The sequence below is a fragment of the Raphanus sativus genome, chromosome 6 (assembly GCF_000801105.2).
Source record: "Raphanus sativus cultivar WK10039 chromosome 6, ASM80110v3, whole genome shotgun sequence".
Taxonomy (NCBI): Eukaryota; Viridiplantae; Streptophyta; class Magnoliopsida; order Brassicales; family Brassicaceae; genus Raphanus; species Raphanus sativus.
The window spans coordinates 26,551,898-26,616,212 of record NC_079516.1 but is presented as its reverse complement, the minus strand read 5'-3'; the positions used below and the strand labels follow the sequence as shown (position 1 = coordinate 26,616,212).

The following is a 64,315-nucleotide window of genomic DNA, read 5'->3' as shown; positions in this document are numbered from 1 at the left end:
ATCTCCCTATACCTTATTACAAAACCAAAGAAATAAGCTTACATAAAATGAGTACATAACTGAAATAAAGATTCGAGATTTAGAGGATCTAACCAGCGACTATCACTGAATCCCGATCTGTTTGCCTCGATTTGCTTCAGATCCCAATTTCCATTAACTCACTCAGCATTGAAAGAATGATCTCTGTCGTGGTGGTTGGCCAATCAGACTCGTCTCCTCCATTATCAGACACAGAGGACCTTTTTCGTTGGAGATTTAGTCGGCACCTCCTCTACATAAACGGAAGCAGGCTTCGGAATCTCCAAGGTGGTTGCAGAAAGAGGACCAGAAGAGAGAAAGAGAGAGAGAGAGACAGAGAGATCATGAGGATAGGATTAGGGTTTTGAAGTGGAGCAGAGATCGCTTCCATATAACTGCAAAGTAGAGAGCGCTTGGTCTGATCGAGAAGAAACGAACATCTATATATTCAAGTGAAGGATTATAAGCTTTATATAGGTGCAGATACACCGTTTTACAGAGTGTAAACATGCCTTTAATGTCAGATATCGTGCCTCACTTTGATCTTTGGTGTTAAGAAGACGATAACTTTGATCTTTGGAGTTAAGAAGACGATAGAGTCAACTGATCTGTAACTCTCAGCTTTTAACTGATTAGAAGAGGAAACGGAACATCGCAGAATGTTTTTGGTGTCAGCAATTTAAACTTATATGGGCCTCTCGGTATCAGGCTAACTCTGTAATCAAAACAAACAAAAAAAGGCATGAGCCCAACGTCTCATTAATGAAACGCCGTGCATTACAAAAAGAGACACGTGCTGCAACGTCATACAACGAATTGATGACATGGAATCATAGGTGGCATGCCTTAGGAGTGATTAAAATGTACTTTATATATATAGACTAGGGTAAACCCGCCCTACGGGCGGACATAAAATAAATAAATAATATAAATTACTTTAAAATGTAAGTTTATCATAATTAAAATAGCAATAATTTTTATAACTTTTCCACCACAATTTTAAATTTATTTTACTATTCATTTTAGAGATTATATATTATCTAATTATTCTATAATTTTAAAATATAATAATTTACTTTTTTCAATGTTTACTTTAGTCTATGGATTAAATATTATGGTTGATGAGTTTAGTGAAATTCTAAATAATAAGCAGTCTAAAGATATTTGCTATCTAGTTTATATGCTTGTTTCATAAATAAACTATTTTATCTGAAAAGATATATTTAAAAAAAAAGTAATGCTTTGCGAAAGATGATAACCTATTCATTAAAATTAAACATACTTTCATGTTTATTTGTAAAGACGTTAATTTGCAGTTTCTTGTTTTATGTTTAAGTTTTATTTATAATATACGAAAACAATTAAGGTAATATTAGATATTTGTATCTGTTTTCAAAATCGGAATTAAAGAGTTTTTTGATAATAAATAATAATAAAGAAATTTTCAAAAAGAGATAATGACATGTGATTGCACAACTGTTATCTCTGATCCTTTCACCAGTAATAAACTTTTTTATTTTATCATTTTATTTATATCTTTTAACTCTTTTTCCTTTTTTCTTCTTTTAATAAGTTTCCGTGACACGTATCGCATATGGGCGGACGAATAAATAAACTACTAATACAAAATATTTTAAAATTTTGATTTATTTGATTTCTTACAACATTTAACTATTTATTCTACTATGCATTTAAAATATAATTATTTTTTCGATATTTATTCTTTTTCTTATAATTAAAGTTATTTCCGGAAAATTTTGAAGTCACATAAATTTTCTTAAAATTGCAGTTGATTGGGTTAAGTACAGTGAAGTTATTTTTGTTTTCAGTTATATATTTGTTTCATGAATTAATTTTTTATACATTGTTTCTTAAAACTAATGATATACACAATATAAAATAAGTAACTTATTCATTATAACTAAAAATATTTGAGGATTATATTTTTTCTATATATACATGTTTGTCTTATAGGTATTATTATTATTATTATTATATATCAACATAATTGATTAGAATTTTGAAATAAATATAACTGACTTTTTGTCCCAAAAATAAATATTTACTGACTAACTTATAAAATATAATCCTTGGAAGAAGAATTTTATTATATATGTAACTATATTGATTATAGTTTATTGTTGAATAAAAGTATTTCCTTTGTTTATTAAAGGGTATATATATATACAAAGTTATATTATGTAAATTGACTATGATAATTATTTAGCATATATGTAGTAGATATAGATGATGCTGCACCACTTGCAATAGGAAGAGATCAAATTGACATTTCAAACAACATTAAACACTAAACTAATCGCAGCTGAAACTAACTTAAAGTAACATCTGCTTGTACCAAAGATTTGTTTTAATCTGTAACATAAATGAAAAATCAAGAAGAAATTTGAAACTTTTTTTTATTTCTAGTGAATGGAAGTTACAAAAGAAAAGGCTTTATCAATATGAACGGAAGCTTTTAGACTATTGGGATCAATTCATAAATGCCAAAAAAAAGACAAAAAACTGATAGTATGGTGTTCAAAAAAAAACTGATAGTATTGTCTTTAAAAATAACAATTAACGGGGGAAACTTGGTTGCAGGAGTTGTTGATGCAAGCTTTAAAGTTTCTCCTATTACAGCTCCGTTAATGGAGTTAGATCTTCCATCACCTTCTTTGACCACCTTTTTCTCATGGTTTGTTTTACAATAAAATTGCTTGCACCAAACGATCCAGTTGCATTCCACAAGCTTAAAAATATTACAACAAAACCATAACCCGGTTTTAGTGAACTAATACGATTAGAAAAAACAGTTATGATAGTCAAAAGCTGATTTGGTTTACCTTCATGTCCAACCAGATCATAAGGTTCCGTTTTCTCTTGACGTTCTTTTGCTTGTTTAGAACCAATTCAAGAAGCAGGGAAACCATAGCTCTCAAGATTCTTCCTTGTCACGGTTGAAACAACATCCTCCCCAAATCATATGCTGCTCCACGCAAAATCTAACTCCTCCTATATCAGAAATTGCTCAGAAAACTTCCACTGACAATATTTTCTTATATGAGATCTTGTGAAAAAGTACCACAGATTGAACAACAGAGAATTTTTTTGAGTGTAAACGATACCTGTTTAGCGAGAAGCTTTATGAGTTACCTGTTTAAAAATAACAGGTGCGGGAATCAATCATAGTATCGGTGTTAGTGGAAACATATGGAAAAACTTTATTTAACTCACTGAAATAAGGAGCAGATATGTTCTGTAATATCTCAAAATTATATGATATAATACCATAGAACACTAACCGCCAGAAGTGTTCTCAATGTAAGACAATTTGCACTTTGCATGCTCCACCTCTGCAAAAATAAACGAAAGCAATAGTGAAGAAGTGACCTTGACTGGGTCATCCCAAGACAGGCCATGTTACCTGAGAAATAGATTACTTACGGTGTAAGAAACTCAATGAGAATGCACTTTATAGTATTACTTTAACAATGAAGCTTCTTCCACATGCCATTTTCTCTGCCCTACGAAATTAATTCTCATATGATCGATTGCTCTTCCACTGATGGATCATAAGCATTTCAAGAAACGGAGGAATCATCAACTCTTCATAATCAAGAAGAATTTAAACGCAAGTTTGAACAGAAATGGTAACCGTTAAGAAGATGTGTGAAGATGCGGTTAGATTCAGTTCGACTCCAGCTTTCAAAGATATAAGAAGAACCTGATACATCATATAATCATAAAGATATTAAGCTTTATGTCCGATCCAAACAGAGTTCTTGTCAGAAACATATTCACATTCTTACTGTTTTGTGATGGTTGCATCGAATTCGTCAACACCTTCTCTCTGGACTTCTGAATCGTCATAAATCAAAGCAAGTAAATTTAACTGATACGGTCAATGTGCGTAATGTTCTACTCGCTCATTGTCATCGCCTCGTCGGAGGCTTAAGCCTAATACGTAGTAGAGTTAACTACAGACACCTAAAACAATACAAAGGTTGGGTGTAGGGCTTTGGTTGTTTCAATAGATTGATAGGATGATTTTGAGAATAGGGATGCTAACTTTTTTATACTTAGAAGTTCCACTGACTCTCAAGAGCAAGAGCGAAAGCTGCATTTAAGGTAGATCTTGGGCGATGAATTGAAGAACGACTTTAATGGAATGAATCTGTAACTGGTGGATTCCTGGATCGTTAGAGAGAAGATGAAACAACTGGTTCGTAAACCCTAGAGATTCATCCGATATCTCAGCGGCACAAAAGGAACGGGATGGAACAAAAAAAATTAAAAACGACGCGTTTCAATAGCTTAACCTTTAGTTTTGGGCTTTAGGAAACACAATAATGTCATGAAGGCAATCGCAAGCCCAAACACAATATCATCACTTTAAATGAAACGGAACGTTTTGCGTGGGTGGACACGTGTCAGCGTCAGAAAACTCGAATTTCTGACCTGACATCCTATGTGGCAGCACCAGGAGGGAGTATACCATACTTTATATATATAGATGTATTACAAACGCCAAACATGAATGCTTATGCATCATATTCGTTTGCACTATATTTTTTTAAATCTTCATCTGCTGTAACTTTTTTAAGCTTTGCATCCACCATCTTTGGCTTCAGAAGCAAAAATATGAAGATGCATTTTCTCGGAAATAGTACAACTAGTATAACTAGCACAACTTGTAAACAAATCATTGTTCAAATCAAATATTTTTGAAACTAATTATTCATGTATTTTGACACATGCAAGCAAGAAAGGTTAGATCAATATGTCTCATTGGTTCTACATCATCCACTTTTCTTACATCATTTTTATGCTGAAGTAAAAACCAAATATTACCATATTAATTACAAAGTTGTACTAGGTATAAAGGTTTAGGTGTACCAGTTATACGCGTTGTACTCAATGTATTAGTATTAATTATATTTGTTTTAGTTGTACTGGTTATATTAAATCGAGTTGCATTAGTTGTACTAGTTTGAGTTGTACTAGTTGGAGTTATACTAGTTGTACTAGTATACTCTGCGTTTTTCTTTATCATGAATATCATAAGAAAAAGATGAAATTCGACTTTAGATAAGACATAATTGGTTAAATAGCACTATGGGTTAACCGATTTTGGATAAGAAAAAGAAAATTAGTAAATATCTAAAGAAAATTTTTGATTTTATTTAAAGGGGAAAGAAACATCCATGGAGGAAGAGAAAAGGAAGAAGAAGAAGAAAAAAAAAATTAGGGTTAATAATGAGATCGGGTCGGGTTACTAGTCGGGCATGGGTCGAACTATGGATTGGCCCGGTTGGGTTTGGATGAGTGGTATGGATCTGTAAATATGTTGAAGTCCTTAGGTTTTTTTATTATTTTAGATGCTTTTTGAATTAAATTTAAATAAAAAATAAATACTAAATAGGAAGGGGTCATGATAGAATTTTTGATGTCCAAGTGTGTCACGAGAGAATTTGATTCTTTTCATGAATCACTGAAAAAGAAATGCAGATTTTTTGTTTTGTTGAAAAGAAAAAAGAGAGAAAGGATATAGACGAACTCGTAAAAAGCCCATACAGAACCTTTTAAGAGACTTTAAAACCCAAGAAAATGAAAATCCAACTGAGTCAGGGGAGGGAGGGAGGGGTCTTTTGCGCTGGAGTCTCCCTCCTGCCTTTTCAAAGCTTTGCTGTGCTTTTCTGTCCAAACGAATCATATTCCTTGCCTGCCCCTTCTTTTTCTTTTTTTTTCTTTTTGCCACAGCCCCAATCATGGCGGCGACGACTGTGTGGCAGCCCCGAGAAGATGGCCTCGCTGAGATCTTCACTCTCCTCGAACAACAGATTTCTCCTTCCTCCGTTGCTGACAAGTCTCAGATTTGGAAGCAGCTCGAGCACTTCTCTCAGTTCCCTGATTTCAATAACTATCTCGTCTTCATCCTCGTCCGCGCTGAGGTTTTCTCTCCCAGATTTCTCTACTCTTTTCTTACCGTATTGACTCAATCTACTTGTCAGGAGAGACGACTGGTCTTTAAAGTTCGGATCGTTGAAAATCTCATTCACTTATCAGACCCTATTTATTCATCTTACTTGAGATCCTGTGTCTTTAGTTTTGTCCAAGACCAGAACTTTAGATTCTGTGTGCTGTCTGTGCCCTAGTGGATTGCTTTAGTTTCTTCAGACAGAACTTTTAGTATCGGTGTTCTGTTTATCAGTATGATCTTTATTTATTCTCTGTTTCATAATTGACTTGAGGTTTACTTGTAGAGAGTAGTGAGTTGTGTCTTATCTTGAGAACTAATTTGTTTTGCATTTTAATTCTGAACATATGTTTTGCGAACTGATGTATATTTGTATGATGCATCAGGGTAAGTCCATAGGGCTTCGTCAAGCTGCTGGATTGCTGCTGAAAAACAATTTGAAGCGTGTATGGATATCTATGGTTCAAGAAAACCAAAAATACATCAAATCGGAGCTGCTGCCTTGTCTAGGAGCTGTGGACAGACATATTAGGACAACTGTTGGAACCATCATCAGTGAAATTGTTAATGTAGAGGGGGTTGCTGGATGGCTCGAGCTTTTGCCAGCTCTTGTCAGTTGTTTAGACAGTAATGATCTGAATCACATGGATGGTGCAATGGATGCATTGTCAAAGGTATGTCGCAGCTTCCAATTTCTGTTTCTTTTTGGTTCAACTTACATTTGTAATATTTATATGTCTTATTGATCAGATTTGTGAGGATATCCCTCAAGTATTGGATTCAGAAGTGCCTGGTTTAGCACAACGCCCTATCAACATTTTCTTGCCTAGGCTATATCAGGTGAACATCTCATATTGATTGTAGCATTTGCTTGCTTGGTTTTAGTTTGGTTTCTTTTTTTTACTGTTGGATTGGTTGCTGTAAGATTTTGATTTTTTACCATTCTTTTGTTTGAGCAGTTTTTCCAGTCTCCCCATGCTTCACTGAGGAAGCTTGCCTTGGGTTGTGTGAACCAATATGTCATCATAATGCCTGCTGTAAGTACTGAGAAGACTATTTGTAATCCTTTTCTATTATTGTTATTAAAGAATTGTGAATTGTAATAATCTATGTTTTGCAGGCTTTGTATAATTCTATGGATAAGTACCTTCAGGGGTTGTTTGTCCTTGCCAATGATCCTGTAGCAGAAGTCAGAAAATTAGTACGTTACTTATCTAAGCTTATGTTGATTGTTTCTTTTTAAAGTTCTTATCTCATTTTAAAGTTCTTTTGCTTATGTATAATTTCTCTTCTTCTTTGGTTTGAAAGGTCTGCGCAGCATTTGTGCATCTGACGGAAGTCCTCCCCTCGTCAATAGAGGTATTTCTCTTTGTACTTGTTATGTTTAGTGCAAGCTATTCTTCTACTCTGCATCTTATATTTCGCATCTTCACTCATTGTCTATTTCAGCCACATCTCAGGAATGTAATGGAATACATGCTACAAGTCAACAAAGACCCTGATGAAGAAGTTGCTCTTGAAGCATGTGAATTCTGGTAAAATGATGTTCTATGTGTTTGCTTGCTCTATAGATGATGGTTTTACACCTGTTTTTGACGTATGTTCTGCAGTTTCATTCCTTCCTGGCCTGTTTTTATTTGTTGTTTGGCAGGTCTGCATACTGTGATGCGCAGCTACCGACAGAGAACTTAAAAGAGTTTCTGCCACGCCTTATTCCAGTATAGTGACTCTTTCTCCTTTTCTTCCATATAGTTAGTATATTTTTTGGCAGTTAATCATTTACTCAGTGGGTGTAGTTTGAAATTTTTGTAAAATATATCTGTTTTAGGTGTTGCTCTCAAACATGGCTTATGCCGATAACGACGAGTCGCTTTTGGAGGCTGAGGTTTTTTTTTCTGTTGATATTATATGTTTCTTCACCTTTCTCAGTATATAATTGTCCATCACATTTCATATGAAAACTGTTCACTTTTGCAGGAAGATGAGTCTCAACCAGACAGAGATCAGGTGCAGTTGTTTGTACTCATGACTTATTTATTCTTAAAAAAATAGTTTCAATTTTCATTCATTTTTGCTTCTCGGACAGGATTTGAAACCTCGTTTCCATACATCAAGACTTCATGGATCAGAGGATTTTGATGACGATGTACGTGATCTACTCCTTTTAGTTCGATTTAATATGTTAATAGATGTTGCGTATGTGTGCACGGATCCCTCTTTAATGACTTATCTCTTGGTACAGGATGATGACTCGTTCAACGTGTGGAATTTAAGAAAGTGCAGTGCAGCAGCTATTGACGTTCTCTCTAATGTATTTGGAGATGAAATCCTTCCAGCACTCATGCCCCTTATTCAGGTAAATGTCATTCATCTCGGTCTTTCGAAGTAGATACAATAAACTAAACCCTGTTCTTCCAAACTGCAGGCAAAATTATCAGCTTCTGGTGATGAGGCCTGGAAAGAAAGAGAGGCTGCTGTTTTGACCCTCGGGGCTATTGCTGAAGGCTGCTTTAATGGTCTTTACCCTCTCTTGTCCGAGGCAAGTTCGTTTTTAATTTTAGATCATCTCATATATTTGATACTTCTCCCCCCAGTTCAAGTACATCAAATATGCTACTGCCTTATTTCTGCAGATCGTAGCTTTTCTTCTTCCGCTTTTAGATGATAAATTCCCTCTCATAAGAAGCATATCTTGCTGGACGCTTTCTCGATTTGGAAAGTATCTCATCCAGGTATAATTTGAACATGAGATTTGGTGCTTCAAACGGTCCTAAGATGACTCACTGCTTTTCGTTCTAGGAAATTGGCAATCCAAAGGGTTACGAGCAGTTTGAGAAAGTTCTTATGGGTCTTCTCCGCAGACTCTTGGATTCGAACAAGCGGGTCCAGGAGGCTGCATGTTCAGCTTTTGCAACTGTTGAAGAGGTACCTATTGGCCTTGGTTTTTGATATTATATGTGGATGTTGGCTTACCATGTGAATTATTTTCTATGACCATGTAGGATGCTGCTGAAGAGTTAGTCCCACACATGCAAGTAATACTGCAGCATCTAATGTGCGCCTTTGGAAAGTATCAGGTCATTAAATCCATTGCCATAATAAAAATCTTTGCTGGCTATTAGCAACTTCAAACAACTGTTTCTATACGTCTACCTAACATACAGTTTTCTTATCCCAGAGGAGGAACTTAAGAATTGTCTATGATGCTATTGGAACACTGGCAGATTCGGTTAGAGAAGATTTGAACAAGGTATAACAAGTGGGTTTGTCCAAGGTTAAGCTGTTAGCTCCTTGACTATTATTATTATTTTATGACATATATATTGGTGCTAGTATAAATTTTCAGGCCTACTCTATATTCTTCCTTATGCAGCCGGCTTATCTTGAGATCCTGATGCCTCCACTGGTCGCAAAGTGGCAACAACTTTCAAACTCAGACAAAGATCTATTTCCATTGCTGGAATGCTTCACATCTATTTCTCAGGTATGGGCTATTTGTCAAGGCCTTCGGAATATCTGTAATGTACTGAATCTGTTGCACCAGTGAAACTAAGTTCAGTAGTCCTAGTCAGTGAAGGTACCCAGGTCTTGGTAGTCTTAAGAACACTGAAAAAGTAACGTGGGGGTTGTTGGTTAGCTAAAAGGCCAAAGCTTCTTGCATTCGATTAGATTATTAGTTAAGCTTGAATCTGCTACAATTAGTAGGACATAACGATTGTGAACGTCAGAGAAGTTCATCTTGATAAGAATGGTAGACTGTATGTGTAACAAATTGTGCTTCCATCTTTCAGGCTTTAGGTGTGGGATTCGCTCCATTTGCTCAGCCTATTTTCCAGAGATGCATGGATATCATCCAACTACAACACCTCGCTAAGGTTTCATTCATAATTTTGAAATGTCATTTCATTGGAGAATTTAGAACTGTATCAACACCTTTTCAAATTTTCCTTGCCTATTTTATTACCTCAGCTGGATAAGCGTCATAGGGGCATGCACATAACTATTACAAGCCTGTGTTTTTGTTTGACTAAATCTTGGTTGTGGTGTTTGTAGGTTGATCCTGCTTCTGCTGGGGCCCAGTACGACAGAGAATTCATTGTTTGTTCTCTTGATTTGCTTTCTGGGCTTACTGAAGGGCTTGGTAGTGGGATAGAGTCTCTGGTACTGCCTTTTCTCACGCACTGAACAGCTCTTTTAGCTGCCTCTCTACGTTGTTGGTATGATTCTCAACTGGATATATTCTTAATCCATCGCTCTTTTGCAGGTTTCACCAAGTAATCTCAGGGATCTGCTTCTCAAATGTTGCATGGATGAGGCTTCTGATGTCAGACAAAGTGCTTTTGCTCTTATGGGTGATCTTGCAAGAGTAAGCTGCATATTCTTTTCTACTTTAAGTAGTGCCCAATAACAATATTAAACATAATTTCAAATCCTTTCTGGTATATAGTTGTAATACCGTTTGGATGCCACTGACAGGTATTCCCAGCTTACCTACAACCCCGCATGGTTGAGTTCCTTGAAATTGCAAGTCAGCAACTGGTTTGTATCCAAGTTTCACTCCGGTTACACAAATTCTCTTATTCTTTTGTATGATCATATCTATGGTTTGTACAGAGCGCAAACCTCATTAGAGAAAACCTTTCTGTCGCCAATAATGCTTGTTGGGCCATTGGAGAATTAGCGGTCAAGGTAATACCAAAATACTATTTTTCCTACCGAATCTTGAAGCTTTTGGTTAAAGGCACACCTGTGAATGATATGGACTCAAACTCAATGTTTCAGGTTCGTCAAGAAGTCTCACCGATTGTGACCAACGTTGTCTCTTCCCTAGGCCTAATTCTTCAGCATGGAGAGGTGACTCCAGCAGCCTACAACTTCAAGAGCCTCTTGGCCATTTCTGAGTCTATCAACTGTTGTAATTGACGACGATGCGTATTTTTTCTCTTACTTGTGAAACAGGCTGTCAATAAGTCACTAGTCGAAAACAGTGCAATTACCCTCGGGAGACTAGCATGGATTCGTCCAGACCTCGTCGCACCTCACATGGAGCACTTCATGAAGCCATGGTGCTTGGCATTGTCAACGTTTGTGAACCTTTTATGTTGGATTTAGAGTCTTTGCACTCTCAACCTCTCTGCTCCATTAAACAATTTCTTACCATACTTTTTTTTGCAGGGTACGTGATGACATTGAGAAAGAAGATGCATTTAGAGGGTTATGTGCAGTGGTATTGCTCTCTACTCTTTGGTTTGTGTTTGAAACATGCAAGTCAAGTTGATATTTACTGAGTTTTTCTCCGTAAATTCAGGTTAAAGTGAATCCATCAGGAGGTGTCAGCTCACTTGTTTTCATATGCATAGCCATTGCAAGCTGGCATGTAAGTGAGAAGAAAATCAAATGCAATTCTCGCGTAGTTAAATCCAATCTTGTTACAAAAGAAAAACGAAATGCGATCTTTTTATCACAGGAAATAAGAAGCGAGGACGTCAAAAACGAAGTCTCCCAAGTGCTGAACGGCTATAAACAGGTAATCTGTGCTGAATTTAAGTTCATCTTGTAATCATCCCAAGCACTTGCTCATGTTTAATGTCTTTTTAATTCTTCTTTTTTTTTTGGTTCAGTTGCTGGGAAACTCATGGGCGGAATGTTTGTCTGCTTTGGAACCTCCTGTTAAAGAAAGGCTTGCGAGATACGTTTGATTATACACCGGTTTGTCTCAAATCAGAGAGATGTGATCTATCTTGTTCGTTGCAAACAAAAAGATTTCACAGAGCTTGAGACACCATTTTTTTTACAAGATTTAATGAAGGGAAAAAGAGTCCCAAGAAAAAGAGAAAAACAGTACAGTCTGTGTATGTGTGGGGGCTCTTCAGATAATTTCTACGTCTGTCTTTTTTCTTTTCTTTTTATTTACCCTCTTCGAAAACGCGCTCAAGGCGGCCGATTCCGCGGCGGGGAAACGCTTGGCGGCCTCTTACCGTCCCGATTTTGGTCTGTGCGGGACAAAACTCGGATCTATAAGAAAAATTATTAGTTCTTTCATTTTAATGTAAATTTCAGTGTTATTTGATGGGTTTATCATTATTTGTTACAAACTAATAGATAAAGATAAAAGAAGAAGAAAATGAAGAAAAAGAGTTAAGTTAGTGATCAAAAATGACTGTCGTCAATATTACGTTCAGAAAAATAGTAGGTCTAAAGGAAGGAGAAGATTACAAAATTACGGTTTTAGCCTTCATTAAAAGGGAAAATAATAAAAGGCACGAAAACACCATTTTGCTATTCGAACCCGGGTAGCTACGGACTAGCAACAACTCCTTTACCAACTCAGCAAGTGAAAATCATTGTTCTGTCTTTGCAAATATATTATTTATATATTATATAAGGAATAAAGCTTAAAAACTAGGCCCCGCGTAAATCCTGAATACTCTCCAATTTTTTGTTAACTCGCTAGGCGTAGACCAGCCGCCCGACTAACGCCTAGCGTAGTTTCGAACAGAGGCCGCCAAGCGTTTCCCCGCCGATACTAGTATTTCTGCTTTTAAACGTTTTATGGTTTTGTCTCTCTTCTTTGTATGTTGTCCAACAAATGTTTATGGGTATGGATGTGGTCAGAAACTGAGTAATGTTATAACAATATGCTATGTAATTTCTGTCGACTGTTTACATGAACTTAAAGTGTGGCACTTAAAGTCGCCTAAGGATCGAATGTGTGAATATGAAAGCTTGTTAATAAAACAGTTTCTTCGTTTTATTAAACTCTTAACTTCTTGAGATCATCTTACAATATAGATCTCTATATATAGGGTCTTAGCTTAACCTATTACAATGTGATCTAGAAACTTAACATAAATCTAAATCAAGTTTTTCCTTTTTAGTTATTCAAACTTCCTTTTATGAATAACTTGTTTCCTAAGCTATCTTTGAAGCTTATCCAACATTCTCCCTTCTAAGCTTCAAGCCATCTTTGCTTAAGTCTTGAACTTGAATCAGCTCCCTCATCTCTTTGAACTTGATTCTTGCTAAAGCTTTAGTTAGAATGTCCGCTTTCTGCTTTTCTCCAGGAACATGTTCCACATCAATCTCGTCTTGCTCCACTCGTTCACGAATGAAATGAAACCTCTTGTGAATGTGTTTGCTCCTACGGTGAAACACGGGATTCTTGGCTAATGATATAGCTGACTTGTTGTCCACTCGTATCATCGTCTTCTTCATCTCTTTTCCTGTAATCTCACTTATCAAATCTTGTATCCAGACTGCCTGCTTTGCTGCTTCCGTTGCCGCCATATACTCTGCTTCACACGAGCTTAAAGACACAGTGTCTTGCTTCTGCGAGCACCAAGTGATTGGCGTTTCTCCTAGACAAAACAAGTGACCTGTCGTACTTCTTCCATCGTCCGGATCCGTGTTGTGACTACTGTCACTATATCCCACGAGATTCATTGATCCACCTTGCTCGTAATATAATCCGTACCCGACTGTTCCCTTTAAGTACCTTAGCACTTGCTTCAGTGCGTTGCCGTGAGACGTTCTTGGTGAGTGCATATATCTACTCAAGATGCCCACTGCGTAACACATATCTGGTCTTGAGTGCATAAGATATCTGAGACAGCCAATTATTCTTCGATAAAGTGTAGCATCTATCTCAGGTTCGTCGAGGCCTTTTGAGAGTTGCAGACCGAACTCCATGGGTATACATGTCGAGTTGCAGTCGTCCATTGCAGCTTCCTCCAATACTCTCCTCGCATACGCTTCTTGATTGATCATGATGGACTTTGAGCTTTGTCTTACTTCCAATCCGAGGTAGTAGGTTAGAAGACCTAAATCAGACATCTCAAAGTTCTTTGACATGTTCTTCTTAAACTCTGAGATTTCCTTTGCAGAGTCTCCGGTAATGAACAAGTCGTCAACGTAGATAGCCACGATAAGAAGCTTTCCTTTATCATCCTTTCGATAGACATAATTTTCTTTAGAACACCTCTTGAAGCCGAGTTGCTTCAAAGTTCGATCAAGCTTTATGTTCCAAGCTCGTGGAGCTTGTTTCAATCCATACAAGGCCTTGGAGAGTTTGAAAACCTTATGCTCTTCTCCCTTCTTTTCAAACCCTTCAGGCTGTGACACATAAACTTGTTCGTGTAACTCACCATGTAAGAATGCTGTCTTGACGTCTAGATGGTGAATCTCCCACTTGTTCGCAGCAGCTAACCCAATCAGGAGTCTTATGGTCTCTAATCGAGCCACTGGTGCAAACACTTCATCAAAGTCGATACCATGTTCTTGTACGTAACCTTTAGCTACGAGTCTCGCTTTGAACTTGTTGATAGATCCATCAGCGTTTCTTTTGATCTTGAAGATCCACTTGAGACCGATGATCTTTGCTCCAGCTGGCTTGTCTGTTAGTGTCCATGTCTTGTTTATGTTGATAGAATGGATCTCGTCTTCACATGCCTTCGTCCATCTTTTATCTCCCTTTGCTTCTTGGAAATTCTTTGGCTCATCATTGATAACATGAAGCAGCAGCTCACATTCTATCTCAGCAAGTAAAATGTAGTCATCTAAGTAACTAGGTTTACTTGTTTGACGAGTTGAGCGCCTTACTTCCTGTGTCGAGCTTTGATCAACTTCTTCTTCTTCGTTGTGTGTTACATCTGATTCTGCGTGTGTAACACCTGTTTCGTCTTCTTGCTGCTCTGTTTCTGCATTCGCGGTTTCTTCTTGTTGTGTGCTGGCTATAAACGGACCATTCCCTTCGTTTACAGTCAATCCCCACGTCATACGGAACATACCAGAGTCGTCTTGTCCTTCCTTAGTAGCTCCCTTCCAATTCCAACAAGTCTTCTCGTCAAAAATTACGTCCCGACTTACGACTATCCTTTTGAAGGTAGGATTATAAAGTCGATAAGCTTTCGTGCCTGGTTCGATTCCGAGATGAACAAGAGCTTGAGAACGATCATCAAGTTTCCTTAGATGAACTGAATCTACTTTCGCGTGAGCAACACATCCAAAAACTCTTATGTGACCTACGTTAGGCTTTCCTCCCTTCAAGCTTTCGTATGGAGTTTTATTCTTCAATGCTTTAGTAGGAACACGATTGATCACATATGTTGCGTGTCGCACGGCTTCTCCCCACATGTAGTTCGGTACCTTCATAGCTTTCATCATGCTTCGAGTCATCTCCATTAAAGTACAATTCCTTCTCTCCACAACTCCATTCTGTTGTGGAGTATATGGTGCTGTTAAATGGCGTTTGATGCCATGTTTGTTGCAGAAGTCTTGGAAATCCTTTGACGTGAACTCTCCTCCTCTGTCCGTACGGAGTGTTCCGATTGTCTTGTTTTCTTCCCTCTCAACAAGGGCTTTAAAACTCTTGAATCTATCAAAGGCTTCACTCTTTTCTCTCAACAAAATAGACCACATATATCTCGTACAATCATCAACTATGACAAAGATATAGTTGTTGTGACCTTGTGTTGCCGGTGATATGGGACCGCACAGATCCGCGTGTAACAGCTCGAGAGCAACCGAAGCTCTGTATGCAGTTGCTGCAGGAAAGCTGTGACGCGTCTGCTTCCCGACCAAACATGAGTCACACAGCTGCTTCTCTTCATGTATATCAGGTAAGCCACGAACCATATCATGTGTTGCCATGGCCCTTATTGTCTTGAAGCTTATATGACCAAGGCGTGCGTGCCATCTCCATGGTTCCTCCTTGATCTTTGCGAGTAGACAAGTAGGTTTACCGACTTTGAGTGATATCTTATATAGGCGATTAGAAGCTCTCTGAACTTTCACCAAAAGTCTACCGCTTGGATCTCTCAAAGTGAGGTAATTCTCTTTCATCCTTATGTCACACCCTTGTTCAGTTGCTTGACCCAGACTTAGTATGTTACTCTTTAAGTTCGGTATGTAATATATGTCGGTTAGGAGCTTCTGTTCCCCTGTCTTGGCTTCAAAGAGAATAGATCCTTTGCCGTTTATATCTACATACGAGCCATCTCCGAACTTGACTTTTCCTGTGATGTTCTCGTTGAGCTCTGAGAAGTAAGATTTTTCACCAGTCATGTGATTGCTCGCACCGTTGTCTAGATACCATATACCATCTTCTTTCTTGCTTGGCTCTAGTGAATTCGGTAAGACTTTCTCTTCGTTGAGATACACAACTTGATGCATGTATAACGCAGCTTCTGCTACCTCCGTCTCTGTCTTGTTGAGCTCTTGTTTCTCTTCTTTCTTCTCAGGACACACGGATTTGAAGTGTCCCTTCTTCTTACAATTGAAGCATGTGATCTGGGAGTAGTCTTTCTTCTCTTTGTTCCCCTCGCCAGTGTTGCTTCTTCCTCGTCCTCTACCTCTGCTTCCTTGACCACGACCACGATATGATCCTCTTCCTCTGCCTCTCGAGTTCTGATCGCTTGATGTTTCAGTGCTTGAGAACAACAGATTGTTTTGTTGATCATATGCAGTTTTGCCTTTGACTCGTTCTTCATATGCTTTGAGTCTTCCAATAATATCTTCAAAGGAGGTTTTGTTTAGATCAAGCATCTGCTCTATTGATGCCGTCATGTGAATGAATTTCATTGGTAGACTGTTGAGAAGTTTCTTCACGAGCTTTGGTTGATCAATACTCTGTCCCAACGAGGACGCTTTTGATGCAAGCTCTGTTAACTTGCTCGTGAAGTTATCTATACTGTCCGAGTCTTCCATACTTAATCGATCGAATTCATTCATCAGCGTTAGTAGACGAGCTTCTTTAACGCGTTCAACACCAAGGTTTCTGGTTTTAATGGCTTCCCATATAACTTTAGGGGAGTCATCTTCTCCGGCTTGTAAAACCATCACTTCAGGTATTGAACCGAACAGAAGTCCCGTTGCGAGATCGTTTCTTTCTTCGTCGTCAGTGCCTGGATCTACTGCACCCCAAACTTTGTGAACCTTTAACAGAATCTTCATCCTCTTTGCCCAAACAGTGTAGTTCGTCGTATTGAGCATCGGACAGATTACAGCACTCGGAAAGTCTTCTCTTCTTCCTAGTGGCTTCATCTCTGTTAGAGCTTTTGTATCAGCCATGGATACAGCTTCTCGATTTCACAATCACACAAAAACCTAAGCTCTGATACCAAATAAAGTCGCCTAAGGATCGAATGTGTGAATATGAAAGCTTGTTAATAAAACAGTTTCTTCGTTTTATTAAACTCTTAACTTCTTGAGATCATCTTACAATATAGATCTCTATATATAGGGTCTTAGCTTAACCTATTACAATGTGATCTAGAAACTTAACATAAATCTAAATCAAGTTTTTCCTTTTTAGTTATTCAAACTTCCTTTTATGAATAACTTGTTTCCTAAGCTATCTTTGAAGCTTATCCAACAGGACTCAGACCTTAGTTTTATAGTTTCATCCTCAAAATGAGAACTTCCCATGACTGTTTATGTGTGTTATTTCGTCTCTTGTCCCACACATTTTCATGGGTTTGGTCGTCGGTAGCAACTGAAAAATGATATAGAATATATGACTGTACTATATGGAAAGGTAAATAGTATAGTAACCCGATTGTACTTGCATTAGCTATTACTAAACTATATGACCAAAAAATTGTATAGTTACCCGGTTAAACTTGTAGTACTTCTCCTATTTTGGAGTCCATGTCAGTGTCTGTCTGATGCCTTCTTTCCATTGATAGGATGGAAGAGTTACACGGTTACACGGTAGTCCTCACATGTTTTCTTTCCATTGATAGGATGGAAGAGAGGTTTGTCGGCGCACTTGTTTCATAGGGTGCATGAACCAGCTGGGCGCACTTGCAGTGGATAGAGGTTATACAACCAGCTTTTCAGTTACTCAACAACAGCATGAGCTGTTGGCAGAAGCTCAATCTATACAAATTATGCTAATGGGGCAGATACGTTTTCAGTCATGTTTGCCTCCAATTGGTGCTACAACAGTTGGTTACCCGTAAGCTATATGAATTATGGTGCATGCTTCAGTGTTCGAGCTTGCTGGAAGATGCTCTGGGAACTGCCGCTAAGACATATGCAGTTGAAGTGTCTTCGACATTCCACCTCGACTAAGTCCTCTAATAATCTGCTTTCTCTGGGGTTATATGTTTTTTCGTTACTCTGTCGCAACTTATTACTTCTCACTTTGAATTTATGTTGATCTTCTCATCTGTTGTAATAGTTGGAAAGTTATGGTTTTTCAGGTTAACACTATTGACTTATTTATTGGGTTGTGTTACGTGTACCACTTGTTCTATCTACATTGTATTTGTAATATTGACATCATATATATAAAAATGTTGGAGTTTAGTATATGGAACAACTTCTGCACGTTAAAACCCATACTATTATACGTTGCTAATATAGTATAGTTTTGAAATACCATACTTGGCAGTTTATTATTCTTCTAAATAAGATTACTTCAGCAGGTTCCATTGCTGATCCAGTTTAATTTTGCACAACGCATACACTTCATCAGTGAAACATAGTCACCAACACATATGCAAGTAGAAATTTTCTGCTAGTGGATATCTACTTTTTTGTTGCAACTTTGTCCATACTATAGTGCATATAGTATATTCATTTCCATGTTATACCAGTACCATCATTGTGGCTTAGGTTCAATTGCGAACAACATATACCTTCATCAATTGGAATGTGTTCACCAACACATGGAAGTAGAACTATTTTTTCTTGTAGATAATTCTTTGTTTGGTTGCAACTGTGTTCATACTATAATTAATATAGTATATTACAGTTTCCAAGTTATACCATTATCCACCATTGTTGCTTTTCACACGTCCATGCGTTCCGGAGATATGAAAGGTATTTTTTGCTGAACTTGTCATATCGATGGACTTTTACAAGTATAATGGACATATTCTTTATTTTAGTGTCCTTTATGTATATCTCGCAAATTTTCCCTTTATTTTAGTGTGTTCCTATATAATAAAATAATATTATATTTGCTTTTATAAATAGATGATTACTTTTTTATAAATATAGAGGGAAAATAAAAACTAGTATTCCAATATTTCTAGATGCAAATATAACATTTCTTTACTATAAAGGAAGACATTGGAACAAAAACTATATCTGTATTTTTCATCAATAACAGAGATCTATAAAGAAAAAGTGGGTCGGAGATGATTTTAGTAAGCTGCTAGCTCTCCGTTATTTTCTTGAGACAGATCCTGACCAAAAATTATGATCTATCTTTTTAAAACAGAAACATTCTGTTGGATCTAACATTTATTTTGTAAGTTTTTAAATTAAATGCACTTTTATACTTTATAGTTAAACCTACATTAAATCACTAATATTCCTTTCTTTATACTACTATCTAGGTTTCCAAACAATATATTTATTTCTTTATACTACTATCAATGTTTCCAAACAATATATTTTTATACTACTATCAATATTTCCAAACAATAAATTTTTATAAAATAACTAATATTTTTAGTAATTAATCTTAGTTATTAATCTTTGTTATTTTATATCTATCATTTTCTCTTTAAAATTTTGTAGAAACGTCATAATTCATAAATTGCAAAGTAATGAACTTTAATTTTTGGATTATAAGATTACAAATTATGAAACTATTACAATTTAAATCAAATCAGATTACATATCGGTCATCCATCAGTTCAATCGATTAGTCTCAGATTTTTGTGACTTTTTTAATATGAATATTTTTAAAATCTAAATTGAATTGTCAAATCTTCGGACTAACCGGTATAATCACAATCGGGTTGGACTTAAAAACACTGATTTAAATGCAAAAATATTTTAAATACACTCTTTAAAAATTACCAAAATATTTGTTAAGTTGTTAATAAAATTTTTCATCGTAAAATAGTCCGCGCTTCTAAAGCGCGGATCAAGATCTAGTATAGTATTATAATATGTATATTATAGTCTCATATTATATTCAGTTACATTTTCTCATCTTTATTGTCAATTCCAAATAATTTTTATTTTCGGAGGTGACAAGTTTTGTTACCGTATGCAGTGGCGGATGCAACATAAACTTTGGAGGAAAAAATTATAATAATTTTAGTAGGATATTATAGCTAAAATTTGGACATATTACAAAGTATTTTAAATTTGGGCATATTACTGTGCATGCTATCCGAGTGACACATACTGATTTCGTAACATCCCGGTTTGCGCCGGTATAGATTTTTTTTAATTAGTTTGGACTAAAGCTTATCTTTTCTATTCTTGTAATTCTGGCCAACGTATTAAATCCGAAGGTTTCCACCCTTTTTATAAAATGAGGTAACCTTCTTAGGTTTTCTCATCAAGAAAACGAAGCAAACCTCTGTCCCTGTATTGACCTATCTACCTCTCTTATTCTCATGTCGTGTTCTGGCTCTTATTCTCTTATTCTTTCTCTTCTTCTCCTCTATTCGGTCACCATGAAAAGGAGCAGTCAAGATGCCATCACCTCAATTTCTTTTCGCGCCGGTGGAGACCAAACCTAGTGATTGGTGATTCACAACTAGCCAATATGTCTCCTTGTCAATATCTTCTCTTGTCTTCATTCTAGATCTGGTCACTGATGAGGGTGAGAAACTATAGTTATTGTTTTAAATCCTCTCTTTCTTGTTTTTTCACTTAAATCTCCCATGCCGGATCTTTGGTGGTAGCACCTACCCTTTTCTTTGTAGATTTGGTTCATGAAAATTTCATAAGCTGCAAATATGCTTTTTGTCTTTTTTTTTAGTTCGCAGATCTAAGCTCATGGTAAGGACTGATGTGATCTCATCTTCCTTTTTTCATTATCGTTTCATAGTATGAGTTTCTATCTAAACTACTCATACATGGGTGTTATCTATAAGGATACACATATTTGTTTGGTAAATGAACTATATATTATATATATAGCTATATAGTATTGTAATGTGTGAACACCTAGATCTACTCATAGGTTTCTAAAACGAATTTGGTTGTATGATGATTGAGACTTGTATGCGGGTCTTTACATTGTGTGGGGATTAAGCATGTGGGTAGAGTATATGAGTTAGAGAAGGGCTTAAGACATGTGTGTTCTGGTGTAACGTTATTGAGAGTTCTCGGGTGTGGCATCAATTCTTGGTGGGTCATGCAACCAAATGAAGTGGTATGATTCATTGCCAGAGCGGGTAGACAGCGTGCCTGCATCGCAAGGATACCAAATGAGGTGGTGCAATCGTGAGAATTTGGTGGCTGATCACACATGAACCGGTGTCAGTAACGTGATTTTGTGAAAACTTTGAACTCAAGAGTACCGATTTAGGTGGTGATCTCTCAGGCGGTAACATGTGGGACGCGTGGATAGAATGAGGTGGCATGGTCTCATGTTGCAACCATCGGTACTTGTTAATTGCTCTTTCTTTATTGGAAGTTTTAGGTAGAGATTTTTTATGTTGTGTGGTGAATTTTGTGATTATTTTGGGGCTGTTAGATTTTTCTTTTGAGAGAAGTGCTCAGGTACTTTTAATGAGGTAAAAAGTGATCTGGCATACTCTCACGTGATCTAGCATACTCTTACGTGATCTGATACTCTTGGAAAGTGTGGTTGATTTCGAAAATACCCCTGACCGATTTAATGAATATAATATATTCATAACTCAAATTCTCTCTCCTCCTCCTCTCTCCGATAATCATCGGGAGGAACTACTCAATCGACGTTCAGTCGTCGAGTCTTCTTCTCCACTCCTACGTCCTTATTCTTCCTCGCTATCATCGAATTGCGATCTCGTCGCTTGGATGGTGGATCATTTACAGGATATGTATCTCAAATCGTCGTTAAGACCAATGTATAGAATCTACCATAGACGAACTCATTATTTGCAGGGATTCCGATTAGATAGTAGATTTCGTATTTGTGTATGAACTAGTCGATGATCGGAAAGTTTGAATGGTCTGTTTATTAGGGAATTTTATAATCAACAACTGTATAATTGAATGTCGGGAATCAAAGCTGATTACAATTTGGTTTTGAATTGAAGTGATGCACCCAAAATCCAGCACCTTCCTACTTGGTTCATAGACACGGCCCAAGGTGGTGACCTTGTCGACCAGCTAGACCTAGCCGAGGTTTTCTCATCAGATTATGCAATCTTGGATGAGCTGAATACTCAAGTGAGCTGGAGTGACACTATCATGGACGAGCTGAGCTGGACTAATACTCACCCGGACGAGCTGAGCAAGTTGGTTCGATCTTCCGAGCTGGTTCGACCATCAAACCACCCGAGAAGCAACACAGACATACGTTCATTGTTCGAAGCATATCTTCTAAACCATGATGTTTCTTCACGTGAAACCACTTGGAGAATGTGCTCAACTCAATTATGAAACTCCTAGAAGAAGAATCAGATCAAACAGAGTTCAGATGAGGGAGTTATGCCATGTACAAATCAGGTGATGTTTAGTTCTCGCGAATTCAGACATGTGTGGATCGTCCCGCGTGTGTCCATATCCTTCCCAGCATGGTGTGCACGACCTGATCATCACTGCAAGAACCTGGACACTCCATGAACCTGGACAGTCAATGAATCTCGCCAAGTCTCCCTCAATTTCCGAACTTTGACTAGTCTTGGTCAATTTTATATTTCCTATGTCTTGTTTTCATCATTTCTATTTTCAATGTTGCCTTTCCCCACATATTTCTTTATGTATCTTTGACTCACAAACCTTATAAATATGTGAGGATCCCATGAATAAAAATCACATCGATTTTCTTTTATCTCTTTTGAGTTTTCTCTTGTTGTTCTTTGCTTAGAACATTCATACTTCTCTTGGTGAGGTTATCTCCAAGTGGAACACTTCGTTGTGTTGGACCGGTGCATCACATCCGGCAACCTTCGAAACTCTGGTAGTATCTTTGGGCTATTCCGCATCCCTTAGTGTCACCCCTCGATCCATCAGTTCTCTTCGGAGTTCATATCCCCTCTTACCGAAAGAGTGATCCGATTTTGGGTCTATCAAGTGGTATCAGAGCCACTCTTCCGGTAACTCTATTTCTATTCATTTTTCTCATCTCTCCATTTCTTCTAAACACTTCTTCATCTATCTATCTTGAACCCGGGCCCCTCATTACCTCCATAAAAAAAATCTAAGTTTATGCAGTAAAAAAAAAAGATTATATATAAAAAAAAAGGTTTCAAAGTTTGTTGTTTGTGGTGTGGTGGTGGAAGAGTAAGCCTGATGGCCGAAGAGAAATCCGGCTTGAGGTGGTTAAGGCGGGTTCCCTTTTGAAATCTCTTATCTTTCTCTCTTGATCATTTGTGTTCACTTGGATTTTCTCATTGGGATTCCTTGATCTGTTCTCTTAGAACACTGAGAAGAAACTTTGTGTAATCACCATAAATCTGAGAGAAACACGTGTGTGGGTGAGGATCAAACACTTGAGAGTGTGAGATTTTTATCTAACTTTTGTGTTGAGATTTTCAGGTTAAGATGTTTGGTCTTCTAAGGCAAAGTAGCAAGGAAAAACCCCCACGAAAAACTGCTTCTCAATCTTCATTTAAATATGCTTTGAATACTTTTGATGAGTTTGTTAGTGTGCAGGAAAAGCCAAACCGAAGGTGCAATTATAAGGTCAAAACGACCAGAGATGTGGCTGAACAAAGGAGGATTTTCAGTCCGTTGGAAGTCCAAGAATTTTGTGATAACTTTGTGGAGGGAGTAGCAAAAACTCTCAAGGACGCCAGCAAGAGTCACAAGAAGAGCACATCCACACATGCACCTATAGCTGAGCCATCTTTGTTCATCAGTAAGAAAACTCAAGGTGAATCTGAAAACCAATTTGAAAAGCTTAAAGATTTTTCAGATTCTTTACCCATTTATGATGAATCTGATGAAGAGCTAATTGGAAGTTTGATCACCTGTGAGGATGAATGTGATCTTCCTTCTCCAAAATCTGCTTTTATGATTGATGATGGACTAACCTGTTTTGAGCCGGAACTTCCGAGCAGTCTTGTTCTTAGTTCACAGGATTTTGAGGAAGAGCCATTCAACCATCCACATCATGGACGACTTCCTGGCACTAGGACACCTTTGGATGATGATCTAGGTCCTATCTTTGATGAGGAGGACGAAATTGGTCCAGTCTTTGATGAGGAAGTAACAAGCATCACATCCATAGCTATGGAGAGTCATCTACGCTTTGATCCCGGCACATCTCCTCCCCCTTTGTCTCCTGATCTTCAAAAGCACTGTGAGAACTCTGATTTGTTTAATTCTCTGCCTGACATGTTTGTCAAGATTAGTTCTCATGATGTAACTCGTTTTGGTCTTGAAAAGATGAAAGAATTTTGTGTTTCGAAATCTGTTTTTGAAAACATAATTAATTCTTTTAAAATCTTTAAACCTGATGAACTTCTTGATCATAAATGTTTTCAAAATGATAAAGGCATCAACTCTGAAATTATCTTGACCTTTGATCAGTTCTTGACACATAACAAATGTTTTGATCATTTTGAAGAATCTCTTGAGCTTGATTTGCAGCTGCTTGATTTCTATGCTAGGAAACCGTTTGATTCAAATGTTTTCAAAGGCAATGGTTTTGATCTGAGTTCTTCTAGACATACACTGATCACTGGAGATTTGTTTGCATCTTCTCTTGCCTTGGACAGTTTCTTGATTAAACAGTTGCTGGAACATAAATCACTTGAAACCGAAACTGATTTTTGTGATCTTGATTTTTGTGATTCTGATTTGCAACCTGATCTTGTAAGTTTTGAAACTGATAAAACATGGCATTTTCTGAGATCATTTCGTGATCATTGTTTTGTTTTGAGCTTTGATGACATTGTGGTCTACAACACTTTCTTTGAAAAACATCTTGAGTCTTTGATAGTTATTTCTCAATCTGAACTTAAGCTTGTGTGTTCAGATGTTGAGCAGGATATGCACGTTCTGAAAATGTCTAATATTGTTGCATGTCTTGAGAAAATTTTGGTCTGTAATATCTACTTTGATGAGCACCTTGAAAGGCTTAGACATGTGCTACTTGTTCTTGGAAAAGATATTTTGATGTTTGATTTGAACAAGTGTCTCTCTTGCACATTTGAGCCTGGTCTTTTAGTGTTTGTTTTGAGTATCCAGGATAAACAGGTTCAGCCTCAGAGAAGAAAAAGCATTGACCATGCTCGTCAGCCTGAAATTTGGAGATGCATTGATACATCCACTCAAACTGGCCACCTTGGAGATGCCAGCGACATAGGTTTAGTCCAAAGCGAATATCTCGACGTCCAGAAGGTCTTTCGTCTTGACTCCAATTTTCCTAGCAAGCCAACTCCCCAAGGATTTACTGAGGCTTGGAATCACTTTAAAATCCTTACGGAGGAAGGAGTTATGAATTTTTCAAACAGGCAGTTTCCCAGTCCATCTATCTGCGAGTACCCAGATTTTGAAGCATATTCAAGACTTGTGAAGAAGCGGCCTGAGCCAAAGCCGATCATAGGATTCAAGATGAGTCTCTCCTCTTCCCAGAAAGCTCAATATCAGGAAAAATGGCCACGGAATCATGAAGTTATGATCCATTCTCCAAAACCGGCCAAACCTGTTCTACACTTGCTTCAATGGGAATCTAGCCAATCCAATCAGCTTCCAACCAGACCTTGGCGACCAGGAGATCAATCTACACAGTCAGGTCTGACACAAATCTTTCTCAGAAACTTCTTGGAAGCTAAGTGTTTACTTTCTTCTTCTTATTTTGATATGGTACTTGAAAATAAACAGTTTTGTGATGAAGTTAACCATCTTGAACCGGTACAGCCGAGTAGTCTTGTTTCTTTGACACAGGAACTGAAACTGTTGGAGCAATCTGTCAGCACTGAATCAAAGGTGTTTCCTCAGTCCACCTCCTGTCCAAACCAAAAGCACTGTAAGGATCAAGGGTTGATTGTCCCTTCTCTTCATGAAAATATTTTGAAACCGAGAATTTCTAAGCAAAAACAAATCTTTACTTGGTTGAAAAACGTTTTGCTTAAACCATTTCATGATTTGTTTTCATTGAGCTGTGCTTTGAAAGAGATTTGGTGTAGGAAAGAGCATGAACCGAAATTACTTCATTCAAAGAAACCTTTTGATTTCGTTCATGATGAAAAACTTTCAACTTTAGCATTATCTCATTCTTTTTCTAACAGTTTCACACCTTGGCCTGATTTTGAAATTAGTAAACCGATTTTTGGCAATCAGTTCACTTGCTTGATGTATACCCACGTGCTTGATGATTATCCTAAGAGCTTGGATCCTGTTTTTGATGTCTTAAGGATAGAGAAATCTTTTGATTATTTCTTACGCAGATTTGATGTGGTTTCTCTAGTTATTTTGGATGAACATGATAAGCATGATCAGCTTCCAAAGAGAGCAAGCATTGGTGAACGCCTAAGGACTTGTGTTCATGGAACATGGAACCATTCATACTTGATGGAAATGGGTTCAGATCACCAAGGAAGTTTCTGTCCAAACTTTTTATTCACTGAATTTTCCTTGAATTTTAATTCCTTTGAATCTGATTTATTTCCTTTTGATACAGGTAAAATGGATTTGAGGACAAATCCTTTTGAAGAGGGAGAGTATGATGCACCCAAAATCCAGCACCTTCCTACTTGGTTCATGGACACGGCCCAAGGTGGTGACCTTGTCGACCAGCTAGACCTAACCGAGATTTTCTCATCAGATTATGCAATCTTGGATGAGCTGAATACTCAAGTGAGCTGGACTGACACTATCATGGACGAGCTGAGCTGGACTAATACTCACCCGGACGAGCTGAGCAAGTTGGTTCGATCTTCCGAGCTGGTTCGACCATCAAACCACCCGAGAAGCAACACAGACATACGTTCATTGTTCGAAGCATATCTTCTAAACCATGATGTTTCTTCGCGTGAAACCACTTGGAGAATGTGCTCAACTCAATTATGGAACTCCTAGAAGAAGAATCAGATCAAACGGAGTTCAGATGAGGGAGTTATGCCATGTACAAATCAGGTGATGTTCAGTTCTCGCGAATTCAGACATGTGTGGATCGTCCGCGTGTGTCCATATACTTCCCAGCATGGTGTGCACGACATGATCATCACTGCAAGAACATGGACACTCCATGAACCTGGAAAGTCAATGAATCTCGCCAAGTCTCCCTCAATTTCCGAACTTTGACTAGTCTTGGTCAATTTTATATTTCCTATGTCTTGTTTTCATCATTTCTATTTTCAATGTTGCCTTTCCCCACATATTTCTTTATGTATCTTTGACTCACAAATCTTATAAATATGTGAGGGTCCCATGAATAAAAATCACATCGATTTTCTTTTATCTCTTTTGATTTTTCTCTTGTTGTTCTTTGCTTAGAACATTCATACTTCTCTTGGTGAGGTTCTCCAAGTGGAACACTTCGTTGTGTTAGACCGGTGCGTCACATCCGACAACCTTCGAAACTCTGGTAGTATCTTTGGGCTATTCTGCATCCCTTAGTGTCACCCCTCGATCCATCAGTTCTCTTCGGAGTTCATATCCCCTCTTACCGAAAGAGTGATCCGATTTTGGGTCTATCATGAAGACTCGACTCGAAATTTTGGTAGTTGTAAATGAAATTTTTTTATTCTTTTGGGTAAACTAATCGAGGATCAGAGAGGAATGATTGAATGAATACTGTGATTGAATGTCGGGAATGAAAGGACGATTCAATCAAAGAAGATTAGACGTTCAATGATTACTAATTGATTACTGACACAGCTGTGTAACATGGTATAACGAAGTATAACTTTAATGGTATAACTGTGTAACCAAGTAAAACGTTAACGGTATAACTGAATAACCAAGTATAACTTTAATGGTATAACTGTGTAACCAAGGGGTTAATTTTTTTTTATTGCAGACAATGTGTACTTCTTCAACGAACATACACTTTGATTATGATGGACATTATTCGAAAGATGGACTTGATTATGAATGGATTCCAGCCGATGGTCGTTTGTATGCTATATCCTTTAAGACATCATCGTTGGAGGAGATCACTTATTCGTTGTAGAAGGAGAGGATATGCAGGAAGATGAGAATAGATCTGTTTACGAAAAGGCTCAATTTGGGTTACATTCCATTGGTAGTGGAACCTAAGAGGCAATCGTATATTTTGGATGATGAAGATGTGTATGTTTATCTAACATCAGTGGATAGAGAGCAAAGAAGAAGTATTTTACATGTGGAGGACATCGAAGAATTGCAAATAGTTCAAATAACCGAGCAACTGTCGAGAGTTGGAGAGAGCTCTTGTAGTAGGAACTTTTGTGAGCGTGAGAGTGGATATGGGGAAGAAGAGAATGTTGGCACTGATTTACACGATGAACATCCCCACCAGAAACAGAAGAAGAGTAGGTTGTAAACCTTTTGTTTCGGTGTTTCAGTTTTGATGTGGATTAAGTTGTAAGCCTTTTCAATTTCAGTTTTGGTGTTTTTATCGCATGGGATCAGTTGACTCGAAATTTTTTATATTTGTGTTGTGTATGACTAAGTGAAACTTGTTTTCTTTACTGGTATAACTACGATAGGTAACCTGAGTAATATGATTGTAAATTCTAAACTTTTGAATTTTATAAGTCATGGAGGTAATAAGACTGTAATTTAATATCACTGATATGTTAATTATGATTTAATCAGAATTATTAAAATTCCATCTGTAGCAATCATATAAGAAATACAATGTGTTATCATAGCTTTATCATTAAAACTGACCTTGTTAAATTTGATAACTCTCTATGGCACGAAATCAAGTTTGTGTTTACATGATCGTATGAGAAATGAACATAGGAAACATAATTGCATTGGTATAACCATAAAATCATTAATCAAAGTAGAGTATAACCAAGATAAATGGAAATAATTAAAAAGTGCAACTTTGATGCTTTATGTAAAACTGAGTACTTGGTGAAACTTAGACCACGAAAAACCATGTGATAATTTTTCCGCCCAGCTCTGCGAATTTTGAATTTCCCTCTTCCCAATTTGCTAAAATCCCAAAATCGTATTAAAGACTTTTTTTTTATATCTTCCCCATTTCTATCTTCAATTTTCTCTCTCTTCTATCTCTCTTCGAATCGAAATCCTCTCTTCTGCTCAATCGAATAATCGTCTTCTCTCCCTCTCCGTCAGATAAGATAATGTCCAACCCAATAACGGCCGCTTCATCGTCCACGACTAGAGATATTACCGTTACCAGTGGTCTGGGACGAGCAAAAACTGCGGGAACTGCGGGAATACCTAGAAATTGTTCGTGCGGGGAGAGAATCGTCGAGCTAATATCCAAATCCCGGCCAAATCAATACTGCCGGTATTATCGGTGTCTCTATGCGGATTCACTTAGGGTATTATCGGTGTCTCTTAAGCTTCACGTTTTTTTATTTTTACATGATGTTGTGGGATCTAATGTTGTAGCTGGAGAACGACGACCACATTTTCAAATGGGTCGATGAAACTTTCACCGATGAGATTCGACAGTTGCACAACCAAGTTCGAATCCTAGAAGAAGAAGTTCAATTGCTCAAGGCAACAATAAGGAGCAAACGTCCGACATTAATGCCTAAGATATCAGGAGGTTGTGTCCATGTTATTGTCGGCATCAGTGTCGTAGTTGTAGTTGTAGCCGATATTATAATGTACAAGTAACTATGTATTTTCTCCTCAGTTCTGCGAAGTTGGATAAAAGTTTCTATTATTTTTACGATGTCAGACCATTGAAAAAGTGAAACTAACACAAAATCTGACCTACTTATACGAAAAGCCGAACAATTGATTAAGTGAAACTTAAGTGAAACCAGAAGTTGGAACAATTGATTAAGTGAAATTTAAGTGAAACGAGAAGCTGGAACAACTGAATAAGCGAAACTTAAGTGAAACTTGAATGAAACCAGAAGTTAATACATATTTTTTAGAGAAACCAGAAGTTGGATAACAGTTTAGAACAACAAGATTCACACAAGACATAATTTAAACAAGACCTTCAACCCCATATTTATTAACATAAGGGTCGCTGTTTAATAGAGACTGCCTGAAGTACTCAACCTCAGACAAACGCGGATTGAACCTGAAGTCCGACATTCCTTCTTCGTTCTCAAGCCATAGCTCCTCAGGACCCATAATATCTGTATAAATAATGATTTTAGTAAACGTTTAACTCAACTATCACATTTAAAAGTAGACACATAACCTACACTTACTCCAACAATGGCAGACCCTCCACATCTTAAGGGCCACAATCATCTGTCCTCTCCAGTTTTGAAGACCATCCCAGAAGGCAATGGCTCGCTTGCCAGTTATCACACATTTTATTTGGCTGTCACTATTGAGAGAATGTGTGTCAATTACAATATAAATTTATCTTGAATAATATAGTATTTTTGACAATTTCTCAAAGATATTGTATTTTTGACAATTTGTTTTCTAATATTGTGACATGTGTTTTAAATATGTAATGATTAAAAATATATGTACCATGAAAATAAAATAAACTAAGTTTGAAACAACTAATTTTATAAATTATTTAATGTTAAAAACAATTTTAAAATTATTTAATAGTAAATTGAAGAAATTTTCCTTTTTCAATTAACAGAAAAACAGATTTTAAAAATAATTTATTTAATACTAATTTTATTTTCTAAAATTTTAATGAAATCTTATCATAAAATACTATATTGAGCCTAGTTTTTCAAAATTAATAGGTAACATGATTGTGGCACATGGCAATTATATATTTAAAAATGTGATATGAGTTAAACTATCTCATAAATAAATAAATATATACTAAGATAAAAAATGATTTCTGTTAATAGTTTATCATAAATATTATTTAATATTAATTTCTATTTTTAAAGTTTAAACAAAATGTAATTGCAAAATAATATTTGATGATATTTTTATTTTAAATATTGTGAAATTTGTTAGAATATTTTAATTAAAAATTTTATAATAAATTAATTTTTTTATTTAAAATATTATTTTTCTATTTACTCTAGTTTTTAATGCACATCTTTATCCTAAATTTTGTTAAAAAATGTCATTTACTAAATTATCTTTTTCTCTATCTTCTTTTATTTCGTAATTTCATCTCTTTTAAACTTGTTTTTTCTAATACATGTTATCAACATAAAATTAAAAACTATCAAATATTCATGTTATTGATATAAGATATTTTATGTAGCAGTGAATACATCATAATGTAAGGTTTTCAGTTTCTAAAGTAAATAAAAAATTGTTAAAATACTACATTTATGTAATTATTTTTCATGTTTACACTAACCACTATTATATTTTCACTTTTAAAAAAGAAAAAAGAAACATTTATAATCCTAGAATTAACATCGACAAAAAAAACCAAGGTTAACTAATCTAAACTTAGGATTTAGAGTTGAGAGATGGGATTATGTTAAGGGTTTAGGTTTAATATTTTTACAATTTTATATATGAAGTCTTTAAGATCATAATAATTATTGTAAGAAATATCATTTGCATTAATAAACAAATATTTTTATAGAGTGATAACTATTACTGTAGAAACGTCTAATCATTATTGTGGCAATAATTTACATAGGCAACATGACAATTCTGACAAAAGAAATCAACATGAGTAAGAAGAAAAGAATATGCGAAGATAAGGATATAGAACCATACCTTGTATTTTTCTTGGATCAATAATTATACTTGGTGATCAAGTATGAGGGAGTTTAGTTCTATACAAATAGATGTTAATAATTGTAATTCTTTTTGGTTTATGATCTTTTTAATTAGAATCTGAATAAAATAAAATTAACATTATATAGTCTTTTACATTTTTTGGTCTAAAATATTTTGAAAATGATAACTACTATCAAATATTTATTGACAGTTTTTTTATTTCTTTAAAGTTATCTTTTCTTCATGATTTGAATAAAGAAAAATTAACATTAAGCAATTTTTTGGTTTAAGATTTTTAAAAAGGATAACTACGATTAAATATTTTTTACATTTATTTTTTGCTTTATGATTTTAGAAAAGGAAAATTAGTGTTAATTATTGTGCAAACTGATTTTAGTTTAAAACACATATCACAATCTTAAAATTTTAATTGTTATGTGTCGCGATCATGTTAATTAGTAACTTTGAAAAAAAGTTTCATTGGACTAAGACTTTTTCAAAAAATATAATTACTATCAAATATTGTTTGACAGTTTTTTTTATTTCTTTACAGTTGTTTTTTCTCATCATTTCAATAAAGGAAATTAACATTAATCAAATTTTTTACAATTTTTTTGGTTAAAGATTTTTAAAATGGATAATTACGATTAAATATTTTTTACATTTATTTTTTCTTTTTGATTTAAAAAGGAAAATTAGTGGTAATTATTTTACAAATTGATTTTAGTTTAAACCAGATGTCACAATCTTAAAGTTTTAATTGACATGTATCGCGATCGTGTTAATTACTAATTTTCAAGAACCAATCTTTATTATAAAAAGAAAAAAAAGTTGTTTAGAATTCTGAAAAAAGAAAAATTCTGAAACAATTAATATTAAATGAATTTTAACTATTAAATAATTTTTACAATTAAATTATTCAAAATTCGTATTTATTATATAAGTACATATATATTTTAATCATTATATTATTTAAACACATGTAAAAATATTAGAAAAAAATTATTATCAAATAATCTTTTACAATTTTTTTAGCATAATAATCTTTTACAATTATCTTATGTTTAGAATTTTAAAAATTACTGTGTATATATATATATATATATATTAATTATAAGATATTTTAACAAATATCAAAATTTTATATATATTATTGTCATGTGTCACAATCATGTTCATTAATAATTTTGACATGTGTTTTAAATTAAAATCAGTTTGTACAATATTATCTTTTGTTTAGAATTTTAAAAATGGAAAATTACTATTAATAATATTTATAATAAGGGTTTTAATTATGAGATAGAGTAACACATGTCACAATTTAAAAAAAAATAAAAATTCTAGAAAATAATATTAAATAATTTTTAACTATTAAAAATATTTACAATTCGATTGTTCAAAATTCGTTTTTATTATATAAGTACATATAATTTTAATCATTATGTATTTAAACACATGTAAAAATGTTAAAAGGAAAATTACTATCAAATAGTCTTTTACAATTATCTTTTGTTAAGAATTTAAAAAATGGAAAATTACTATTAATAATATTTATAATAAGATTTTTAATTATGAGATAGATTAACACATGTCACAATCTTAAATCTTTTGTTTAGAATTTTAAAAAGGGAAGATTACTGAAATAACATCAGATTAGGTTATAATTACTAGAATAACATATATATATTTTTAATTACTAGATTATTTTTTATGCCCAGAATACCCTTATTTCTTTTTTAACAAAAAAAGAAAATTTCAAAAAAAAATTTACAGAAAAAATATATTTTCGAAATATATAAATAAGTCTTCTGTTAAAAATCTGCGACACTTAACGACAATTTTATTAGTACTTGACAGATTTATTTTTTTCCACAGACTTATTGTAGCAGACTTTATTTTCGAAATATATAAATAAGTCTTATGTTAAAAATCTGCGACACTTAATGACAGAGTACTTGAAAGATTTATTTTTTTTCCACGGACTTATTGTAGCAGACTTTATATCGTTACAGATTTTCTGAAAAAGTCTACCAAACATGATGGTAGGTTTAGTTTCAATAGCAGATTTGTTTTTAATTGGCAGGTTTCTATAGCATACTTTTGTCTTTTGACGGCATCTTTATAATATTTCGAGGACTTTCATAATGGCATACATATTTTTCTCACATACTTTTTTATAATTTGATAGATTTTCTTGTTCATAAACTTATATTTTCTTCGTTTATAAACAACAAACTTTTCCAATTAAATATGCTTTACTGCAGACTTATAAACTTACAAAACTAACTTTTATATGATAGTAGACTTTACATACTTTATGGCAGATTTTCTAAGAATATATGTTGTAGTAGACTTACTCGCGAAAATCGGTTTACTAATTAGAATTAACAATTCTTAAACCGGAACAGTTATTAAAATCTAGGTTTAGCCGTAATTCTTCTTCTCCAAGTTACGATGTTTTCTTTTTGACAATTGATTCTTTCACGTTAATTCTAAGAAAATCGATGATAGATGTTATAGTTGTTTATAGCGTACGGATTAACAACTCCAGATATAGAGATGAAGAAGGAGTATAAGCCAAAGATTGGGTCAGTGACAAAATCGAAAAAGGCTAAGGTAGTTACTCATGTTAGGCAACAACTGAATTCTATAGATATAGTTGTTGGCCAAAGTTTTGACTCCAAGTCTGCACTAAAAACACAGCTTAAGATCTTGACGATAGTGCAACAATTCAATTATGATATCGAGCACTCAAGACTCTTTTAATCTTAAAGTGTTGGATTGGAGGCTGTAGTTGCAACAATTCGACTCTTTTATCATTCATTTTCTATACACTACACCCTCTTATGACAATAACTGTATGAACTCATAATTTTATTAGCCAATAAGAATTAGTACTGCAAAAATGTACTTACCTTTATAGACAGCAAAAGTTACAGTAAAGAAGAAAATAATTGCAATATGCTTAGATAGATTAAGAGTTGTGACTTGGTATTTTCTAAGAAGTGATCATATGATCCTCTTCTCCTACTCTTTCACGCTCTTCAACTGCTTCATCTAATCTCCTCCACCTACTTTGGCATTGCTCTTCCACTTCTTTCGATTTAGCTTGTTTCTCTTCATACTCTTGCTGGCATTCTTCAAACAGCTCAGGGTCCATCTCCATGAACATTCTCTTTATATTCGAGCTTAGACCGTGAACCGCTTGGTTCCAGTGAGACACCGTATCCGCAAGCCGATAATCCTTCTCCACAAACTGAACGATACCATAAGAAAACTGCTGATGATACACAGCAATAGGTTTAGCCTTATGCAGAGGAATCAACGCCCTAATCAAAAACAGCTTATGCTCCTCCTTCATCGGCAAAGCGAAACCATTAATAATACTCCCCAAAATCTCCAGACTCTATGAATATAAGTGATTCAAGCAGAGATGAGCTTCTAGGAGTGACGAAATCAACATAACCCAGAATTTCAGAAAGGGGATTCAGGGTTCATCGGATTTCTGATTCAAGTTTACTACCCTTGTGAATCGAAATCTTGGTGGGAGAGAAGGGTGAGAAGAAGATCGAGTCCGAGGGGAATTGAGCCAAAAACGCAAGAGATTGGAGAATTTAGAAAACGATTTGTGGTTCACGTCGGGGGAGGAAGAGGTTTCGACGAGCGAGGTTTTTTTTTTGTAATTCTTTACCTTTTACCTTTTCCAGCATTTTTAAATTGGTTTAATTCATTTAAAATCATGGTATTTTGGACTTTAACTCACATTTTTTCTGGTATGTTATTCTAGTCATTAGTTATAACATGTGTGTTATTGTAAGTAATTTTCCTTTTAAAAATGAAAAATTACTATTAATAATATTTATAATAATATTTTTAATTATGAGATAGATTAACACTTGTCACAATCTTAAAGTTTTAATTGCCATGTGTCGCGATCATGTTAATTAGTAACTTTGAAAAACCAAGCTTTATATAATAAGAAAGAATAAGCATAGAATCTCGTTATGTCATCCAACACCAATAAACGTATTAAATAAGACACAACAGTAACCATAAACGTATTAAAACAGACACAACAGTACCAAGGACATGCCAAGTAATGTCACCCAACACCAATAAACGTATTAAAACACAGCAATACGAAGGACTAATATTTATAATAAAATTTTTAATTATGAGATAGATTAACACATGTCACAATCTTAAATCTTTTGTTTAGAATTTTTAAAAATGAAAAATTACTATTAATAATATTTATAATAATATTTTTAATTATGAGATTGATTAACACTTGTCACAATCTTAAAGTTTTAATTGTCATGTGTCGCGATCATGTTAATTAGTAATTTTGAAGAACCAAGCTTTATATAATAAGATATTGACTGGAAAAATATCAGCCGACTTGTGAAAACATATGTATGTTTGCTCAAAAAAGAAAAGAAAAAAACATATGTTCTATTTCCTTTTAGGCAAAATCGAAACAAATCTGTTAGACCTCAGGAAAACAGAGGAGCGTCGATCATTGCTCAAAGTGTGACTAGAGAAGGGAGAATTCGGTCATACGTCGCTACGGGTCCTCCGGCGTGGCTGTTTGAGCTCTTTGTCAATGAAAGTCGACTCCTCTAACCATCCTGCTGGTAGTTCTGTTTGTTGAGTTGGCCATGTGATGGCGTTGAGGGTTGTTTGAGTTATTTTGGCAATGTGGTTGCTTGTTGATCAATTGCCATCTCTGTTTGTTTGTTGTAGAATTTGAACCTTTATCTTAATGCAATTTGAAGATAAAAAAAAAATCGAAACAAATCTTAAAAACTACTGTACTTGGTTTATTGATTGGTGGTGATTGGCATGAGACACATGTTGACTATTGTTTTCTTGTCTGGCTTCGCCGGATTTATGGAAAGCCCTGTGATTACCAACGTTACCGTCGCCGCCGTTTGCTCTTCACCAGACGACTCATGTTCTCTAGCGGTCTACCTCACCGGTTTCCAACAAGTGGTACTTAACTCTGAATTTCTTGTTTCTTACTTAAAAGATCGTGTCTCTTCTTTCTTTCTTTTGGGCTAATGTTTTTTATTCGCGGAACTCTGTCTACACCTCTCTCTGATGTCTTCTACATCTTGACTGTTAAAGATAGTGTTCCATCTCCTTTAATTCTAAAAAAACAATGATTTGTAATGTGTGATATAATGAAGGCAATAGGGTTGGGAACGATGGTGTTGATGCCAGTAATTGGGAATCTATCAGACAGATATGGAGTTAAAGCAGTTCTCACTTTACCCATGTGTCTCTCAATCCTTCCGCCTGGTCTGTTTTCTCTCTCACTCGTTCTTATCTGAACTTTTTTTCTTATGTTTGCTTTAATCCTCTTCTAAACACTTGGACACAGCAAAACGACACTAAAAGAACTCTCTAATCTATTTTCAACAAATAATACAAGAATATAGAATATGATATGCAGTGCCGTGTGAGCGTTTTTAGGGGCCTAAGGCAAATTTTAATTTAATTCTTTTATATATAGTTATATATTTTTATAATAGATTAATAGCAGATATCCAGCCGCTTCTCTGCATCAGGCGATTGATATGGCGATCTTCTCAACCTTTGATTCCTCGACGCCTTGCTTCTGATCGACGATCTCGGCATCACTGCAAAGGAGACTACCACACTCCTTGCAATCCAATGGACGTTTCTTTGGAAGATCACGATTCCCTTGACGATCACGGTAACTCTTACGGTTCCGTAGAGACAACTCTGTTACAGCCTCAAGAGACGACTCTGTTTCGCGGCTGCTCTGCTTATCTCGGGTTCGCATCAAGAGACAACTCTTACGGTTGTTGGATCGGTTTTCCTTTTGAAAACGACACTCTCTCGGATCATCACCATCGGATAGATTGTCTGGTTTGTAAACGGCACGCTCTGGTTTTGTTGATTGCAGACAACGCTTGATTGTTTGTTTTGTACGGAGGAGTCACGACCATTGAGACTTTCTTATGGGGTCTATGGGTCGTCTTAAGTCTGCTCATATGGCAGATTTAAAGGGTAAAGGTATCATGGTAGAGGACGATGACAGTCCGATCAAGCTAACGAATCAGGAGGATTCAAACGTTATGAAGGAACATCGCATGTCTTTAATAGGCAAGGTTCTTGTCCCAAAGAAACAAACTGTTGTGAAGCTTTTACAAATAATGCCGGGACAGTGGGGCCTTCAGGATCGGATCACTGCCAATGATTTAGGAAATGGGAAGTTTCTTTTTAACTTCGCCAATGAAGATGATCTCCAATACGTCTTGAGTCAAGGACCCTTCCATTACAGCTTCTTTATGTTCGTATTGGTCAGATGAGAACCTATTGTTCATGACGATTACCCTTGGGTTATCCCATTTTGGGTACAGTTCATTGGTATCCCACTTCACCTCTGGACAGTTCAGAACTTGAAGAAGATTGGTGGTCGTTTGGGTCATGTTCATGAGGACAAGATTGAGCTTTTGGAAGGAAGGATGTTTATTGAAGTTGACTCTAGGAGACCATTAAAATTCAAGAGACAGGTAGAGTCACCTGAAGGAGATGAGGTGACCATTGAGATTAAGTACGAGATGTTGTTTAAACATTGCTCCACTTGTGGGTTAATGACACACGAGAAGGGTCATTGCCTTACTCTAGATGATCGAAACAACTCACAGACGAAGAGTGGTGATGTGTTTTCACGTGTTCAGTTACCTCCAACTATGGTCAATCAACAAGGCCCCGTACGGATCTTACCTCACAAGACAGTGAGGGAGAATGAACGCAATGATGGTGTAAGAAGGGATGAAGATCGCAAGTATGTACGCAATGATAATGCGTCTGCTGCTTACTATCCACGAAACAGGGGAGAATGGGACTTTGACCACAGAGACAGGATTATACGGGGAAGGGACGAACATAAACGGAGTCGTTATGGTGGGTCTCGTTATGGTAGCGAGCCTTATGCTCGTCAACCAGATCGCGTATGGCGAGAGAAGCCGAGAAACGAGGGTCGGGATGGAACAGAGAGAGCGGGCAGAGAGAGAGGTCCTTCTAATCTGACAAGGGATGCCATTGTTCCATATGAACAAACATCAAGCTCAATGGAGATCTCTAGACCGACTGCTAGACCAACTGAAGCTGCTGTTCCTAGCTTGGTTGCTAACCGGCCTACGGCACAAATGGAGAAAGGTGGAAAACGTAAACGTCTAGCAAGTGCAATTGTAACTCCTTCTGGGTTGCATCTGCCTTTTGAAGAGAATGTTACTATCCGCGAGAAGTGCACACCAAGATTGTTAACCTTCTCACCTTCTAGCCTACAAGTCGAGGCAAATGGATTTGAGAATGAACAGATGATAGATGCGCTGTGGGATATGGAGATGGTAGATCAGAATACTGATGATGGCATACTGGAGCAGGAGATACAAGACGGCGATATATTGGGAGAGGATCTGAATGCTATGGAGGACGTACAACATTATACTGCGGCATCTTCTTCTACTAATGTGGAGCGTAGAGAAACGACCATGAAAGCCAGTACTAAAATGAGTGTTCCTTTGGGCATTCAAACAAAGAAAGCGGAGTTCCTTCGTCGAGGATCTCCAAAACCACGATCTGCAAAGCCAACTGGGCCAGCTGATTCTGCAAGGATATATCATCGTCGGAATAGCTCCAAGAAAGGAAAAACAATTGATAACAAAAGTGATGGTTTGATGGGTTCCAAAAATCCATCCAAACCTCATCAATGAAGACAATCAGTTGGAACTGTCGAGGGATTGGGAACGACCTCACAGTTCGACGCCTTACGGAGATGTGTTAGAAGCATCGCCCAGGACTTGTGTTCCTTTCTGAAACGAAGAATAAAAGGCTGCAGTTGCAAACATCCAGACCGATTTAGGATTTGATCGTTTGTTTACCGTTGAGCCACTTGGTCTCAGCGGAGGTTTAGCTCTTTTATTTATGGATGAATTTCAAGTTAATGTTTTATTTTCAAATAACAGAATGATTGACATTGAGGCAGTCATTGATGGAACAAATGTCTTTATGACGTTTGTTTATGGGGATCCTGTACTTGAAAGAAGAGATCTAGTTTGGGAACGTCTTACGCGTTTTGCAACAACACGAACTGGACCTTGGTTTATGATAGGAGATTTCAATGAGATCACTGGTCATAATGAGAAAGAAAGAGGTAGACAACGTACTGATAGCTCATTTCTACCTTTTAAACAAATGTTGAGTGATTGTGGGATGCTAGAATTTTCATACACTGGAAACATGCTATCATGGGTTGGTAAGAGAGCAGGGAGAGTTACTGTTAGATGTCGTCTGGACAGAGCAGTAGGAAATGCCGACTGGCACGAAAAGTTTCCTCATTCGAAGATAAAGTACATGAGGTTATGGGGTTCGGACCATCGTCCGATTCTTGCTGATATACTCATAAAACCATCCAGGAGATCGAAGAAATTTAAGTTTGACAAAAGATGGCTGGACAATGAGGAGCTGAGACAAGTTATTTTGGAGGGATGGAAATCTCCTGATCTTCTTCCCAATGCTTCTATAATGGAACATATTTCTAGTTGTAGAAAAGCATTGAGCGAGTGGAGAAGACAAAATAATATAAACTCTGCAAAATTGGTGGAAGAGCTTAAAGAAAAAGTGGAAGGGCTATATGCAGATGATAATGCCACAACTGAAGAGATTGCAGCAGCTTTGAAGGAGCTTTCTGATGCTCTTAAGGCAGAAGAAATGTTCTGGAAACAAAAGAGTCGTGTATTTTGGTTAAGGGAAGGAGATCGCAACACAAAATTTTTTCACGCCTTAACAAAACAAAGGAGAGCAAGAAACAAGATCACACAACTTCTAGGCGAAGATGGAAATATTGTGGAAGATGAAGAAGGATTAGTAGCCATTGCTACTAGCTATTTCAGACAAATCTTTGAATCTTCTAATCCACAGGATATTGAAGAAGCTCTATCCGAAGTCCCTACGACGATCACAGAGCCAATGAACGAAAGTCTTACAGCACCGGTAACAGAGTGGGAGATTAAATTAGCACTTTTTGCTATGCATCCAGAAAAAGCTCCGGGGCCAGATGGGATGACTGCACTATTTTATCAGAAGTTTTGGGATATAGTCAAGGATGATTTAACTCTTATGGTTAATAAGTTCCTTACTGAAGGGATAATGCCCGATGAACTGAATGAGACAAATATTTGTCTTATCCCAAAGACAACAAAACCCAATGAAATGACACAATTTCGGCCTATCAGTTTGTGCAACGTAAGTTACAAGATTATCTCTAAGGTCCTATGCCAGAGACTTAAAAAAGTGCTTCCAGGATTGATATCGGAAACCCAGTCAGCCTTTGTTGTTGGAAGACAGATTTCTGATAATATTATGATCGCTCAAGAGATGTTCCATGCGCTCAGGACTAAGCCAGGTGGACGCAACAAAAGAATGGCTATTAAAACAGATATAAGCAAAGCCTATGATAGGATGGAATGGTCATTTATTGAAGCTGTGATGAGAAAGATGGGTTTCTCAGAGACATGAATCACATGGATAATGTGATGAATTACCTCGGTACAATACAAAGTCCTCATGAATGGGCAACCAAGAGGAAATATTATTCCAGGAAGAGGCCTACGCCAAGGAGATCCTTTATCTCCTTTCATTTTTATTCTATGCACGGAAGCGCTCGTTAGCCTTCTCAATCATGCAGAGAACCAGGGAAAGATAACGGGGATGCGCGTTACCCGCGTGTGTCCATCGGTATCCCACCTATTATTTGCTGATGATAGCCTTTTCTTCTGTAAGGCGGAGCCCCGTGAATGTGAAGAAGTAATGAAAGTGACCAGGACCTATGGTAAGGCCTCAGGACAATGCATTAACTTTGATAAATCCTCCTTACTCTTTGGTAAGAGGATCAATGCAACCACGAGACAATAGATTAAAGATGTACTTGGGATACAAAATGATGGCGGGATGGGGACTTACTTGGGTATCCCAGAAGACATTAGTGGTTCAAAATGCAAGCTCTTTGCTTTCCTAAAAGAAAAACTGATGCATAGAGTGAATGGCTGGACATGTCGTTGGCTCTCGAAAGGGGGAAAAGAGGTGCTGATTAAGTCCATTTTGCTAGCTCTCCCGACGTATGTTATGTCTACTTTCCTGCTCCCTTTGGAGATATGTGAAAACCTTGCTAGTGCTATTGCCCAATTCTGGTGGAGCTCAAATCCCCCAAAAAGAGGAATACACTGGTCGAAATGGGAGAAAGTCTGCCTACCAAGAGAAGAAGGAGAGATTGGATTTCGTATGATCCATGAGTTCAATTTGGCATTACTGGCAAAACAATTATGGAGGCTAACACAAAACCCGGATTCGCTGGTCGCCCGTGTCTTAAGAGGAATGTATTATAGATTAAGCTCGCCTTTGTGAGTAAACTCTGTAAACAGTCCTTCTTATGTGTGGACTAGTATCTCCGCTGCGAGGGAGCTTTTGTTGCTGGGGATAAGGCAGAAAATACACTCTGGTTATGAGGTGAAGGTATGGGAGGATCCTTGGATTCCTATGAATCCTGCTAGGCCAGCTATACCTATAGCTCCAGTTATGAATTCAAATATGAGAGTGAGTGATCTTATTGATCAGGAGCTGAAGGAATGGGATGTTGATTTACTGGAACAATATGTCAGCCCTGCTGATGTACCCTTTATAAGGAGTTTAGCCATAAGCACAACTCACAGGCCTGACACCTTTTGGCTGACATACCCTTTATAAGGAGTTTAGCCATAAGCACAACTCACAGGCCTGACACCTTTTGCTGGAACTTCACAAGAAATGGTCAATATACGGTCAAGTCTGGATATTGGGTTGCTCAAAATCTTCTGAAGGATGCAGACGAAAAGCAAGTGTTAAAGCCAAGTATTACAAAGCTCCAAGCCTTTGCTTGGAAGATAAAGGCGCCGAAGAAAATTTGTCATCTTATACGGCAATTGATAACTGGTCAAGTGGCTGTAACGAGAAATCTAGTAAGGCGAAATATGAGATGTGATAATTACTGCCCAAGATGTGGTGAGCCAGAGGAATCAATTACACATGCTATTTTCGAATGCCCCCCTGCTCTACAAGTTTGGTTACACTCATCAACTCCAACGAGTCCTGCTGTTTTTCCAGCATCAAGTATATACACGAATATGAACTACCTCTTCTGGGAGAAGAATAGTATACTTGAGCCAGATCAAGACAGGGATCCTTATCCCTGGTTGATTTGGTACATCTGGAAGGCACGCAATGATAAACTCTTTAGGGGCATAGACAGAGATCCTATGGAACTTGTTCGATATGCAGAGAGTGAGTGTCAAGCTTGGTTTAATGCCAATGAAACGATACCACCGGTGGTACAAGTGAGTACTATAGAGGAGCCTCAAGTCATAAGCTTGGGCAATATTTGTTTACTGGATGGATCTTGGACATCTCAGGCTCAATTTAGTGGGTCTGGATGGGTTTGGTTGGACAGTGGGGGAAAAACACAACTCATGGGAGCACAGAACTTTCCTAGAATAGAATCAGCTCTGCATTCAGAACTGGAAGCACTGCAATGGGCGATGGAGAATATGCTTCAGCATTCAACATGCCAGAACTTTGGAACAGACTGTAAGGATTTGATTGCTATGATCAGGGAACCTCATGCTTGGCCAAGTTTTGCTACGGAACTAGAAAGGATAGAGACAGTGCTCATATGCTTCTCAGACTTCAAGATTTTTTATGTTCTTAGAGCGCGTAATCAGATTTCAGATTTCTTAGCTAAGACAGCTAGATCCTTCCACAGGAAGTTAAATTTCATTGGTTGTTCTATTCCGGTCTGGTTACCCAGACCACCTCAAGCTTGAGTAATAGAATATCCGTTTGCCGTCAAAAAAAAATAGCAGATATAAATTTAAATGATATAAAATAATAAAATGTCTAAAACAAAAATGATAGTGTTTAACAAATTTTGATTTGTGAGTTTCTATGCAGAATCATATTTTTATATATATGAAATTGTTTTCTTACTCTATTAACAAATTTTAAAACAATACTCATATAATAATAATACTAAACAAAAATCTATTTTAATATATATTATAAAAATGAAAATATCATGTTGACCATTAATATTTACACCATTAAATATGACAAAAAATAATTATAAAATGTGAGTGTAAAAAGATTGTGTGAAACAAATTTGATAAGTGATCTTTAAACTTGAATAGATAAAACTAAACATATAAAATGAAGGAAAGAAGAGCATATTTTCTTGTTGATATTTTGTTTTTGAAATCAGATAAGAAACATAGATAAAATTTTAAACTATAAAACTAAGAGAAATTTTGGAGATACGGGGTCCCAAATTTTGATAAATTATGTGAGGCCTGAGGCCAATGCCTTTTTACTAACACTGTAAGCACGGCTCTGAATTGATATGTGAATTTTATAGGAGAGTAACGCGTGGATGAAAGTTAGCTTTTTTGCCCCACCGCAACGACAAGTCAATGTCTAGCGTATCCTTCCATAATTTTATGGGAAAATTGTCAAAACGGAACAAAAATTCAGCATGGCTGTCCCTATAGTATAAAACCATCATTTAGTTGTCCCTTTAGTATAATTTCTTTCATAATCCCAAAACTAACCCTTGATTAATCTAATTAACACATTAAACTAATATATTTAAAAAAAAAATAATTATTAAAAACGTTTAAAAAGGGAAATAAAAATAAAAACTTTTTTTTTTTTAATAAAATAAACTTTGTAAAACTTAATAAAAATGAAAATAATTTACAATTTTTTAATAAATAACATTAAATAGAACTAATAAAAACAGTTTACAAAGTTTTATTTTTTATAAAAAGTTTAAAATGTTTGTAAACTTTTTAATTTTATCAAAAATTTTAATAAAAATAAAAAAAATTATATAATGTATTTTTATAAAGTTTTTTAAACTTTTTGTAAAGTTTTACTTTTATTTTTATAAAGTTTACAAATTTTATAAAGTTTGTTTAAGTTTTTATTAAACACATTAAACTAAAAGAATTTTGAATTTTTTTAATTAAAAACGTTTTAAAAAGGAAAAATAAAATAAAACTGTTAAACTTTTTTTAATAAAAATAAAATTTGTAAAAGTAAAAATAATTTACAATTTTTTTTTTAATAAAACATTAAATAAACTTATTAAAAACATTATACAAAGTTTTATTTTTATAAAAAGTTTAAAATGTTTTAATAAAACTTTAATTAAATAAATTTTAAACTTTATAAAAATAAAAATAAAACTTTACAAATTTTTTAATAAGAACTTTAAACTAATTTTATAAAAAAATATTTTACAAAGTTTTATTTTTATAAAAATTTTAAAACGTTTGTAACCTTTTTTAATTTTATCGAACTTTTTAATAAAAATAAAACTTTTTAAAATTGTTTTAATAAAAATTTAGATAAAAATAAAATTTGTAAAATTTATAAAAATAAAAATAAAACTTTACAAAATATTGCACATAATTTCAAAACACCACATGTTGTATGGATATGTATTATAGAGAACAAGAGTTTGTGAAAAAAAACAAGAAGAAAACCATAGATTAGTGAAGAAGACAAGGGAGAATCATTTTATTTTATTTTTGACAAGTAAAATCGAAAATATCACGTTTTAGGAAGTTAGAATATTTTTAGGAAATTTTTAGAATATTTTCTTAACTGAAACTTTCATTAATTTTCGCAAAAGTCATGTACTTTTATCCGTAGAAGGCGCCTTCTAAAAGTTTAGAAGATTGACAAAAGTCCTGAACACGCTTTCTACATTTAGTAGACGGAAGAGTACATTTTAGAAACGAAATTTAGAATACTTAATAAAAGTAGAAGATGTTTCCGGACGAAAAGTAGATAGCTTTAGGATTAGTAGAATGCGCATTCCACTTTTTTAGAATATTAGTAAATAGTAGAATGTACGTTCTAAAAATAGTAGATGAACGTCTTTATTTTAGAAATCGCTTTCTACTATACCATCTTCCGTAGAAGGCACATTCTACCTTTAGTAGAACGTATTTTCAAAATTTTATTTATCAACTTTTTGAAAAAAAATACCAGCATGTGTATATAGGTGTTTTATTAATTGTTTATATTTTTTAATATTTTTTTTTGATTGACAAAAGTATTTATTTCATTAGTTTTCAGAAATACAAAGGATAAAAAAGAGAAAAATTGGACAAAAAAGATTTATACCAAAGGGACAACACCCTTGTTTTTTTGTTCTCTATTGTCAATTTTTCCTAATTTTATTAACCTGCAACACAATTTCAGAGAAATACAAAAGAAAACGAAAAACATTCTATAGTTTTCATCTGAATTGCCTAAAAATATTTTAAATTTATACCTTTACTTTTTTTCAAAATACCACAATTCTAAAATATAATTAATTTACTTTTAATAATATTTTAGTAAATAAAAGAAATAGTGAAATAATTAATTTTTGAGTAAATCTATTTCTACTCCTAAATAAAGTAAACATAGTGAGATTCGATTTTCTTCCCATGAATATATATATATATATCTTTACTATTATTTTCGGAAGTGATTTTTCGTAATGGAGCTCTCACGTTAAAAGTCAGAGCGGTTAATATCGATTTTTTCCTTAATGATTTTATATATAATTGAAAACGAATTTGAAGTTAATAGTATTATATTTATATGTTTTATTAAATTATTAAATTAGCTTTGTCGAAAATACAAAGTTATTATATATATATATATATATATATATATATATATATATATATATATATATATTGTGTTGTTATCTGAATTTTTTTTTTTTTTATTTTAAAAATTAAAAACCAAATTTTAAGTTAATCATGTTATATTAGATTATAAATTAATATTGTCAAAAATAAAATAAAAATATAATTCTTATATATATTGTGTTGTTATCTAAAAAAATATTAATAAATTTTAAAAGTTAAAAACGAATTTAGGTTAATAATATCATATTTATATGTTAAATTGGATTATAAATTAATTTTGTCAAAAATAAAAAGATAATTCTTATATAATTTTTTGTTATCTGAAAATAATTTTTTTTAATTTAAATGTTCAAAATGAATTTTAAGTTAATAATATTATATTTATATGTTATATTACATTATAAATTAATATTGTCAAAATAAAAAAATTCTTATATATATTGTGTTGTATCTGAAAATAATTTTTTTCAATTTTAAAATTTAAAACAAATTTTAAATTTTAATAATCTTATATTTATATGTTATATTAGATTATAATCAATATTTTCATAAATAAAAATATAATTCTTATATATTTTATTGTTATCTGAAAACATTTTCCTTTAATTATAGAAATTAAAAATTAGGATATAAAAAAATTTACATTTAAATATTAATCAACAAAAACATTTGTATAAATATATTTTCTAAAATATCTCAAGTATTTGAGTGCTTTAAAAATTCTAACACAATAATAAATATATATTTGTATCAATTTTTTTGATCACATATAAAAATTTGATGTTTAATTTAGATTTTTTAAAAACTTAAATATTAACTATGACTTTTTGAATTAATAAATATACACCAATAAATATTTAAAAGAAAATTATGCCCGCATATAGGGGTAAACCACCTAGTTTAACATATTTTAAACAATGAAGTAAATTACCAAAATTAAAGAAAATCGTACACAAAACATAAGTAACACAACCGTTTCAACATGTTTGGTTGAAATTTATTAAAGAAAAAATGTTTAGTTGAAATTTTTAAAATGATGTAGTTATGGATCCTATTTCGAAAAATCATGGTGATATTTCATAAATATCGTGTGATATTCATCGTGCGTAACAAGCAACTAGTGTTAGATTAGAATGTGTGATAAAAATGTGACATAATGTAAAAGAACATTTTATTAAATAAAAATATGATATTTTCTAAACAAAGTAATATGATATTTATAAAATAAAAATGTATATAACTTAAACTAAACTCAAAAAAATTATGCTCTTTAAAAGATTACTCAGCCAAAGAAAAAAGAGAAATTGCCAAAAATACCATTTTCATAGTACCACTTTTCATGTTTACACTAACCACTTTTACCACTATTTTTAATGAAGGGTTTAGATTTGAAAGTTTAGGATTTAGGGTTTAGATTTGATGTTTTAGAGTTTAAGGTATATAGTTTAGGGTTTAGAGTTGAGGATTTAGGGTTTAGAGTTGAGGATTTAGGGTTTATAGTTTAGACTTTAGGGTTTAGGGTTTAGGATATTGAATTCAGGGTATATAGTTTAGGGTTTAGAGTTGAAGATTTTGGGTTTAGGGTTTAGAATTAGAGGTTTATGATTTAGAATTTGAGATTAGAATTTTGAAAATCATATAAAAACAAAGATATAAGTGTTTTTACCATTTCAATAAATAAGGTATTTTTGAAAATGTGTCTTTAGTGGTTGTAAAGATGAATAATGGTACCTTGAAAGTGGTATTTTTGAAAATTCCCCAAGAAAAAGAAACTTACACGAAGAAAAAACAATCAATTCAGTCAAAAAAAGAAAGAAAACTTACACATTACAAAGCTAAAAATGTGTACTACAACACTTCATGGCTGGTCGCAAAATTAAACTTATTATTCATTTTATTATCGTATAAGTATTCGCAAATTGTCATTTTATATCATTGAAAATGTAATCTCAAAAAAAAAATTATTGACAAATTATATGCGATTTATGACTAATTTGTGTTTCTGGATTTGTGTAAACTAGTCACAGAATGTTGCGGTTAATCGCATGAGGTTGTGACAGACGAGCGAATAAAATTTAGTGGGATCTGGCTAGCAAATCAGAAATTGTTTCGGTCATGGTTAATTATAGTTTAAGGTTGCAATAACACAAAAGTATAAGAAGTATCACTTTTTATTAGATTTAGAAACTCTCTCAAAATTAAATCAATGTATTTTTTTTTAGGGATGCAATATCTCTGCAACATCTCCGAAACTTCTTATATAGGTCGAAACTACTTCTTAACCTAATAATAATGTGGAAACATTTTTAAACTCGATATGTTTTCCTTTTTCCTTAATTTACTAAATTTCCTTTTTAATAAGTTAACTTTCTTCTTAAATTAATTATAATCATCCAACATTCTCCTCCTTAATTCTAACTTGAATCTCGAGCTTATTGATCTCTTGAACTCTGATCAACCTTATGCTGCTTTGATACGATGTTGCATCAATCTCAGGCTCCTCCTCTGCCTTCGACATTTTCAAACTTGTATGCATCGAAACATGAGTTCGATTGCATAAGTCCATCACCGTGTTGACGAGTATACATTTCATGTATCCTCCTTGTTTGATTTGAGTGCCATCAGTTCCTTGCATTATTTCGATGTGATCATTTTCCACACACTCACGAATGGAATGGTACTTCGAGAATATTTTTTTGCTTCTCCCGTAAAACATCATCTTCACATCAAATCGTGATGTGCTATCAGCGCTAGCAACACTCTGATGGAAGTATGTCTGACCATCAATGAGAATATCTCATTGTAGTTTACTTCCTGTCTCTGACTGAAACATCTTGCAACAACCCGAACTTTATGCTTAACTCCTTCTGCCGGTGATGCTTCATCGTTAATCTTGAAGGCCCACTTGAAACTTATCGGTTTCACACCTGCCGAGTTCTTTACGAGCTTCCAAGTCTTGTTTTTGATGATAGATTTGATCTCTGCCATCATCGCACCGATCCAAGCTTGTATCGCTTCAGCTTCAATGTAACTTTCTAGTTCACCATCGATGGTGAGCAATAGTCTACCACCGTCAACTTCATCGAGTAGGATGTAACCATCGAACTTTTTTGGCCTTTTGATGTTACGGCCATATCTCAATGTTACATGCTGGTCTTGGTTTGCATCGTTGTTCTCTGCTACTTGCTCTTGTTCACCTGTGTCTACAGCTTCTTCTTGGTGTTGGTGATCTTGATGCTCATCACCATATCCTTCATCAGTAACATCGTGATGCTCATCACCATCTCCTTCTTCTGTAACATCAATATGAGGAAGCTTGAATGATCCTGGTTCTTCGTCCACGTTTGTTGATAGTGTAGACCAATCCCAACTCTTCTTCTTATCGAAGATTACATCTCTACTAACAATAATCTTCTTCGTGACATGATCATAGAGCCTGTAAGCTTTTGAACCAGGCTCTGTCCCGAGATTGATCACCATCCTTGATCGATCATCTAGCTTTCTGAGATGTGGAGCATTGATCTTTGCAAAAGTGATGCACCCAAAGATTCTTAGATGCTCAATATTCGGTTTCTAAAGAAGTAAACCTTCGTATGGAGTTTTATTTTCCAATGCCTTTGTAGCAATGCGGTTGATGAGATATGTTGAATGACGTACTGCTTCACCCCATAGTTGATTAGGAATCTTCATTGCTTTCATCAAGCTCCTTGTCATCTCCATTAGTGTTCTATTTCTTCCCTCGACACGGTCCGATGAGATGTCTGGTTACACCGTTTTCTACACAAAAACGAATGAACTCAGAAGATGTGAACTTTCCTTTTCTATCGGTGCAAAACGTCTTGAGTTTTAGCTTCGGTTGAAGCTCCACATACTCCTTGAATTTTTTGAACCGATCAAACGCTTCACTCTTCTCTCTTAGCAGCATCGTCCACATGTATCTGGAGTAGTCATCCATTAAGACGAATACATATCGATTGTTTGCTGGTGTTGGTGGTGATATCGGTCCGCACAAGTCACCATGTACCAACTTCAATGTGTGTGATGCTCGATACTTCGCTTTAGGCGGGAAAGACTTCCAAGTTTGCTTCCCAACTAGCAAGCGCTGCAAACATCGTTCTCGTGTATCATCTGAGGCATTCCTACTACCATCTCCTTGTCTACCTTATTCTTCATGACTCTAATGCTCACATGTCGGAGCCGCGCATGCCACGTTGATGTAACATCAGTTTTTTGTATTTGAAGACACTTCGGATGTTCAGTCTCCATTGGTGTCTTGTACAACTGGTTTGGTGATCGTAAGACTTGTACTAGAAATTTTCCCCGTGGATCCTTAAGGATTAACAAATCTCCTTTCATATTAACCGCACAACCCTTCTCAGTTGCTTGTCCAAGACTTATGATATTATGCTTAAGGTTTAGGATGTAGTAGATGTCTTTGAGTGCTCTTCTCTCTCTGATTTCTCCGGTTTTGCCTACGAACGTTATTGACCCTTTTCCTACGATCTCAACATTTGATCCATCACCAAATTTTGCCTTACCTTTGATGCTTCTATCAAGACTTTGAAAAGAACTCTCTATTCCCCGTCATATGGTTACTAGCACCATTGTCTAGATACCATATGCTTGTGTTTCCATCGCTTACATCAAACTTTTTAGGGAACATTCTCTCTTCGTTGAGTAATACAACTTCGTGCATATATAATGCATCTGCTTCTTATGTTTCTGTTATGTTAGCTTCTTGGTCGTGTGTAGGTCGTGTAGGACAGACTGATGAAAAGTGCCCCATCTTATCACATCTCCAGCACTGTACTTTGGAATGATTCTTGTCATGTTCCAAGTTCTAGATAGGGCCATCAGAACGGGCCATGGTGCGAGGACAAGCACCAGCCAGGTCATGAGACCTAAAGGCAAGCGTATCATGGTCCAAAATGGTGGTTAAGTGCATCAGGAAGCTGAGACTTAACCAGAAAGGAGAAAAGGCAAGCTCAAAGGAGTTGGACAAGTGTTTTGGTAGCTGGCCGGTGAGGTATGGTAGCTCGTCCAGCTGGGGGAAGAGTGTAGTGAGTTCACAGCAGCTCAAGTGAGTTCAGGTCAGCTCCAGTAGCTGGAGTGTTAGCTCACTCAGCTGGGGAAGCTAGTGACCAGCTCACCTCAGCTAGATGGAGTGTTTGGCACTTGGGCGGTTGGACCGAACCATGGGCGGTTATGGGTCCGGCTCGGTGGTGACATGGTCTGGTGTGACCATGGAGCTTGGCAAGTGAGCCAGGCACTTGACAAAGTGCTGGCAGGTGAAGATCGATCAAGGAGAGCGGTTGGGAGCAGTTGGAGGCAGTTTGGCCGAAGGGTTGTGAATGAAATCACATGTGCCCATTTGCCCAAAGGCTTGCAACCGTTCGGCCAAGGGTGGTTGTCGATGGCATTTCCTATAAATAGGAGTCTCTGCACATCGATTTAGATCACGAAAAATACTAGGCAAACCTCTGCCAAAATCACACCAGAAAGAAAGAGAGAAGAGGACCGGCGGTAAGGCAAGTGAACCGAGCGGTCAGTCCGGTGGGATTCAGGCAGTGGAAAGATCAGGCAAGGCGATGGCAGGCGGGCAAAATGAAAAGGACAAGAGGAAGGAATCAGAGAAGGAAGGGGCTGCAGAGGAGCGCAGGCCTAAGGCCAGTGATGCACTCCGGATGGTTATTGCCCAAGACCATGGGTTTAAATGGTCTGGCCGAGTGAACCATGATGTGTTGGTTGCATCTTTTACTGCTTTTCTCTTTGTCAATCTCTTCCCTACTATATTCTGAAGTAGTCGGTGGGTTTATACTCACGGACGGACCCTAAAGCCTTGGTTAGATCAGAGTAATCTCTCCATGGCCTTGGTTGGGCATGTGTGGTCCGATCTCATAGTTCCCAAGGGAGTTATTGGAATTTGGCGTTTGATATCTCTTAATGGAGATTTATAATGAATTATCAAAGTGAAGAAATGAATTTATATCATTGTTTTTAGAGATGGTCCCTTATGGCCGGTTTGGCTGTTCTTGGCCGAGATCATCATGATTGAGGCCGGTTCTGGGAGATCCAATTGGACCATTCTATTAGTTTAGATTTATCATGATTTATCAGGGGTTTTATTTAGTTTTTGGTTGAGTATTTGTAGTAGTCACTTTTGGGACAAAGATGTAATCTAGGGTCCGGAACCATGTATTGCTAGTATTGATGTTAGGATATCGGATGATAAATGTATTCATGTGTTGTGGGTTTGGTTTCAGGAACCAGCAGTGACCGTGGCAAAGCCAAGGAGTCTTGAAGACCTGGCCGATATGGATGTGTGTGATGTGTGTAGTTTAGAATGAACTTATGATAGCCTATTGTGCAACTTGTGTGTTAAGAATGATTTGTATGGATCACATTGACTTATATATATGAAATGATCTTTCTCTTATGCTTCCGCAATGTACATGTTTGATTATGAACCTCAAATGAATGAAAAATGACTTAGAATCTATTGGACTTAAACCGGCTGAATTACACTTAGACATCTAGGTAAGGCCGCGGACTGGTTGGGTGGAGGGATCCAGGTTTGGGTCTTACAAGTTGGTATCAGAGCATGCTTGATTCTAGGCTGTTGGGTAAGGGCAGGTCATCACACATCCGGCTGGGTCTCTTGGCATGTTTAGTATTGCTTATCTTAATGTTGTTTGAGGTTTGCAAGTTTTATCAAGACTAACATTTGGTTTGTGTTTTGGTTTTGATGTGGCCTAAGGGAACAAGGAAGCGGTCTCGGAAGGCTAAGGATGGGGCTGGGGCGGATGGGGCTGGGGCGTCTGGTGCTGGAGATGCATCAGCACCTAACCCAAGTGTAGTGCTGTCGGTTCCACCTACAAGTCGGACCGGAGATGTCATCCTGACTGAAACCCAAGTTAACCAAACGGAGGTTCAGCTGGATGGAGTAGATGGGCAGCTGAATGAGACCGGAAGGCAGCTGGAGGGAGCTGGAAGCCAGCTAAGTGCAGCTAGTGGGCAGCTCAGGGATGATCAGGATGGAGAGGCTGAGTCTTCAGAGATTGGTCACCGAGCTGATCCAAACATCATGGCTGGTGGGCGGACTGGTCCGGGTGATCAGGTGACTGAGCCCTCCATGCAAGAGATACTGGCCGCCATTAGGCTAATAGGTAGTCAGATGGTAGCCATGACTCAGGTGCTCACACCAGTGGTGAACTCATCCGTAGGTCAGGCCACACAAGCTCAAGTGAAAGCTCCTGGAGCTGGTGGAGCTGGTGGCCGAGTGTTACCAGTAGCTGAAGTGATTGAGCTGGATCCACCATCTGGATCAGCTAAGAAAGTAGACTACCTGAAGGTGCTGGAGCACATATCTCGCCTAGGGACAAAGCACTTTGCTGGAAGTGTTGATCCCATGGAGGCAGATGAATGGAGAGACCGGCTGGTCAGAAACTTCAAATCGACCCGGTGCCCTGAGGAGTACCAAAGGGACATTGCAGTGCACTTCCTGGAGGGTGATGCACACAACTGGTGGTTGGCTTTAGACAAGCGTACACAATGGCTCCATTGAACGCTTTGCTGACTTTGAAGTGGAGTTCAACCACAATTACTTTCCAGCTGAGGCATGAGACCGTTTGGAAGCTAAGTTCTTGGACTTGGTTCAAGGGCGTAGGACGGTCAGAGAGTATGAGGAAGAGTTCAACCGACTCAGGCGCTTTGTGGGAAGGGAGTTAGAGGATGAGGGAGTGCAGGTTCGAAGGTTCATCCGCGGCCTTAGGCCTGAACTCAAGACCTACTGCTTAGTCCGGACCTTCTCCAATGTGACTGAACTGGTTGAGAGGATGGCTATGCTGGAGACAAACCTTGCAGAAGAGGCTAAGCACAAGGTTAAGAGTGTGGTGGTGGCTCCTGGGCAAGGTGGTGACCGGAAGAGAAAGAGAGACCAGGCCGAGGAGGGTAAAACCTCAAGTGGTAAGCCTGTGTGCTCTAAGTGTGGTAGGAACCACTATGGTGAGTGCTGGAGAGCCATGGGTGCTTGCACTCGTTGTGGTAAGATGGGACACTTTGCCCGAGAGTGCCCAAATGTGGGAGGTGACCGGACTTGCCATATATGTGGCATTAAGGGCCATTGTTGGGGTCAAAAACGGTTATCTCGAAATCAACGGCTAAGTCTATTTGTCATACGAAAGTATAAGGAAGAAACGGGAAGTGATCTAAGTTTGGATAGGCTGAACGACAAGGAATCCGCCTTGAAACTTCAAAGAGCCCGTTCTCTCAAACCGTGAGGACCCAGAGAACGATCAAGATATCAAATCGAAGCCCTCGTCGAGACGCACGTGCTGGTCCTGGCCGCCGCGGCTAGCCCCCGTGCTGGTCCTGGCCGCCGGGCGGCTAAGCCCCCGTGCTGGTTCGGTCGCCGGGAAACTTCAAAGAACCCGTTCTCTCAAACCGTGAGGACCCAGAGAACGATCAAGATATCAAATCGAAGCCCTCGTCGAGACGCACGTGCTGGTCCTAGCCGCCGGCGGCTAGCCCCCGTGCTGGTCCTGGCCGCCGGGCGGCTAAGCCCCCGTGCTGGTTCGGCCGCCGGGAAACTTCAAAGAACCCGTTCTCTCAAACCGTGAGGACCCAGAAAACGATCAACATATCAAATCGAAGCCCTCGTCGAGACGCACGTGCTGGTCCGTAGCCGCCGGGCGGCTAGCCCCCGTGCTAGCCGTGGCCGCCGGCGGCTAACGCCCGTGCTGGCCGTGGCCGCCGGGCGGCTAGCCCCGCGCTGGCCGTGGCCGCCGGGCGGCTAGCCCCGCGCTGGCCGTGGCCGCCGGCGGCTAGCGCCCGTGCTGGCCGTGGCCGCCGGGCGCTAGCCCCGTGCTGGCCGTGGCCGCCGGGCGGCTAGCCCCGTGCTGGCCGTGGCCGCCGGCGGCTAGCGCCCGTGCTGGCCATGGTCGCCGGGCGGCTAGCCCCGTGCTGGCTCGGGTCTTCGGATAACAATCTTTCGTACACGAATCCCAGTCCCCGGCCATCGGAAGTCTGTATTTCGAGTCTTTCCCAAGTCCTCGCAGGACGAATCATTGAGATTCCGCATACGAAACTCCGGTTCTTACTCCAATCTAGGACCGTCGGGAAAACTTCGGAAACTCGTAAGATATCGACAGGAAGGAAGATCTTAAATTCTTCGTACGAAACAACGATGGTTATCTTAAGACACCACTCGTCTCAACTCTACGAACGAATGAAGAACTTCCGGAGAAATCGTAGAAAACCACGGAAGTCCTGGAAACGGCCCGAAAGGGACCAAACACGATCGGACAGTCCGTTTACGATTATCTGAGATAGATACGACGATTTACGTTTATCTTTGCATAGCAAGATAAATGCTAAATTTCCGGAAGGATAAATGTCAAGTTTCCCGATGAAAGCCGACGAAAATGGAAAGAAGCCCGCCTTGCGGCCCAGGAGGAGAATAGACCGTCATAAGAAGGAGTATATAAAGGAGCTTTGGGAGAGGAAGAAGGCAGAGCAAAAATCCTAGAGGGAAAGCAGATCCGAGATTTTAGACTGAGGGAACTTAGAACTTAGGTGGTTAGACTAGCAAGGCATGACCTAGGACGTCTGGCCGCCTCTCGTTCTGCCTTCATCTTGTCCGCAGACTTCTGTTCCTTCGGAAGAATCTAACAATTCTTTTACTCAGAGTTCCGCACATAGAAACCCTAGGCGTTATTCTCGACACGCCCGTTTCTATGACAAACGCTCGTACTAGACGAACTCCGCCAGGCAGTTCGATCTCTTGTTCAAATCTTTCCAACTGAACTACGTCCGACTTGATCCTCGAAAGGGGTACGTAGGCAGCCTTCCTTAAGGTCCAGTCTCAAATCTTAATCGCAGACTCATGTCTCTCTCGGAAGGATCTAACAATCCTTTTACTTAGAGTTCCGCACATAAAAACCCTAGGCATTATTCTCGACATGCCCGTTTCTATGACTAACGCTCGTACTAGACGAACTCCGCCAGGCACTTCGATCTCTTGTTCAAACCCTTCCAACTGAACTACGTCCGACTTGATCCTCGAAAGGGGTACGTAGGCAGCCTTCCTTAAGGTCCAGTCCCAAATCTCAATAAAACATTTCCGCATTTATTTGATCACTTGTCGTTGGTTGTCGCAGAGAATCCGGACCTTCAGGGAAAGTTAGGTTTACTTAGCTTTCCTCCGTTTTACTTAATCAAAATCGACAGTGCGAATTTCGGTTCCCACAGTTTGGCGCTAGAAGGAGGGGGACGGATTACTCTTACTCTTACGGCCGCAAAACGCTTGATCAAAGTAATGTCTGGAAATATGAAAGACAAACTCGCAGCTCACATCGACGCTGGTAAAACAACTTCAGCAGTGACTGCTCCTACGACCAACGCTTATGCAAACGGTTATATAAGATTATCATCTCACGGACAAACGTCCCGAGAACGGACCATCCCAACCAAGTTCGGGTCCTATCAACCATGCACCCCCGTCCAAGTTCCTGCAACACGGTCCTCGGGTCCATGGACACAACCCCCCTCGTTTGGGATTATCGAAGAAAGACTTCGGGAAAATTCATAAAAAGACTTGGTAGTGGAGACGGATTCCTGCCTGCCGTATAAAACGGCTATGGTTAGCTTGAACACCAGTTGCCTTAACTATACGGGGAATTGAAAATCCTTTCGAAGAAAACCAGCGTCACATCAACGGCTTTTTCTAAAGAAAAATCGTAAAAACGTCTAAGTCCCAAGACAGCCCAAAAGGGGCCCGAATCACGGCTAAACAACCCACATACGATTTTAGGTAGGATCGAGCCCAAGGCTGATGTGACGGTCTGATTACCGAGTAGAGTTTCGACCGAAAATGTTTTTTAGAATTTCCCGGAAAAATAAAGACTTGTTCTCCTGGAAATCGCGGAGAAACCCCAGATTACTCATGAAACAGAAAGCACGACTGATCGGGTTACCAATCAGCGTTTCTAATGCTAAAATTCGATAACATTTTACGGAACACCTTTCGTAAAATAAATTCTCGAAAATATTTCACGAGACAGCTTTTGCATGATTAAACTCGACAACATTTTACAAAACAGTTTCCGTAAAATTAACTCGACAACATTTTGTTAAATAACTCTCGTAAAATAAAAGGTCAACAACGTTCTAGGAAATAACTTCTTTCTGGGATCAAGATCGATTAAGATGAAATCGATACCTGAAGGTCCTCGGAAAAACATGAAAGATGTTAGAGCAACCTCGAGAGACTAATTGTTAATAGAGAAACCTTGAAAAAATATTAAGTTCGAGATTCATCATCTCGAAATCAATGGCTAGAAACATTTTCTACACGAGGAAAAACCTACGCAAAAACGCACAAGCCGAAGGAACCAAGCAGCCGATTCCGGTCGCGGCCGTGGTCGCCGGGCGGCAAGCCCAGTGCTGGCCGTGCCGCCGGCGGCTAGCGCACGTGCTGGCCGTGCGTCGCCGGGCGGCTAGCCCCGTGCTGGCCGTGGCCGCCGGCGGCTAGTGCCCGTGCTGGCCGTGGTCGCCGGGCGGCTAGCGCCCGTGCTGGCCATGGTCGCCGGGCGGCTAGCCCCGTGCTGGCCGTGGCCGCCGGCGGCTAGCGCCCGTGCTGGCGTGGTCGCCGGGCGGCTAGCCCCGTGCTGGCCGTGGCTGCCGGCGGCTAGCGTCCGTGCTGGCCGTAGTCGCCGGGCGCTAGCCCCGTGCTGGCTCGGGTCGTCGAGCGGCTAGTCTTCATGCGTAAGTTCTAGGCCTCCGCGTCGCCAGAATCCGTGTTTTTGCGACTTTCCGAGATCCCCGCAAACAAACTCCTTTTCCTGCTCCAAGATTTCGAAGAACCCATAAGACATCAACGGACATGAAGACTTCGTATAAAACGGTAATGGTTATCTTAAAACACCATTCGCCTCAGCAATGGATCGAAGATCTTCCGAAAGACTCGACATCCAAGTGTTGGCTAGCCCCCGTGCTGCCTCTAGGCCGCGACGACTGGCACACCCGTACTGCGCTGTTGTCGGGCTTCACGACATTCGTCAAGCACGGCCAATCCTCGTAAAGATTGACCCAACGACTATCCAAACCAATTTTACGAAACAGTTTTCGTAAAAATTAACTCGACAAACATTTTGTTGAATAACTCTCGTTAAATAAAAGCTCGACAATATTTTACGAAACGTCATTCGTAAAATATAACAAGATCGTAAGCTACTTGACCTGACCAGTTCGCTCATAGCTTGACGAAAACAAGAAGCACCACTCGAGTGACATCTTGCCATTCGTTTTCACTTGTCTACCCACCTTAGCCTTCTTCGAGTTTCGCCTACTTCTTCCTCCCTTTGCTTCAACGATTCTGCAACGATTCTGCACTGTTCCTTTCATGTTTCATCAAAAATCGATTTCTCGATTCAGCTATCGGACTTTTTCGAAGACCTTTGACGATGAAACGGTAGAAGACAAAGAGGAACGGACATGAGGCAATCTCGAGTAATTAATGAGACTAAGGTACGTCCGACTTAGAAATTTTATCAAAGTTTTAATTTTTTCGTAGGAAAGGAATGGGAACGTCTTGTAAACTGCCGTAAAATTTAGGGAACTTAGAACCTAGGTGGATAGTCTAGCAAGATAAGTCTTAGGCATTTTCTTCCAGTTTCGTTCTATTGTTCCTTGACTGTTTAGGCAGAACGCGCAAACCGATCTAATCTCTCGAAAAACCGAGAAACGATCGCCGCACATCCTTGCATACTATTTCCGCTTCCGTGAGACTAATGGCACGACGGTGAGCTACAAAATTAACGAAATAACCTTCGGTAAAACTTCATGAGTAACCCGAAGCAACTTTCGCCAAAAAACGAAACTAAAAAGTGGAAAATCGTGTTTCGAAAAGCCATCACCCATAACTTGGAAAACTCCTCTATGATTGGCATGTCTATCTAGACGAACTCTATTCGGCCTCGGCCAACTACGCCGACACGCGAACATGCACTCGACATCGCCATTAAGGACAATCGTCAACTAAACACGATCTTAACGGTAACACAAAGGATCATGGACTGGTCCTTTACAACGACTTCCTTGGCTAAACGGCTGAAGTCAGCCTCCATGCCGACCACAATACTTAGCGCCACCGCTCCAAACCGTGTAACGGCTAAAAAAGACAATCCACGATTTTGTCGTAAAACGTCAAACGGATATTTATGCAAAGCAGTTTGTTCGTATAACCCAAAATCGGAAATCATACGATAACGAAAACTCGATCCTAACAACCAAATGGTTAAAACGGAAGATCTTAAACTTATCATCAAATCGATTAAGTTCTATACGCCCATAAACACGCGGCACGAAAAGAACGCTCGTAGCAAAGCTCTCCAGAGCTATACGAGTCATTCTTACAAAAACAAATCTCAGAAGGCCAACACTTCACGAAATTTACGCGACCCTTCGGTCCTAAATCCTCACACACAATTCGCCAACTACTAAACGGCTGCGACAACGGATCCAGTATCCATAAAACGATTATCACATCCAGACACAATGTCTCTCATCGCTCCTACACCTAAAATCGCTCGCTAAAAAGTAGCATACGGACCAAGCGACAAAATCACAATCCGAATTGACTACTCGGATTTCTATCCCTAACACTTGACGAAAGTATAAATCAAATCATAAGCGAAAGCCCATAATCCTCTTATGGCATGAGAAAAATAAAATCGCAGCACTGCGAGACGTCGCTTCGTGCTCGGATAAACATTTTTTCGATAACAAATTCATACGCCTTCAAAACGGCATCATTTCGTTGTTGCTGATCACAACAAACGAACTCTAACGTCCTAAACAGACAAGCCACCTAAGGGTAGGCTCTTTTACATCCGACAAAGGATCTCATAGCGCGCTATACAAAAAAATCCAAATTTGGTTCAGCACTTCGTAAGGAAGTAGCTCGATTCGTGCCCAGACAAATCATATAAGCCGATACCACTTCGCGGATTTTAAAACGGTACGAATCAGGTTAAAATCACAAACAGGCAAAATGAAAGCCGATTTGTCATCGCACAGCCTCAGTCTGAGAGTAAACCTAGGTCTTTCCCTAAACCCAGCCTTGCTGGTATCTTAACATCTCATAGGCAAAGCGTCAACGACGCGAGATCCCAAAACTTGTCTCTTCACTCAAGTCTGTACGTTTTCACGAATTTTCGCGTAAATCGTAAACCGCAGGAAAATCTCGCTTTGTACAAACTACGGATACGGTGATCGTCAGGGAGGCAGGAATGAGACGGCAACTCACACCCTGCCCCTCTAACTTCGACAAACAGAAGTTCTAAACGCAAAATATTTTATAAATGCATACCGCGAGTTCAATAACAACGCCCTAAAAAGGGCAGGGACTCAAAGCCACCAACGGCCAGTCCCGAAATCATACATAATGGCCAACCAACGGCCGAAATGTAATCAAAATAAAAATCTCTAAAGGGATTGATAAACCTAGACGCTCCCCGGAGCATCACCTTCATCCTCAAAACTCACCCAAAGTAGGAACGGTCTCACCGTCGCCTCCATTGGTCGCACCACCACTGCATGTCTCATATGCGCCGGCTTCGCGATCCTTGACTGCGTGGTACTGGTCCTCCGAACCCTCCGAATGCAGGACAAGGGTGCACACGGATTTCAGACCAGCAAGAATCGAGTCGAAGTTGAGCAACGAACCCGACGTCACGTTTCAAGATCGCCAATCAAAGGTGATGTGGATTTTCCGCAATGAAATACTCTTAGCCAAAAAATTCGATTTTCAACTCATAATCTTCCGCCCGCAAGATCGCTCCCGCATCTTGCATGCTGGGGGGCTAACTGTTGGGGTCAAAAACGGTTATCTCGAAATCAACGGCTAAGTCTATTTGTCATACGAAAGTATAAGGAAGAAGCGGGAAGTGATCTAAGTTTGGATAGACTGAACGACAAGGAATCCGCCTTGAAACTTCAAAGAGCCCGTTCTCTCAAACCGTGAGGACCCAGAGAACGATCAAGATATCAAATCGAAGCCCTCGTCGAGACGCACGTGCTGGTCCTGGCCGCCGGCGGCTAGCCCCCGTGCTGGTCCTGGCCGCGCGGGCGGCTAAGCCCCCGTGCTGGTTCGGTCGCCGGGAAACTTCAAAGAACCCGTTCTCTCAAACCGTGAGGACCCAGAGAACGATCAAGATATCAAATCGAAGCCCTCGTCGAGACGCACGTGCTGGTCCTGGCCGCCGGCGGCTAGCCCCCGTGCTGGTCCTGGCCGCCGGGCGGCTAAGCCCCCGTGCTGGTTCGGCCGCCGGGAAACTTCAAAGAACCCGTTCTCTCAACCGTGAGGACCCAGAAAACGATCAACATATCAACTCGAAGCCTCGTCGAGACGCACGTGCTGGTCCGTAGCCCCCGGGCGGCTAGCCCCGTGCTGGCCGTGGCCGCCGGCGGCTAGCGCCCGTGCTGGCCGTGGCCGCCGGGCGGCTAGCCCCGCGCTGGCCGTGGCCGCCGCCGGCTAGCGCCCGTGCTGGCCGTGGCCGCCGGCGGCTAGCGCCCGTGCTGGCCGTGGCCGCCGGGCGGCTAGCCCCGTGCTGGCCGTGGCCGCCGGCGGCTAGCGCCCGTGCTGGCCTAGGTCGCCGGGCGGCTAGCCCCGTGCTGGCTCGGGTCTTCGGATAACAATCTTTCGTACATGAATCCCAGTCCCCGGCCATCGGAAGTCTGTATTTCGAGTCTTTCCCAAGTCCTCGCAGGACGAATCATTGAGATTCCGCATACGAAACTCCGGTTCTTACTCCAATCTAGGACCGTCGGGAAAACTTCGGAAACTCGTAAGATATCGACAGGAAGGAAGATCTTAAATTCTTCGTACAAAACAGCGATGGTTATCTTAAGACACCACTCGTCTCAACTCTACGAACGAATGAAGAACTTCCGGAGAAATCGTAGAAAACCACGGAAGTCCTGGAAACGGCCCGAAATGGACCAAACACGATCAGACAGTCCGTTTACGATTATCTGAGATAGATACGACGATTTACGTTTATCTTTGCATAGCAAGATAAATGCTAAATTTCCGGAAGGATAAATGTCAAGTTTCCTGATGAAAAGCCGCCGAAAATGGAAAGAAGCCCGCCTTGCGGCCCAGGAGGAGAATAGACCGTCATAAGAAGGAGTATATAAAGGAGCTTTGGGAGAGGAAGAAAGGCAGAGCAATAATCCTAGAGGGAAAGCAGATCCGAGATTTTAGACTGAGGGAACTTAGAACTTAGGTGGTTAGACTAGCAAGGCATGACCTAGGACGTCTGGCCGCCTCTCGTTCTGCCTTCATCTTGTCCGCAGACTTCTGTTCCTTCGGAAGAATCTAACAATTCTTTTACTCAGAGTTCCGCACATAGAAACCCTAGGCGTTATTCTCAACACGCCCGTTTCTATGACAAACGCTCGTACTAGACGAACCCCCGCCAGGCAGTTCGATCTCTTGTTCAAATCTTTCCAACTGAACTACGTCCGACTTGATCCTCGAAAGGGGTACGTAGGCAGCCTTCCTTAAGGTCCAGTCTCAAATCTTAATCGCAGACTCATGTCTCTCTCGGAAGGATCTAACAATCCTTTTACTTAGAGTTCCGCACATAGAAACCCTAGGCATTATTCTCGACATGCCCGTTTCTATGACTAACGCTCGTACTAGACGAACTCCGCCAGGCAGTTCGATCTCTTGTTCAAACCCTTCCAACTGAACTACGTCCGACTTGATCCTCGAAAGGGGTACGTAGGCAGCCTTCCTTAAGGTCCAGTCGCAAATATCAATAAAACCTTTCCGCATTTATTTGATCACTTGTAGTTGGTTGTCGCAGAGAATCCAGACCTTCAGGGAAAGTTAGGTTTACTTGGCTTTCCTCCGTTTTACTTAATCAAAATCGACAGTGCGAATTTCGGTTCCCACAGCCATCTCAAGAAGGACTGTCCAAGACAATCTGATGGGCAGAACAAGAACAGGAGTGGGGGTAGCAGGCCGGATCAGAACCGGGGTCAGACCTCAACTCCAAGGGTTTATGAGCTGTCCAAAGATGTGGACGAGGCATGACCATTCAAAGCAATCACTGGTAACTCCTAAAACTCTTTTCTTGTTACTTTGGTAACTATGCATGGTATGGAACCTAGAGTTGTTAGGAACTTAGATGGGGTCTTTGTAGGGACCTTATGTATTGGTAGTGTGGAAACACATGTCCTATTTGATACTGGAGCTTCACATAGTTTTGTGAGTCCGGATATGAATGGGAAAGGATTGTTTTGTATTGGTTCAGGGGATGATCATGGGGTTGTGGTTGCGGCCGGAGGCCAAAGGATGCAATCACAAGGCCTAGTAAGGGATATCCCAGTTATGATACAATGGAGGGCATTGCCTGTGGATCTTGTAGTGGTTAGCCTTAAGAATCATGAAGTGATCTTAGGGATGGATTGGCTTGGAAAGAATCGGGCCACCTTAGACTGTCACCGAGGGAGAGTGCAGTTTGAGAGTGGGTGTGGACCCCCGATCAGATTCCAAGGAATCCGACCAACCTCGGGTAGCTTAGTGGTCTCAGCGGTCCAAGTGGAAAGTATGCTGAGGAGTGGTTGTGAGGCCTGGTTGGCGACCATTAGCACTAAGGAGATTGTAGGGGGTGGTAGCCCGGACGGGATTCAGTTGGTTCAAGAGTTCAGTGATGTGTTTCGGGCGCTGCAGGGTGTGCCTCTTGACAGGGCTGACCCGTTCATGATCGAACTAGAACCAGGAACGGTCCCATTGTCCAAAAGTCCGTACCGTATGGCACCAGCTGAGATGGCTGAGTTAAAGAAACAACTTGAAGAGTTGTTGGACAAGAGGTTT

General features: G+C 38.1%; 4 protein-coding genes and 1 long non-coding RNA gene across 14 annotated transcripts in view; 4 read left to right on the top strand and 1 right to left on the bottom strand.

Annotated features, from left to right (window-relative positions):
- Nucleotides 1–663, bottom strand: part of LOC108810424 (uncharacterized) — a 2,504-nt gene extending 1,841 nt beyond the window's left edge. For 2 of the 3 annotated variants that reach the window (XR_001943089.2, XR_001943092.2), the window contains exon 1: nt 94–663. This is a non-coding gene — a long non-coding RNA (uncharacterized LOC108810424). Of the gene's footprint in view, nt 7–93 lie in introns of all 3 variants that reach the window. The other variant, XR_008935434.1, reaches the window with a different exon arrangement.
- Nucleotides 664–5,652: 4,989 nt separating this feature from the next.
- Nucleotides 5,653–12,060, top strand: LOC108812721 (transportin-1). 3 transcript variants are annotated; one of them, XM_018585057.2, is made up of 29 exons: nt 5,653–5,969; nt 6,382–6,669; nt 6,746–6,835; nt 6,955–7,032; nt 7,116–7,196; nt 7,304–7,354; nt 7,445–7,530; nt 7,647–7,713; nt 7,824–7,880; nt 7,973–8,002; nt 8,082–8,141; nt 8,238–8,351; nt 8,421–8,534; nt 8,629–8,727; nt 8,795–8,920; nt 8,998–9,072; nt 9,174–9,245; nt 9,342–9,479; nt 9,787–9,870; nt 10,049–10,156; nt 10,260–10,361; nt 10,472–10,534; nt 10,610–10,684; nt 10,778–10,849; nt 10,955–11,061; nt 11,171–11,222; nt 11,304–11,372; nt 11,463–11,522; nt 11,617–12,060. In XM_018585057.2, the coding sequence occupies exons 1-29, from the start codon at nt 5,787–5,789 to the stop codon at nt 11,692–11,694; spliced, it is 2,679 nt and encodes an 892-aa protein (XP_018440559.1). In that variant the 5' UTR covers nt 5,653–5,786; the 3' UTR covers nt 11,695–12,060. The 3 variants fall into 3 exon arrangements, with proteins under 3 accessions (XP_018440559.1, XP_018440560.1, XP_018440557.1); XM_018585058.2 differs by having other exon boundaries at nt 5,654–5,969; nt 9,369–9,479; nt 10,955–11,079; XM_018585055.2 differs by having other exon boundaries at nt 5,654–5,969; nt 10,955–11,079.
- Nucleotides 12,061–20,273: 8,213 nt separating this feature from the next.
- On the top strand, nt 20,274–26,455 carry LOC130496327 (uncharacterized). The gene is made up of 2 exons (XM_056988312.1): nt 20,274–25,874; nt 26,296–26,455. Exons 1-2 carry the CDS (start codon nt 23,444–23,446, stop codon nt 26,313–26,315), a joined length of 2,451 nt encoding a protein of 816 aa, XP_056844292.1. The 5' UTR covers nt 20,274–23,443; the 3' UTR covers nt 26,316–26,455.
- A 2,693-nt stretch (nt 26,456–29,148) lies between these two features.
- Nucleotides 29,149–29,653, top strand: LOC108808233 (uncharacterized protein At4g04775-like). Its single transcript, XM_018580411.1, has 2 exons — nt 29,149–29,352; nt 29,423–29,653. Exons 1-2 carry the CDS (start codon nt 29,149–29,151, stop codon nt 29,651–29,653), a joined length of 435 nt encoding a protein of 144 aa, XP_018435913.1.
- Nucleotides 29,654–36,206: 6,553 nt separating this feature from the next.
- Nucleotides 36,207–54,548, top strand: LOC108811913 (uncharacterized). Of its 6 annotated transcripts, none has more exons than XM_056989703.1 (3): nt 36,207–36,652; nt 36,850–36,961; nt 37,195–42,424. In XM_056989703.1, exon 3 carries the CDS (start codon nt 39,620–39,622, stop codon nt 41,210–41,212), a length of 1,593 nt encoding a protein of 530 aa, XP_056845683.1. In that variant the 5' UTR covers nt 36,207–36,652; nt 36,850–36,961; nt 37,195–39,619; the 3' UTR covers nt 41,213–42,424. The 6 variants fall into 5 exon arrangements, with proteins under 6 accessions (XP_056845687.1, XP_056845686.1, XP_056845684.1 ...); XM_056989707.1 differs by lacking the exon at nt 37,195–42,424 and adding an exon at nt 52,695–54,548 and having other exon boundaries at nt 36,857–36,961; XM_056989706.1 differs by lacking the exon at nt 37,195–42,424 and adding an exon at nt 52,695–54,548.
- The last annotated feature ends 9,767 nt before the right edge of the window (nt 54,549–64,315 follow it).

Coding starts and splice junctions, on each gene's coding strand:
- LOC108812721 (XM_018585055.2), top strand. CDS start 5,787: ATGGCGGCGACGACTGTGTGGCAGCCCCGAGAAGATGGCCTCGCTGAG. Junction 7,531..7,646: donor CTTGAAGCATGTGAATTCTG/GTAAAATGATGT, acceptor GTTGTTTGGCAG/GTCTGCATACTGTGATGCGC. Junction 8,142..8,237: donor CAGAGGATTTTGATGACGAT/GTACGTGATCTA, acceptor CTCTTGGTACAG/GATGATGACTCGTTCAACGT.
- LOC130496327 (XM_056988312.1), top strand. CDS start 23,444: ATGTTTGGTCTTCTAAGGCAAAGTAGCAAGGAAAAACCCCCACGAAAA. Junction 25,875..26,295: donor CTGTCCAAACCAAAAGCACT/GTAAGGATCAAG, acceptor TTTCTTACGCAG/ATTTGATGTGGTTTCTCTAG.
- LOC108808233 (XM_018580411.1), top strand. CDS start 29,149: ATGTCCAACCCAATAACGGCCGCTTCATCGTCCACGACTAGAGATATT. Junction 29,353..29,422: donor TCTATGCGGATTCACTTAGG/GTATTATCGGTG, acceptor CTAATGTTGTAG/CTGGAGAACGACGACCACAT.
- LOC108811913 (XM_056989704.1), top strand. CDS start 39,620: ATGGATGAATTTCAAGTTAATGTTTTATTTTCAAATAACAGAATGATT.